At 41.0% G+C, this 72089-nt stretch overlaps 1 protein-coding gene across 1 annotated transcript; it reads left to right on the forward strand.

Moving 5' to 3' along the window:
* The first annotated feature begins 5387 nt into the window (after nt 1-5387).
* On the forward strand, nt 5388-31520 carry ZDBF2 (zinc finger DBF-type containing 2). The gene is made up of 7 exons (XM_044244351.1): nt 5388-5476; nt 10092-10144; nt 10896-10973; nt 11934-12038; nt 18646-18773; nt 24113-28466; nt 28617-31520. Exons 4-7 carry the CDS (start codon nt 11979-11981, stop codon nt 31518-31520), a joined length of 7446 nt encoding a protein of 2481 aa, XP_044100286.1. The 5' UTR covers nt 5388-5476; nt 10092-10144; nt 10896-10973; nt 11934-11978.
* The last annotated feature ends 40569 nt before the right edge of the window (nt 31521-72089 follow it).

Raw genomic sequence — 72089 nt, forward strand, 5'->3', positions numbered from 1 at the left:
TGAAATGAATTTTGAATTAGAGGAAGGAACAAGGGTGTGGTTAGTCACATTTTCAGTCTCGATTATCACCAGAAGTTAGAGGCACTATCTTTCAGGATTATAAATTGTTCTTCAGGGAGCAAGACAAAAAAAAAAAGTAAAGAAACAATTTGGAAATAGAAATGAAAGAGGGAAAGGAGCGAAAGAAAAAAAAGAGTAGAATATGGTAAGAATTGGTAAAGGATTAATAGAAAAAACTATGTCAATGGTTTCTGTGTGGTGGAACCCGAGTCAGGCTCTGTCCTCTGCAGGGAGTCTGCTTCATATTCTCTCTCCTTCCAGCTTTGTGCTCTCTTTCAAATGGGTCAATACAATCTTAAAAAATAATAAATTAAAAAAAACCCCTATCTCAAACTCTGCGCTACTGATGTCTTTATATAAAGGTGTATTAAGTTGTATCCACAGAATGTAAAAGTGGGAAGGAGTTTGATTAGACTGAAGCAAGAATAGAGCAGGGAGAGTGTAACAAAGAAGTTCAATCTCATTGTGCATAATTTTAAGTTGACGTGGGGAACCGGGGATGATATTTGAGCTGTGGTCACCTGTCCTTGCTGCTCCTTTGCCGGCATCTCCTCCTGACAGAGGTGACTATTAAAAAAATTTTTTTATTGTGTTTAGTTATGGTGGATCAACTGTATGCTTAGTTAAAAACAGGCGCATAGGGGCGCCTGGGTGGCTCAGTTGTTGGGCGTCTGTCTTTGGCTCAGGTCATGATCCTGGGGTTCTGGATCGAGCCTCGCATTGGGCTCCCTGCTCGGTGGGGAGCCTGCTTCTCCCTCTCCTACTCCCCTGCTTGTGTTCCCTCTCTCGCTGTGTCTCTGTCAAATAAATAAAAATATTTATTTTATTTTATTTTTCTAAAGGCGCATGTTGGGGTGTCTGGGTGGCGCTCTCGGTTCGGTGTGTGACTCTTGGTTTTGGCTCAGGTCGGGATCTCATGATCCCTGAGATAGTGAGATCAAGCCCTGTGTCCGGCTTGTCCTCAGCGCAGAGCTTGGAGTTCGTTTTGGATTCGCTCTCCCTCTCCCTCTGTCCGTCCTGCTTGTACTCTCTTTCTCAAATAAATCAATAAGTCTTAAAAAAAAAAAAAAGAAAGAAAGCTTATATTGCTCTGCTGTGGTTTGCCGACTTCAGCCATTATTAAATTCTTGTATGATGGATGAGGATTAAGCTCATCTCTATGATCTCCCCCTGCACTCCTCTACCCACACTGAGATCCACCGCCGTGCTCTGTGTGTCTACCATATAGCTTTGCAGCTCTAAGCTACACACTTTTACTTGTATTTCTTTTTCAAGAGCCTTTTTGTTCCTTCTTGTTCCAACTCCCATCTTGCCTTCTGCCTTTCAAATGAAATTTTTGTCAGAGACAGGGACTGTCTTACAGGGAAGAATGAAGAACATGACAAAGTGAATAGAGATATTTTGTAATCATTCTTATTAATTTTTAAATTATGATTTGGAAGGGACATATGAGCAAATCCTTTTCTATAAAAGATGGCATTATAGGGGCGCCTGGGTGGCTCAGTGGGTTAAAGCCTCTGCCTTTGGCTCAGGTCATGATCCCAGGATCCTGGGATGGAGCCCCACATTGGGCTCTCTGCTCAGCAGGGAGCCTGCTCTCCCCCCCCCACTGCTTGTGATCTCGTCTGTCAAATAAATAAGCAAAATCTTTAAAAAAACAATAACAAAGATTTTTTTTAAAAAAGATGACATTATACTCTTTATATACCCTTTATAAAAATGCCAGGCTAGGGGCAACTGGCTGGCTCAGTCGGGAGAGCATGAGACTCTTTTTTTTTTTTTTTTTTTTGAGCATGAGACTCTTGATCTCAAGGTCCTGAGCTCAAGCCCCAGGCTGGGTGTGGAACCTACAAAAAAAAAAAAAAGGCCAACGATGGGTAAAATCTTCATAATGATATCACCTATGAATAGGTAGATGCGCACGAAGAGAAATTCAGGGAAAAATAAACCAAACTCTAAACTGACATAATCTAAATTCTTTTATGATTTGGGAATGAGATCTAGGCTTTCCCTTTTTCCTTAAGACATTAAGCTAACGTTAGCTTAAACAGCTCACAAAACAAAGGCACTATCAGAATGATTTCTGACACAAAATAACAGCTTTTATTCTTCCTTTTAAGGAAGAATGTGAAAAAACACATATATAGAATCCTTTTTCTCCCTGGAGAACAAATGGGGTACATACAAACCTTAATTTTTTTAAAGATTTTATTTATTTGACAGAGATCACAAGTAGGCAGAGAGGCAGGCAGAGAAAAAGGAGGAAGCAGGCTCCACGCTGAGCAGAGAGCCCAATGTGGGGCTGGATCCCAGGACCCTGGGACCAGAGCCCAAGGCAGAAGCTTCAACCCACTGAGCCACCCAGGAGCCCCACCAACCTTGATTTTTAATGTACTTTAAGTAAATACTTGCTGATCAGGTTTAGATCTATAATGGGTTAATAAAAGATTGTGGGAAACTGAAAAATTTTAAAGCTTAACCTTATAGATAATTAAGCTCAGTCAGAAAAGTACTCATTGCCAGTAGTCAGAAATCTAGTCTGAAGGGATTGCTAATCTGATGTAGGATGACACTTCCTTGGATAATATCATGCTGAAGAAAAATGCTGCCAACCACAGCACGTTGATTTTTTATAGTTTAGTATTTTTATTTCCTAAGAAGTGAAATAGCCCTTTCAGGCTTAGATTTGGTCTGGATCAGTCTTGCACATGCATATAAAGGGAAATAGAAGTAAGATTGGTTAAGGGATTTCAAAAACTTCTTTACATTCAGAGCCCAACTTTTAAAAATTCATTTTTATTTTATTACTTTTAAAAGATTTATTTATTTGATAGAAAGAGAGAGCACAAGCGAGGTTGGGGGGGGCGGAAGGGAGGGGAAGAAGGAGAGGGAGAAGCAGATTGCTTGCTGAGCTGGGAGCCCAACTTAAGGTTGGATCCCAGAACCCTGGGATCATGACCTGAGCTGGAGACATATGCTTAACCATCTGAGCCACCCAGTTTCCCCCCTCCTTTTAAAAGATTTTATTTATTTGACACAAAGGGAGCACAAGCAGGAGGAGTGATGGAGGAAGACGCAGACTCTCCGCTGCGCAGGGAGCCCAGTGAGGCTCCATCCCAGGACCCCGGCATCGTGACCCGAGCTAAAGGCAGCCGCTTAACCGACTGAGCCACCCCAGATGCCCCTGGAACCCAACTTTTCTAGGTCACTTCTTGAATCAGTTGTAGCCTGTGGTTTTCTATACAGTGTTGTCTCCAGAGCCACCAGAAGTGCTGGTGATGCATCAAGTCTAGGATTTTTTTCCCCCAAGGAGCTGATCCTATTCCTCAGGTTTTGATGTTGGCATTTTCTGATGTAACCAGAAGAGGTCAACGTGTGGCTTCCCAGGAACATACAGAACGCATTTTTCTTCTTCAATGTTTTTTTTTTTTTTTTGACCAAAACTTAAGATGGGTTGTAATTGACAAACCATACCATTAAAAATAATAAGTAGGTCGTTTCACTTTGTGTGTGTGTGTGAGGCTTATTTAACTGTTCAGATGTAGGTCTCTAAAATGCATTAAGAACTAATGTACTTGGTGAATAATTCTCAGAAGTCTAAACCCTTTTCGCTAGCCGCATCTCTTTTTTAGTGCTGAAGGAAATCTCTTTTTGGTCCTAGGAAAATCTGTTCTTTTTTCCTAGGAAAAAACTCTCTTCAAGTTTAAGAGAATTCTATGCCTGTTAATTCCCTCCTTTTAGGGTTGTGGGTTTTATTAAATAGTGCATTTGAGTGAGTGGAAATAAGGACAATGTGAAAGGCTACATCCAAGTTTCTGCAGGGGGAGGTGATGGCAACTAGGTTCATATAACCACCTGGCCAGTACTATGAAGAGACCAGTTTGGAAAATGCACCCTGATTTCTGAGATGTCAAAGTGTGAAAAATGTGTGTCTTCGCATCTGTGAAATACATTATGTCATGGTGGCCGGGTTAATGTATAATAGGCTTTCTTTCACCATTTCCAAGGCTGGGATGTGGAAAGAGCTTGCCTTAGAAGAAATCAGTTTATTTATTTATTTATTTTTGTATGTTTTTTTAAAAAAAAATCTAAATAGGGTTATAAACCAAATAGTTGAAATAGCCCAGGTTTAAAAATCACAGAAAGATGTCCTGGGTGAGGCAAGATCAGAGTAATACAAAAAGAATGGAAATTATGGCTGCAAAAGCAATGGAGAATTTTTTAAAAAGGGACAAGGTCCCTAAGCTTAAAAAAAAAAAAAAAAAAAAAAAGATAATGGTAATTGTAACAATGGCCAGAGAACAAGGTAGCTCATCCTAAGACTATTTTTTTACCTAAAACAGCAGCTCTCCCATTAGAGGCTATCTCCATTTTAGGGATGATTATTTTCCTTATCACGGCTTTTCATCGATTCAGGTTTGTGTCGCCCATTACAGTCAGCTGTTTTTGCACAGCACCATGTTCGCAGTGGGTGGTACAGAACACCACCGAATGACTGAGGGGATTTTGGTTAATATTTGTAACCCTTTCATGCGCAGGGCAGGTCTTTCAATACCTAACCTCCCTAAGGGCTCAGTTTTCTCCAACCGTAGGATTCCTGGCCAGGTCCTCTCGAGGGCTGCCCGGAGCACGAGGCGCAAGGACCCATGCCGAAGCCCGAAACACCGCGCCGGGCACGAAGTAAGCGCTCACTAAACCGCAGCTTTTGTGGGCTGCAGCTCACTGCGGCAAACGCGCGAGCGGCGCCAACGCCGAGCCCTCTCAGCCGCAGTCGCCTTTCGCCGGGGCCTGCGCTGCTGGGAACGGGCGAGCCGTCTCCCTCGGGGCCCTCCGTGCTAGAACCCTGGGGTCTGTCCCTCCCCCCCGCCCCGAGTCCGCTGTGAGCCCAGGCTTTTTGGTTAGAACAGGTTTGGTTTCCCAAGCTCCCGAGTGGGGCCCTGCCCCCGGAGGCAGTGTTCGCTTTAAAAGAGCTCGGGGAGGGGCGCGTGGGGGCGGGAGGAAGGGGGCTCCGGCGCCGGGGGCGGGGGCGAGCGGGGGCGGGCGGGGGGCGGTGCGCGGCTCCTGCGTCAGAAGGGGCCCTGTTTTTCGCACCTTCCCTGACGTCAAAGCTCCATCAGGACCGCAGCGCTACGCTCGCGGTGGATGTCTACGTGGGCTGAGTCGTGACTCGCAGCCCGGGGCTCGCGAGGGACGCTCGCACTTCGCGGCTCCTCTCGCACCGGCGGGAGAGGCCGGGGACCACGGTGTCCGGCTCCGCGGGCTGCGGGCGGCAGGCAGCGGGCGGCCGCGGCGCCCTGGACGGCCCCCGGGGCGGGGGGTCCGGGCACCGCCATGGAGCCGGAATAGGAAGGGAGCGCGCCCACCGGTCCTCGGCCGGCGCCCAGGCCCGGAAGGAATCCAGGAGGCCTCCGCGGAGGTGAGAACCGCGCCGCAGAGCCCCGCGCCGGCCGCGGGCGCGGGCGCGGGCGGGGCCGGCCGAGCCGAGTCGAGGCGGCGCGCAGCCGGGGCGACGCCCGCGGGCTCCGTGCGCGCGGCGCGGCCGGGGGTGGGGCCTGCTCGCCTCGCGCCCCGGGCGCCTTCTTCCTCCCGAGGGGCGGCCGGACAGCTCGCCGGGCTCCCGCACCCGCCTCGCAGGTCCTCCCCGGCGTCTCGTCTCCCCACTCCCCTTTCTGCACGTCCTGCGGGAGCGGGGCCGGCGTCTCCGGGCCCGGATCGAGGTGGCTGGGGCGTGGGGTGGAGGTGGGGCGCAGGCTGCCTTGTGCTTCTGTCGGGGGGTCCCTGGGTCGGAGGGGCCCGCGGGCGAGGCCTTGGGCTGGGCGGTGAGGAGGGGGCTGCTCGCCGAGGTCGCATTTGGGGCTTTGTACCCGCAGGGACTTGCGGGGGCACCTGTGGGGCCGAGATCCGGAGCCACCTGTCCGCAGATCCCCTTCCCCCAATGCCCTGCGCTGTATCCAGCTGTCCCCAGACCGAGGCCTTTATCAGTCTCTGGCGACGGGAATTTCTTTTGGGAGCGTTAGATTTTTGTGTGGACGATCGTTTCACTATTGTGGCGCAACAGTTGTGTGAATCTGGGCAGATTACGCCGTCGTTATTACGTGCCCCTGAGAAGGCCCTTTGCAGCTCCTAACGTTATCCGTCGCGATGATTTTGCAGCGCAGGGAAGACATGCATAACGAGATGCTGGCTTGCAAAGAACTAAAACGTTTTTTTTTTTTTTTAAAACCCCCAGACCGGAATTGTACTTAATTTGTTTTACAGCAGTTATATACTATGAGGGGGGGGAACCCACTGAAAAAACCCATAGCAATTTCATCCTCAAGGGAGTCAGTATTAACAATTAGGGGTACGTAAACGCATATTCGTGTTACATAAAGGGGGATACTAATGTAATCTGCCTTTTTTGCTTAATGCGTTGTGGCTTTTTTCTCTATCAGTGCATAAAGTGTCTTTGCACTGCCTTCTTAACTTGCAGTGATTTGGACCCAAAGCCTGGAAGGCAAGAATTTTCTTCTCCCTGCACCTTGGCCTGTGGCCAACCTTAGTAAAACTCGTTAGAGATTTGACAAAGTATCACCGCAGTGGCCAAGATATTGGATAGAAAAAAGCTGCATTCAGGGTTAACAGTCATCTTCTGTAAAGTATTGTCGGTTCTGCTTAATGTGAGGCAGTGTTTTCTTTCAGATTGCAGTTTTCATCCATTAGTGAACTGTGAAATTAATTTTGTGGGTCATAGCTAGCACTTGATATTAACGAAATAAGATGGCATAGGAAATATCAGAATACATTACACGTAGCAAGGATATTTTGTAAGATTTGTTTTAACTGCGTGTGTGTTTGGGGGGGCTGGTGCATGTGTGGGGTGCATGTGTGATTGCGTATGTGTACTGGGTTGCGATATAAAATGTATTGCTTCTTCTGTGCCATGCTAATTAAGTTTCAAAATGCCTAATCCAAGGTACTGTCAGCATAGATCTCAGAAAGGGAGCAATGATGCAATTAAGCTAAACGTTATCTTTACTCTTTTCTTTGGAATATGTGACAGTGTTTATTGCAGCAAATTAGATTCCTAAGTATTTGTTTTCACATAATATTAAAACAATCAATTAGCATTCTTGAAAGTACAGAGACGGAGTATTTTTATGGAAGTTAAGGCGTTAAGAGCATAAACTGCTCAGATTGACCTAGGGTCAAATCCCCCTACACTGTTTGTTGGTGTGTGACCTGGAACAAGATACTGCTTTTCTCTAAACCTCAGTTTCCTGATTTATAAAGTAGGAATACCCAGGACACCAATTTCTTAAGGCTGTTTGCTATTCAGGTAAGATAATGCATATGAAGCTGTTGACATAGTGCCTAGCCCAGATTAAGTATTCACTAAAAGTTAGCCATTATTATTTTCATAAGACTGAATGGAGGGTCTAGGATAATGCTTGTCACCAGATGCAGAAGATGAATAATCCAAACAAGTGGGAAGTTGAAAATGAGTTAATGTCGTAAGGGAGGGGACACTGAAATAACATGGTCTTTTAATTTCATTTGGCCATTGTTTTGTGATCGCTCCCCAATTATTTTCCTATTGCTAGACAGGTAATTTAGATGATCCTATTCAATAAACCCAAAGCATTTCTGTTGTCTTTTTAAATTTAATATGAAGTTGGTGTCTCTTTTGTTAGGTGGTTGAAAAATATTTCCAATAGGGATTCTGGATTTTGTTAGCTCTTATTTCAAAATACCGCAGTCAGCTTGGGAAACACACTACAACTCTGAACTCATTTCAGTAGTGTGTTTATCTCTGCAGTGGGTACAGATCTCAGGTGTGCAAGAAATAGACCCCCAAAAATGCAATTTTGAGACATTTGTGTTGAAGTCACCTCAGGCAGTTCAGAGGTCTTTGTTCACGGCCCCCCATCAGTTTATACAGTTTTAATTGTTTCATGAACCAATGAAATAGAATGTAAGCATTGTCTTTTTGTATAGCATTATTATTTTTATAAAAAATGAATGCGTTGCACTCAAAGAAAAAAAAAACGCCATTGCTAGAGTACTTAATTGGGTGTGACAGCTGTAAAAGGTTGGGGGAAATCTTAAATGTTAATCATAATACTGCTCTCAGTTTTAGAAATGTCTTTTAAGTTCTTGTTCTATTTTAGAGGAACCAAAGTGAAAACTCAGTGATGGTAAATTATTATGTGGTTTTATGAAAATATGAAAAAAACACGACTGGGAACTCTAGCTGTCTTAGCCACAAAAAACCTCAGTGAAACAAAAAGCTTAACTTGGCCTTGAATCGAACATACACATTTATATATTTTAGGTTAGACAAAATATTGATGATGTGTGTCTGTATTTTTAAAGTCCTCTTTCTCATTTTTAAATCATTAACTCACTGACTGCTGGCTCTTGTCAGATAAGAGGGCTTTTGTCTTACACGGGTAAAATACTACACAGTTATTAAAGATTCTGTTTTGGAATGAAATATAATATCATACAGAGGTGCCATGGTATCTTGTTAAGAGAGAGAAGAGGCTATAGACTGTATGGTGTCATTCCATTTTTGTAAAAACATGTTTAGAACAAAGAATATATGATGAGTATTAATGGTGGGTAGTGGGATTATGACTGATTATATGCTCTTTATTTTTATAACTGTACCATAATAAAAATTTTCCTAATAAAGATGAATAAAAGTAATTTTTTAAAGAAAAAAACTCGTGTGTTTTCCTAAATTGCAAGCGTAAATGAAGCTAAGTCTTTGCTCTAATAATGATCCTTTGAATTTGGATATTTTGGACATTACCTAATTTTTCCAATATTCTACAAAATGGTGCTGAATATTTTAACTTACCCTGTGAAAAGCTCCCTTGAAGAGGGAAGAACCATTGTCCCAGAATTTTCTTAAATTCTGTTCCAGAATTTTCTTAAAGCTCTCTGTATAAACTGTTTTCCAAAAAAAAAATATCCACTCTGCCTAAATAGGTAGTCTAAACTCTCAAGTTTTCTTTTAAATACAATATGTTGAAACTGAATCTACTTTTCTTGCTTTATTGCCCCTTAAATTTTTAAATGAAATCTTGGCTCCAGCTGAACTTGTCAGCTTACTATCTCCAAATGTACCTCCGCTTTCTTGCTTTTCTGCTCATGCGTCTTTGTTACTTGGAATACTTTTTCCTGATCTTTGTTTAAGCAAATCCTACCCACTTTCCAATATCTGGTTAAAAAAACCACATCCACTGTGACATTTTGGCACTTATTTTGTGCATTTCTCAGATACCACCTGGTATTTTTGCATTCATTTCCTAATGCCATTTTAAACTACTTGAGAGCAAGAAAGTGTGTCTATTTCTATCCTTTAAAGCGTCTAGTGTGGAACTCTGCACAGGGTAGGCGCCAGATATTTATTCTTTGATAGACAATGCTGTCCCGGGCTCTTCTGAACCCAAGTGTTGGAATTATTTGTTAACCAGTGATTCCGGGCAAGGGGCAACACACTGCCAGCAGCAGTGCAGAAGAATAAAAAAATGGATAATTTGGCTTAATTGTCGATTGATAAAGAGAGAGGATAAAGAATTGACAGCATTCTTCATTGAAACTAACACAGGAGCTGAGTTATGTGGTTAGTCTAGGACCCAAAGTTAATTTTATGTAAATATTTCTTTCAGACATTTCCCATGAACATTTCTCATAGGAGGTTATAGCATCTTTGTTTTTAGCCTTCCAGGGACCCAGTTTATTCTTTTGCAGCTGCTGGTTCCTGAAACCCGGAGATGTGAAATATGGGATGGTGGGTGAAACGGGTGGGCCATCAGAGTTACTGTGCTCCAGAGCATCTCAGGAGATCATGTAGGATTCAATGAGTCACTCTATGTAAAGTATTTCGTGTGTTCAAGAGTTAATCTTTTTTTTCCCTGTTGAAGCATAATTGTGTTATTTTTCAAACTTAACTATGACTCTTTGCGGGGGAGGTACGTAGTTGGCCCATGCAAGATACTTAGGGGGCTTATCTTTTTTTTTTTAATTACTTTAATTTACAGATGTTTGCCAGGACTGATTCAGCTGATGTAATACCTGCTCTTTCCTACTCAAGGTAGGGGACTTGTTACTTTATGAAAATACCAGGTACCAGTAGAATTCAGAATTGATAGTAAAAGACCCCTTTAGTCGTGAAAAGTAATATAATCCCAGACCCCAAAGAAATGATCCTTTTAATAAATAAGAATTTTATTAATGCATAAAAAATGATGACTTATGTCAGTGCTTCAGCCTGTCTCAGAATCACCTTAGAGCATTTTAAATATGCATGATATGCATGTGCCTGGCTCCCTGCCAGGCGATTCTGATTCGGTAGGATTTTCAGGTGGGGCTTCTCGCATGCAAAGTTTTAAAAATGCACATCCGGGTGCTTCTGAGTCATTGTAGCTCATTGTCATCGCAGCATGTATGTGACAGGAGATGATAGAGGTGTCACAGAATTGTCGGATAGCAACAGTGGAATGGGAATGGGAAATAAAAATGGGAATTGAAGACTGTAAGTGTTGAAGATCAAAAAAACTAAAGTTCAGTCTTGTGTTTGATACTAGATTTGCACTCTAATTTTGCCTTTCATTCAATGATTGTTTTAAATATATTTTGAAAAAAGCATTAAAAAGCTTGTTAGTTTATGATTTTCAAAGTTCAGATTTAAGTGCTATGGTTCTTTCAGCTGGAAAATTGCTCTGTCTATAAATACAACTAAAGCTTGTTTCATTTTGCTGTTTCAGGTCAGTAAATGAAGTAAAATAATGGGGAAAATACCATATTTTAAGGAAATCATTTTTAAATATACTCTTCTGTTTCAGAGGCTGGTTTAATTGATTTATTTTCCCCGTAAGCGTGGAAGTTAGAAAGTCAGAGTTTCTTACAATAAGACGTAACAGGTAAGGGAATGTTATGGTAGCATTTTCATTTAATAAAACTCTCCTGTTTTCTTTGATTTCAAAGCTGTGATTTCATTTTTAAAGGATGATTTTAATTAGTAAACTTTTTGTGTTGCAGAATCATCTTATCAGAAATACTCAACACATTATAGGATTATTCTGCTACATATTTTCCAACAGACAAGAATGTTTAAAATAATTAGAATTAAAACATGATGAAATTATTTCTTACGATTCTGTTTGCACTTTAATGAAATAGCTCCAAAATTAAAATTGTGTTGATTTATTATTTAACATAATCAGTAATAGTAAACACTCTGTGTCAGTGAATAAATTGGTTGTGTATCAGAATTTGGGGGAATAATTTTGATATTCAGCCCGACTTGTGAACCACTGCAGTAATGCAATGTTGAAGGATTAAGGTTTTAAGGGAGTAGGAAGGTGGGAACTTTATTTGTAGAGAAATCTCATTTCACCAATTGGAAAAAATTCCTCATATTTAGCTTGTTTTTTTGTGGTTGTCAGAAGAGAATTATCTTGTGTTTCAGACATGAATTAGTAATTTTGAGTTTTAATGACTCTGTCCAATAATTTATTTTAAATTCTGCCCCTTTGTGGAGTAAGTCGAAAGGTACGTGCGGTATCTTTATTTTCATGGCAGAATTAGATGGTAGGTGTGACGCGGAGTCTGCTTCTCCCTTTTCCGCTCCCCCTGCTTATGCTCCCTCTTTCTTTCTATGTCAAATAAATAAACCAATCTTAGAGAGAGAGAGAGAGAGAGAGAAGATGCACAGCTTTCATATGCACTCCAGGCTCACCGACGGATGCAGCAGCTCACGGCAGCCTCCCCTAATTCCATAATTGTCAGAAAGAAGATTTCTGCTCTGTGACACTATCACAGCTGTTCTCCGCACGGCAGTAGGGAATGATTGCGTTTTTGCCATTTCTCTTCTTTTTCAGTTTGAGTTTTCCAGGACTGTCGCCGCTTGACTTTGGTCATTCACCATGCAGAGCCGACAAGGATACTGCAGCTACTGCTGCGTGCGCTATAATAGCCTGGAACAGGTGAGAGGCCCCTGCTAACGTGTTTGAACCTCAGAAGACCTCGTTTATTCAATACGTCAAATTCATTTATTCATCCACTGAGCAGATCGTGTTGCGAATCTTCTAGTCGGTAGACACTGTTGAAGGCTTTCAGGGTGAGACTGTGAACACATCCAGCTACCTTTCTTCATGAAGCTTACTTTGTAGTGTGCTAAGACAGAAAATAAATAGTCATATAAATTTTGATACAGGGATATGTCTGATTGGGATAAATGTTACGAGGAAAACAGAAGAGAGAAGAGAGTGCAGTTTTAGACAGAGGAGCCAGTGAGGTGAAGGAAGTGACGTTAGAGTTGAGATTTGAACCAAGTGTGGGATCCTGGCTTGCTTATCTCTGGGGGGAGAATTTCTAGGTAGAGGGAAGAGAGAACGGAGACCCCAAGGCAGAGGGGTGGTCAGCATGCTAACCCGACACCGGCAGCCAGCATCGCTGCAGAGCTGGCCAGTTGCAGGGGAGGTGTTAGTGAGCGGGGGGAATTCAGAGCATTAGATTCTAGAAGACGTGGTAGAATAACGGAAGGACTTTGAAGTTTAGGCTTTCACATGCCAATGTTTTAAGTTTTGCTGTAGTGAAATGTAGCTTCCCCCCCCCTCCTATTGTTGCTTGTGTTTTTGGTGTCATAAAAGATTGCCTAATCTGTGGTCCTGAAGTTTTACGCCATGTAATTTCCTCTAAGAATTTTAGTTTTTGTTCTTACATTTAGGTCTTTGGTTCATTTTCAGTTAATTTTTTAAAAATATATATTGTGATTTTAATTACCTCCTAAAAGCCCTGTCTCTAAAGACCGGCACATTGGGAGTTAGAACTTCAATGTGAATTCAGTCCCTAGCAATTATATTGATTTGAGTTTTAGCCCTTAAACCAATTTTGCATCCCTGGGCTAAATCCCACTTGGTCAATGTGTTTAATCCTTCTGTATGTTGCTGGATTTGGTTTGCCAGCATTTTGTGGAGGATTTTTATATCTATATTCATAAGGGATATTGTCTATAACTTTCTTTTCTCATGATGTCTTTGGTTTTGGTATTGGGGCTTCCTAGAAAGAACTGAGGAGTGCTCTTTTCTTTTCTTTTTGTTGGAAGAGTTCGTGAAGCCTCATACATGGACATTCTGAAGCAAGTCTTCATGGTAATAGTAGCTGTAGTCCTCTGACCAGGATTGTTAACTTGGAAGAGTCTCAAGGTTTTCTTCAGGGTCTAGGCTGAGGAATTGTGTCATAAGTGAAGTCGTAATATAACGAAGCTCTGGTCCTGGTACTGCTGGACTGTTTTATCCCAAGTGAAATCTCAGACAAATTGTAATACATAAAAATTCAACTATATAGTTGCATTTGTTTTAATTGTCAACAGTCATCATTTAAATTCATACTAAGGAAATGTTTTGTGATGTATTGTGATTTCTAGCTCTCTGCCTTAAAAAAAACACAAAACTTTCTAAGGCGGGTTATAAGCACGAGGCAGCAGGTAATGAGTTTCAAAACTCTCTTTAGTATTTCTGTCACAATTGATAATTATAGCATCACTTGACTGGAAGATTACTTGTTGAACTTTTGATAGTAATAAAACATACTAAATTTTAAACTACAAGCTGTATTCGGTAAGCATTCAGTCTAACTTTTTCTTAAGGTTTAAAATAATTTTTTAGACATTTGGATACTCATGCATTAAACAGACATTAAAAAATGTTAATGACAGTCAAAGTAATATGTGCTAAGTATAAAGGTTTAAATAAACTCATTTGAAAAGGTTTAAATAAATAATAATTAAATAAATAGATTAAAGAAATGGATAAATTTCATGGCTTTGGAGAACTTTTAAGGCAATGGAGAAGTACAGCGCCCAAATCTAGGTGAATATTCAACAGAAACAATGGAAATCAAAAGATAGAATACAGCTACCAACTCAGAATTCTATGCTTAAGAAATACATCCTTGAAAAAAAAAGTGAAGTAGAAATATTTTCAGAAAAAAAAAATAAGGGAATTTGCCAGCATCAGCAGATCCTCACTGAAGGAAATCCTAAAAAGAGTTCTTCAGATAGAAGGAAAATGATTCCAGTTGGAAGCTCAGAGAGATGGGAAGGCATGAAGATCAATGGGAGAGATCTAAATGCATAGTATCTCGTATGTGGGGTCAACAACAATGGCATAGACACTGTAAAGAGAGTAAATCAAGTTAAGTCCTTGCTCAAGAAGAGAGTAAAAGTAACAAGTAATTTTAGATCTTGGTAAGTTCTGGGCGGCTTGTTATAGTCTGTTACTGCTAATAGACTAGAAAAAGAGCCTAGCCTATAACTAACTGCCAGGTTAACAGAAAGGGAAAACTTGCAATATTAAAAAACAGTCCACGAGAAGGCAAGAAAGAAGAGAAATAGGGACATCGGATAGGTAAGAATAATAAAAAACAGATTTAAAAATAAAAACAAAGGTTAAATAGAAATATACCAGTCAAATATTAAGTGAAAATAGACATGGTACTTGCATTAAACGATATTTAATATTTTATTGGAGATTCTAGCCAGGGAAATAAGGAAAGAAAAAGAAATTAAAATGACAAAAGTTTAGATAAAAAGAAACAAACTGTTATTTGTACACAGTGTGATTGTGGACATAGAAAATCCTAACGATATCTAGGTAAACTGTTAGAACTGGTAAGTGAATTTATTATTTGTTTAATTAAAAAAATTTTTTTAGTGAGTTTAAGAAAGCTTCTTGGGCCAACATAAAAAGAAATTGTATTTTTATATTGTAACACCACACAGAAAATGAGATTTAAAAAAGATGCTTACAACAGCATCAGAGGACATCAACTCTTCAGGAATAAATGTAACAAAATATGTATATAAGATTTTTATATAAAAAAGTATAAACATTCAGAAAGTTAAGAAAAATTAAATAATTGGTGTGCTATACCGTGTTCATGGATTGAAAAAATCAATATTATAAGCATGTCATTTCTCCTCAAATATATATATTCAGTGAAATTCCAAACAAAATTCCAGAAAAATTGTTTTTAATGAAAATTAAGCCAATTCTAAAAATATGTATGTACATGCAAAAGGTATGTATGTATATGCTAAGGAAAACTAGGATACTCTTGAAGGAGATGAACAAAGTCAGAAGTAATAAATATCCAAATTTATTACTAAACTACAGTCTTTAAGACAAGGGTGCAAAGTCAGAAAGATTATGGAAATAAACCAGAAACTCCAGAAAAGACTCTGGAGTCTTTGATTTGTGACAAATGTGGCGCTAAAGCATGGTGAGGACAGGAATTTCTTCAGTAAAGGGTACTGGGTCAGCTGGCTGTCCATATGGAGAAAAAGAAATGAAACTCTATTATTATCTCATCCTGGACACAAAAGTCAGTTCCAAATAGATGATAGATATAAATATTGCAGGTAAAACAATAAAACTTCTAGAAATCAATAGAAAATCTCCATGATTTTGAGGTAGGGAGAGATTTCTTAAACTTGTAACAGAAAGCACTGGCAAAGAAAAAAAAAAGGTAAATTGGACTGCAGTAAGAAGCAATGAGAGATGATTAAGAAGGTGGAAAAATGCCCTGTAACTATTCCTGGAAAAGCTGTGGATACACACACACACACACACACAGACACACACAGACACACACACACACACACACAGACACACACACACACACACACACACACACACACACACTTTATGATACCCCGCCCAAAAGAAAGTGAAAAGGTAAGCCACAGGGTATGATACTTGAAACACATATAATTGAAAGAAGAGCCCATGTCCAGAATAAATAATTTCTATAGTTCATTTAAAAAAATTAAAGATGTTGGGCGCCTGGGTGGCTCAGTGGGTTAAGCCGCTGCCTTCGGCTCAGGTCATGATCTCAGAGTCCTGGGATCGAGTCCCGCATCGGGCTCTCTGCTCAGCAGGGAGCCTGCTTCCCTCTCTCTCTCTCTGCCTGCCTCTCTGCCTACTTGTGATTTCTCTCTGTCAAATAAATAAATAAAATCTTTAAAAAAAAATTAAAGATGCATTTGAAAAACAGGAAGAGACTTGGACGCACCATAAAAGAAGATATCCAAGTGGCCAGGGAAATGAAAAGCTATCACAAAAATTGCAAAGCAACAGTGATATAACATGAATCCCCATCCCACTTTCCAGTAGCTAAAAATTAAAGAGCCTGACAACGGCAGGTGTTGATGAGGAGAAAGAGGAACGGAAACTATGATCCATTGCTGGGGAGGGTGCGAACTGGTACGGCCACTTTGGAAGACTAGTCAACAGAGGGTACTACAGCTGAGTATATGCAAACCTTATGACCCAGAAGTTCCAGCCTTACTAATACACTCAACAAAAATGCATGCACATGGGCACCAAAAATCACATATAAGAAAGTTTTTTGCAGCGTAATTTATAACAGCCATGGGCTGTGAAAGACACAAAAGTCCATCAAGAATGAGATGAATCAATAATACATGGTCTATTCATATGATGGCATGCTACACAGAAATTAAGGTGAATGGACTACCGCTAATTTGGATAAGCATGAATGTGAAAGTATATAGACTGTATGACTACATACATATATAGACTGTATGACTACACTTACATAAATTTAGAAACTTTCAAACCTAATCTATATTGTTAAAATTTAGGTAATAGTTAATTTGGGGGAAGAGGAAAGGAATATTAGGTTGGTATGGGACATTAGAAGGATTTTGAGTGCTCATTAGTTTTTCATGGATAGATGGTTATGGATGTGTTTTATTTTGTGATGATTTATTGAACTATACATATGATTTGTGCACTTATCTTTGTGTGCATGTCAATTCAGAAAATTTAAAGAAACTGACACCTCCTGGGGTATTTAGTGTGGTGTTATCTGTGGTTTGTGTCAGTGCAAGTTTTCCATTTATGTTGACTTTTTAAAATTTTTACTGAGGCAGAGAGAGGATGAGGTTGGATTTTAGTTGAACCTTTGTTTCCTTGTACCTTTGTTCCCTTCATGAACCAGGAGGGTGAGGGTACTGGACAGTGGGGAGCTTTGAGGGTGGAGGATCTTGAAACTGTCATAATTTAGACTGTTATTGGGGCTAAGGCAGCATCAAAGTAGATCCCTGAAGTCAGCATGGAAGGAGAGAATCCCAGTTGTTAACAGTGGTCAGGAGCTGGCAACCTGGCTTAAGTTCTTTTGGCATATTTACTATGATATTTAAAATGTGACTTTTCCTTGGTATTGTTAAATGAAAACATGTTATTAAATTGTTGTCAATAACTCACATTGGAAATAGGGCATTAGCAGTAGCGTGTTATAGGGAAAGAGGATAAGCTTTAGAGTTAGATGCAGATCGAAACCCTGGCTTTGTCCCTGGCTGCTCAACTGGAGGCAGTTTACTCTAATCCTTTGTGTTTTACTTACTTTATATCAAAATGGGGACAAGATTCATACTCAGTGAAAATTCGATGAGATTACTTTGTGAATGGAATAGTACTATGTTTGATGCATTGCACGGGCTCAGTAGGCTTCTTTCCTACACCTCTAGATAGTTCACTGAATGACTTGTGAACACAGACTCTTTCTGTGGAGAGAATTACAAAACAAAAAATTTTCTTTTAAAGATTGTATTTATTTATTTGACAGAAAGAGAGCAAGATCATCGAGACAGGCAGGCGGGGGGTGGTGGGAGAAGCAGGCTTCCTGCTGACCACAGAGCCCGATGTGGGCTCGATCCCAGAACTCTTGAGATCATGACCTAAGCCAAAGGCAGAGGCTTAACCGACTGAGCCACCCAGGTGCCCCAAAATAGAAAAATTCTGTGTATTTATTCCAATATTCTGTTTAAGTGAGGATTTGTAATCTCTGAAGAAATATGATGGACTTTTTGTGCATTATTAATCTTCAACTTTTACAAATACAGTGATCCAACCCTCTTCTCTATTTTAATAGATTTTTATAGAAATATTTGCTCAGTATAAATATAAGAATTTATAAGAAAAAAATTAAAATTACCTGTAAGTGTAGCCCACAAATGTAAATGCTTTTAAGATTTTGGTGCTTTTTCTTCCACTGATTTGTCTGTACATTTTATTTTATTTTTTATCTTATCTTCTTTTATTTTTATTTGTATGTTTTAAAACCACAGGTTTAGGTAAAAGCATACATGTGATTTTTGCATCTCCCATTTTTCTCTTATCTAACATTTCTCCATGTTATGTAAAATTTTTCATATTATTTTAGGTAGTTGCTTAGTATTATGTCTTAGGTCATGCTATAGATTTTACTATTAGACACTTTGAAGATTTCCAGTTTTTTGTTGTCATGCTGTGATAAGCCTCATTTTTTGCATAAATCATCAACATTTACGATGATTTCCTAAGAGATTTAGAGAAATGTAATCACTATATCCACGGGAAAGAAACTTCTATATTTTTTGCTACACATTTTAGAATTGCTGTGCAAAAAGGCTGTCTCAATTTATACTTCTACCGAGAGTATCAAAATGAATCCATTTGTGAAACTCTCACTACCGTTGAGTGTTACCTGTTTAAAACTGCTTAGTGTGCTTTTTCTTTTTAATAGCACATGGCCAGTCCCCAGCACAGATACTTGACCACCCAGAATCGACAGAGGATGGGCACCACGAGCCTGATGGAGCGTTTCCTGCAGGACGTGCTCCGGCACCATCCATATCATTCTCAAGAAAACAGGTAAAGAAAGTCGCTGGCCGGAATTCTGTTAGAACAGCCGTATGTTCCCGGTTTTTCCAGACTGTTTTTCCAGTCTCGTACTTCTTAAAACAAATCTTTTCATTAAAGAATATAAAGTGAAATTTTACCTAGTAACTTCTCTTTGCTCCTATTTTAAAATCTTTTCTAGCTTAAATAAGAAATTTCACTGTAAAAGATATGGACCGCACCCTTCTTTTTTCTAAATAAAAGCTTTAGGTCAATAAATGGTTATCCATCATTAAGGTGTTCTGTTAAGTATATCGTAGGATTAAGCAGGGGGGAATATGGTGGGGGCAAAAATAGCCTTTAGAAGGTCAGGAACGGACCAGCTGGTGACTGCAGCAGAGGAAGTAAAGTAACCATTCCACCTCAACTGAATTATTTGCTAACCGAAGAGAAGAGGTAACAAATGGAACCTGCTTCTTAATCTGTCAGTGTCTTGATAGCTTTTTTTGTATCAGTGTTTTGTTGTTTTAATAAAATAAATATTTTGATAACATTTAAGGGTTAATGTATGTCAAAGAAAACATTGGTAGAAGATTAGATTAAGTGCTGTGGGCAGGTTTGCAGTTATCGCTGGAGGAGATAAAGCAAAACAGATTATTAGCACATCTGTGCAGAAGAGTTGAGATAAGCACCGCCTGTAGGAAAAGGATAAACTTCTTGAATGCTTTGTTTTGCAAGTCACAACCCAGAATTGAGCAAATGGGGAAAAAGTTTAAATGGGGAAAAAGTTTAAAAAATAAATGTTTTTCTTTAGCTGTTGGAAAGATAGACCGTCTTGGGCTCAGTATAAATTTCCAGCTTATAGCTTGTGTAAGCAATGCTTCAACGGACATTTGTACATGCAGCTATTTCTGTGATACAGTATTCTAGAACTTGAACTTCTGGGCTCAAGTTTCTGGGCCTTAGAAAATAGTTTCTATTTTTTAACCTTTCATTTTGAAATAGTTTCAGGCTTACAGAAAAGTTGTAAAACTGCTACAAAAACATTGGAGTCTTCAAATGTTAAATCTAAAATAATGATGGTACAATGATCAAATCCATGAAATTACAGTCCCCCTTCAGATTTTGTCAGTTGTCTTCCTAATGTCCTTTTTCTGGGACCAGGATTCAGTCCAGGATCACACACGGCATCTAGCTGCCCCATCTCAGACACTCTTAATCAGGGACAGTTGCCCAGTCTTTGCTTTCAAGCCTGGGACTCTGCTGGCCAGTTATTTTGTAGGATCTCCCCAAATTGGGATAAGCCTGACACTTTCTCATGATTAAAGTTAGGTTATGCATTTGGAACAAGAGTAAATTATAATTGGTGTTGTGCCCTTCTCAGTGTATTCAAGCGATCCATGATGTTTCCATGTCTCCTGGCTGGTGATGTTAACTTGGAGCATTTAATTAAGGTGGCTTCTCTAATGTTACATCTTTCCCCGTTATAATTAGTAAGATGTGTGGAGAACTACTTTGAGACTGTGTAAATAAATATCCTGTTTCTCATTTATTGTAAGCGTTCACGGATGATTTTTCCCTGAAACAGTTATTACCTATATTAGCCTCCATAAAGAAGAGCTTTTTGGTTACCTTATTTATCTGTTTTATAATTTTAAACTCATGACTGTGTCTCCAATGGGTGTTAATAATTTACTGTTACTTATTTTGTTACTCAGGTGGTGTGTGGAACTTTAAAATTCTTGAGACACTTCCTAGAAGACTATGCCAAATTATATACAATTATATAACATACATATAGGCCAGTAGTCTATGAGTGTGATCATTTACTGTTGTTCTTGCTAACACTGGGATTAGCAACTTCTTTTTTCCCCCATAATAGGCCAAAAAGGCATATCCCTTCATTAGCCCTTATTTACTTATGAGTAAACTAGAACATCTCTTTACATAAGTTTTTTTTCAGCCATATGTTTATTTTATGGATTATTTGTAGACATTGCATGTTTTTCTATTGAATTGTTTCTGTATTTTGGATTTGTATGGAATATTTATAGATAATAGTCCTTTGTATTTTAAATATAATTATTTTCCCAGCATCTGTCATGTGTCTTTCATCTGTGTGTATTGTCCTTTACCATATAGAAATTAAACATTTTGACATAATTAGATGTAAGCGGAATTTTCCTTTATGGCTTCTTTCATGTCTTTTTCTTCATGTCCTTATATCTGCTTTTAAATATTTTTAATCTTCCTGGAATTTGTTGCCATATGTGATGTGAGGCAGGACTTCTTATTTTTTTGTAAAAGTATATTAATTATCTCCATTGATATAAAATGTCACCTGTAAGGACGCTTGGCTGGCTGGGTGGGTAGAGCATGAAACTCTTGATCTCCTGGTTGTGTGTTTTGAGGACCATGCTGGGTGTGGAGATTACTTTAAAAACAGCACAATATCACCTGTAACCTGTTACCTGTTACCTGTAACGTAAATTCCTCTCTTGGTGTATCTATATCTACGTTCCCATCAGTAGATCTGATTTTGAATTCCATTTTTTTACCTCGAGTTTTTTTTTAATCCTGTGCTACCACATTGTGTTTATGTTTATAAGCATTATACATTACAGAGTTTATTTCTAAAAGTTTTTCCTCTTCCCCCTTATCTAGACATTGTAGGTTTTTCTATTTTAATCTTTTTGAAATCAGCTCTTACTTTTTTTTTTTCTATCTTTTGGTTTTCCTTTTTCCTAATTAATTTCCTCAGATTTCCTGGGTGGGGGGAAATTTGATTATCTTTGTGAATTAAGTGCTCATTTAGTTAATTTGTGTCTGCTAATTCTTTTTTCAGTGGAAGATTTAAAAGTGTGAGGTTTCCATTTTGCTTACATCTCATAGGTTTGATGTGTAGTTTTTATTTTAGTTATAGATTTCAAAAATTTAACACAATAATTATATAAAAGGGGTTTTACTCTTTAATGGTTAGATTTTTAGAAGGCTTTTTGTTGTGAAATTAGCTTAAAATGAGTAGAAATATAGATTGTGATTTAGTTAATTTTAACCACATGCAAGGTAAATCAAAGCACCTAGATGGTGATTCCTAACTTTTTTCGGATTTTGCCGAATTGTTTGATTTTATGATTCTGCCTTACTTCCGTTGCCAAATGTTACAAGATTAATTTTATTTTGAGAATGTTATGATAGTCTTCTAGGGTTCTGAAAAACTAGGGTAAAATGGTAATTGTACTGCACTTTATTGATTAGAGTTCAGAAGTGTGAAACATACTGGAATTTCTTTGCCCTGTATTATTCTGATATCTGGGTTAACTTCTTAATTTTACAAATACCAAAAAAATGTTCTTTTAGTGTTAATTATAATTTTTTATGGGAAAGAAGTAATGATATTTATGACATGTTAAAGAAAAGTTGCATGTGGCTGAGCATGTATACATTTCTCTTAGATGATTAAAGCATCTCTCAAATTGAAAAATATTTAATAAAAGTATTTTTAGGTATTAATCTATTTTTAAAAACTTATTTATTTTTAATAGACTACACTTTAGGACAGTTTTAGATCAACAGAAAACTTGAGATAGTAGTACAGAGTTCCTATATACCTTCTCTACCTAGTTTCTCTGTTACTAAGAACTTACATTACTATGGCACATTTGTTACAATTAATAAACCAATATTAATACATTAACTAAGTTCTGTAGTTAATTCAGCTGCTTTTAGTATTTACCTAATCACTTTTTCTGTTTCAAGGTCCCATCTGGGATAACCATGTTCCATTAACTCAACTCCTCTTGGCAATTAAATTTTTTTTTTTTTGGTGGTGGGGAGGGGCAGAGGAAGAAGGCGGGGAGGGAATCTTAAGCAGGCTCTATGCCCAGCATAGAACCTGGTGCAGGGGTTGCTCTCGTGACCCTGAAATCATGACCTGAGTCAAAATCAAGAGTTGGACACTTGACTGAGCCACCCAGACGCCCCTGATTTTAGCTATTCTAACAGGTGTGAGGTGACATCTCATTGTAGTTTTGATTTTGTACTTCCCTGACAATGAATGATGCTAGATATCTTTTCATGTGTCTGTTGGCCATCTGTATGTTTTCTTTGGAAAAATGTCTGTTCATGTCTTCTGCCCATTTTTAAATTGGATTATTTGTTCTTTAGGGGTTGAGTTTTATAAGTTCTATTTTGGATATTAACCGTTTTCAGATAGGTCATTTGCAAATATCTTCTCCCATTTGGGTAGGTTTCCTTTTAGTTTTATTGTTTTCTTCACTGTGCAGAAGCTTTTTATTTTGATGAAGTCCCAATAGTTTATTTTTCCAGAAAGACATGTAGGAAGTAGTTGCTGCAGCCGGTATCAAAGAGGTTACTACCTGTGTTTTCCTCTAGGATTTTAGTGGTTTCATGTTTCATGGTCTTTAATCCATCTTGAATTTATTATTGTGTATGGCAGCATTATCTACACACACACACACACACACACACACACACACAGAAGAATATTACTCAGCCATAAAAAAGAATGAAATCTCGCCATTCGTAATGACATGGATGGAGTTAGAGTATCATGCTAAGTGAAATAAGTCAGAAAGTCAAATACTGTATGAATTCACTCATGTGGAATTTAAGAAACAAAACAAATGAACAAGAGGAAAAAAAAGAAAGGCTAACAGATGAACAGATTCTTATAAAGGACAAATGGATGGTTACCAGAAGGGAGGTGGGCGGGAGGAGAGGTTAAATAGTGACGGGGATTAAGGAGTCAAACTTGTGATGAGCACCGGGCATCTGATGGCAGTGTTGAAGCACTAAATTGTATACCCGCAATTAATATTATGCTGTATGTTAACTAACTGGAGTTTAAATAAAAACTTTAAAAAACCCAACAGTGTGTTAAATAATAGCTAACATTTGAGTGATTATATTTTCCAGGCTTTTAAAAAATGCTCCTCACATATAACAACTGATTTACTCCTCAAAACAATCTCATGAGGGAAAAATAACATTATGTTCTTTTTGGGGGGAGAGAACTAAAGCCTAGAAGGTTAAGTAACGTATGTAACACTTTGCTGTTGACTGCTGGGATAACTGATAAATGATATATCGCTTTTTGTTTTTTTAAAACAGCTTTTTATGTTTAGGAGCCATTTTGTGTTTATTATGTAGCAATTGGTGGAGCTGCCTCCACCTTCTCTACTGATTTCCCTCCCTGAAAATACACACGGTATATAGCCTCTGTGATCGCCTTGATTCTTTGTCCTCTAACAGTCAGGCCCAGGATAGCAAGAAAACGTTTGTTGTACATTTATTGTAACATTTAAAATAGATATTAGAATATTTTTATGGATTTCCCCCTTGCTTTTTAGATCAACCCAACATGAGAGGCTTCTTATGAATACTGCGCCACCTCCTGAAGTGGTTCCTGTTGATGATTCTGTTTCTGAAGAAGCGACTGAGGATGCCGCTGGCGTAAAAGGAGAGAGCTCCAGCAAGGGTTCTGAACCTAGTAAAGAGTTACATGCTAGACCCGGCAAATCTCAGGAATGTATACAGGGTGTTTCAGTAAGACCATCAGTTATTCAAAAACTGGAGAAGGGACAGCAGCAACCCTTGGGTTTCATTCAGAAAATTGGGAGTGGCATGAAAGAATTTAACCCAGTTGGTATTGGTCAAGCTACACATACTAGACCAAGCTTAATATGTCCGTCAGTGATTTCTAGTGCTCCTGCTAGTTGTTTAGCTGGAAGTTCCTTTGACAGACCAGTTACAACTAAAACAACTAAGTTAGCAGCAGCAGCCAGTTCAGATTCAGTCAGAAAATGTGACCCGAACAAAGTTGACAGATACCTTGAACAGCCAGACAGGGGCTCTAGAAATCCTGTGCTGTCATCCAATCTAGAAACTTCAGTTTCGTATAAGAAACCTAAAGAACCAAATAGGAAATCTTTAGGTACAAATTCAGATAAATTGATTATACAGGAAGCTGTAAAATCTCCGCGTAAAGCTTTGTCAGCTGGCGCTAAAGTCCGTGAATTTATGGGTAGTGAAGGCTCCTTAAAGTCTGAATCTCTTTCCAAATTAGCTGTCAACCAAGCAATCAGCCTGAATAAAAGTGGCATGCCTTCTAATAAGGGAACCTTTGAAGATGCTACAGCAAAGCACCGTGAGAAATTCCTTTCTGGTATGGATCATACCCAAGAGGAAAAGCATTTGGTTTTTAATAAGTCAGCCTTTTTAGAACAGAAGAGCTCAGTGATTTCTGCAGTGAAATTTGCTCGTGGATCTCTTCAGCCAGCGTCTGATCAACCCGAAGAGACTGCACAAGACCTTTGGAAGGAGGAGCAAATTGACCAAGAAGATAAAAACTATGATTCGAGAGCTTCTGAAATGAGTTTTGACTGCAGTTCCCCTCATTCACTGACTGATGAATCTAAGGTGACTGCCAAAGAAGTAGACCTTTCAAAGGAAGCGTACGCAGATTTGCAGTGTAAGAGTAAGACATCTTTCATTTCTGTGGTGAGTTCGGATCGTGATGGCTCTCTTCCCTTGGCTACTAACCGAACTCAAGTAATCGTTAAAGGTGTAAGTGCTCAGAAGGCAAAGCCTATTAGCCTGGTTGATGAAAGCTATGAATCTAGTGATTCTGAGATTAATTTTGAATGTGATGCCTTACTTCAATCAACTGATGACTACCCCCGGCAACCTGGAAAAGAAGGAAACCTTCCTAAGGAGGAACACATTGACTTGGTTGATAAGAACTATGGATCTAGTAGCTCCGAAGTAAGCACTGATTCTCCATTTCCTCTTCAATCAGTAGGTGACCAACTCCCAGTGGCTGTCACAGAAGCAAAACTTGAGAAGGTTCACATTGGCTTGGTTGATAAGAACTATGGTTCAAGTTGTTCAGACACAAGTATTGATAACGATGCTTCTCCTCAGTCTGTAGTTGAGCATCCTCACCTGGTTGTCAAAGAAAGAAACGTAAAGGATAGACAAGTCTACCTGAAAGATAATAACCTTAAATCCAGCAGTGCTAAAGGCCATCTTGATTATGCTGTCTCCCTTGAGACAGTGACTGATGAATCTCAGAGGGCTGTTGAAGACATACCCCTTCTGGAAGAGAAGAATGAACCTGTGGATATGAACTATGATTCTCATGGTTCTGAAATGAGTTTTCACACTGATGCTCGACTGGTGGCTGGCCAGTCTGGAGTAATAGTTAAAAAAGTGAACGCTCGAGAAGTAGCTCTTGACCTGGAGGATAAGAGTGTTAAATCTAGCAATTCTGATCAAAGTTCTGATTCTCGTGCTTCTCTTTATCAGTCACCTAGTGATCAGCGTGAAATAAGTCTGAAAGAGTTAAATGTTGACATGGAAGTTAAGAGCTATGGGTGCTCCAGTTCTGAGCTGACTTTTGAATCTGATCCCCCTGCTATGTCGGGTACTGAACATTCTGAGATGGACATGGAAGAAATAAGAAAGAGGCACATTAACTTGGAAGGTGAGCACTCTGGGTCAAATAGTTCTGCAATAACTTTTGACTCTGATATTCTTCTTCGCTCAGGAGTTGACCAGCCTCAAGTAGCTATTTATGTGGAAGAACCGAGTCATCTGGAAAATCAGACTAATAAATCTTGTGTTGCTGAAGTAACTTTTGATTCTGATATACCTGTTCATTCGGGGACTAATCAACCTGAACTGGCTGCTAAAGACATCATCATTCAGAAAGAAGAATATATACACTTAGGGAGGAAGAATGATGAACCCAGTGGTTCTGAAATAAGTTTGGATTTTTATGTCCCTTCTCATTCAGCGACTGACCCTCCTGAAGTAGCTATGGAAAAGCTAAATCTTCAAAAAGAAGAGCAGATATACTTAGAAAATAAGGACAATGAGCCTAGTGGTTCCGAATTAAGTTTGAATTATGGTATTTTTCATTCAATGACTGGACATTCTAACAATCCCCTTAAAGAAATGAATCTTCAGGAAGAGCGCATACACTTGGGAAGTAAAGGTAATGGGCCTAGTGTTTCTGAAATCAGTTTGAAATCTGACCTTTCTTACCGTTTAATGACTGATCATCCTAACATAGCTGTTAAAGAAATAAGCCATCAGAAGGAACACATGTACTTACAAGATAAGGATAATGCATTAAGCGTTTATGAAACGAGTTTGGATCCTGGTGTCCATCTTCATCAGTCAGTGACTCACAAGCCTGAAACCGCTGTTAAAGAAATGTGGCTCCAAAAAGAAAGGCATGCTAAATTCAAAAGTAAAAGTCCTAAATTTAGTAGTTCTGCGACAGGTTCTGACATCCCTCATTATTTAGTGACTGAACCTCAGATAGCGGTCAAAGAAATCAATGTTCAGAAAGAACATGTTCTAGAAAAAAAGAGTGATAAATACAGCAGTTCTGGAATAATGTTTGGTTCTCATGTCCTTCCTCACTTAATGACTGAAACGCCTCACATTGCTGTTTTGAAGGAGGACCGTGTTGTCCTAGAAGGTCAGAGTACTGGAGCTAGAGGTTTTGCAGTAAATTTGGATACTGGTGCCCCTCTTCATTCAGTCATTGGCCATCCTCAGCTAACCCGCCTGAAGGAACAAAATGTTCATCTGGAAGATAAAAACCGTGAATCTAGTCATTGTAAGATAAGATATGATTGTGGTGACCCTCATCCGCTATTGACTGGACAATTTAGGGAAGTGGTTAAGAAAACAAACCTGAGGAAGGAAGGGAAAGTTGTAATGAAAAATAAAAAGGTTCAAACTAAAGGTTCTAAATTAATACGCTCTTCTGGTATTTCTCTTCAGTCTGTGGCTGATAAACCTGAAGGGGCTATTAAACGAGTAAACCCGGAGAATGAAGGTCATGTGAACGTGGAAGATAAGAGCAGCCAATGTAGTGGTTCTGAAGTGAGTTTGGATTCTGATTTCTTGGTTGAGTCAATAATTGATCAACCTCAAGTAACTGTTTCAGATCAGGACCATACTGAGCTAGTAGAAGATAAGCATAGTCAATCTGGTGGTTCTGAAATGAGTTTTGATTCTGAGGATCCTCTTCAGTCGGTGGCTGAGCAGGTTAGAGAAACTGTTAAAGAAATAGCCCTTTGGAAGGATGAAGTTGATGTGGAAGATAAGAGGGATGAAGCTGATGTGGAAGATAAGAGGGATGAAGCTGATGTGGAAGATAAGAGGGATGAACCCAAGGGTTTTGAAATGATGTATGATTCTAATGTCCTTTATCAGTCAGTGGCTGCCCAAACTGAAGAAGTCGTTAAGGGGATGAAGCTTTGGAAGGAGCGCGTTGACATGCAAGGGAAGATTGTGGAACCTAGTGATCCTAAAATAAATTTTGATTCTAATGAACCTCCTCAGTCTGTGCCTAATGAAATTCAAGATGCTATTGCAGAAATAAATCTTCTGAGGGAAGGACATGTTTGCCTGGCTGATAAGGACTATGAACCCAATGGTTCTGAAATAATTTATGTTTCAAATGTCCCTCTTGAATCAGTGGTTGAGCAACCACAACTTTTGGAAGGGGAACATGCCAGTTTGGAAGATAAAAGCACTATCGCTTGTCCTGAAATAACTTTCATTTCTGATGATCATCTTCAGTCAGTGGCTGACCAACTTCAAAAATCTGTTAAAGAAGTCGGTCTTTGGAAGGAAGACCATATTTACCTTGAAGATAAGAGCTACAAACTAGGTGACTTCGAGGTAAGTTATGATTCTGATGTTCCTGTTCCCTTTGTGATTGATCAGTCTCCTCTGGCTGTCAAAGAAATAAACTTGCAAAATGACCTAGAAAATAAGAGCTGTGGACCTAGTGTTTTTGAAATAAAATGTGATTCTGGTATTCATTTGCAGTTAGAAGTTGACCAGTCTGATGTGGTGTGCAAAGAAATAGATCTTCCAAAAGAAGGGCATCTTGGCATGGAAGTAAAGACCAGTGAACCTAGTGATTCGGAATTAATGTGTGATTCTGATGTCCCTCTTGAAATAGTGGTTAATGAACTTCAAGTGTCAGTTAAAGAAGCAAATCTTCGAAAGATGCTCTTTGTGGACCTGGTGACTAGTGATAGTGATTGTGAAGTGATTGCAGAGTCTGATATGCCTTTTCAGCCAGTGATTGACTCACCTCACATGACTGTCAAAGACATCAATTGTATAAATACGGAAGGCTATGATCTAGAAGGTGAATGCTGTGACTCTTGTGGTTCTGAAATAGGATATGTTTGTGAAGCCTCTCCGCAGTCACTGGCAAACCAGTGCAAAGAGACTTTCAAAGTGGTAAACCAGAAGAAAGACTATATCATTCTGCAGGAGTCAAGCTGTGAGTCTTACGGTTCTGAAATAAATTTTCAAATCGACCCCCCAGATCGGTCTGTGACTTACTCGTCACAAGAATCCGATAAAGAAATGGTGAAAATTATTGACTCAGAAGAGAAGAGTTGTGAATCGGATAGTCCTAAAACAGATTTTAAATGGGAAGACGATGCTGAGCCAATGGCTGAGCAGCTCCAGGAAGAAGACAAAGGAATCAACGTTCGTCAAAGGAAAGGTCTAGAAACCATTGGCCGAAAAGAAAAGCACCGTGAAGCTACTGTTTCTGCAGTGCGTTGTAGTGCCTCTTCTGGGTCAGCAGTCCATCAGAGGGCTAGCAAGGGAAAGATTTTGAAGTTAAAACATGCAGATCCAGAAAGTATGAGCTGTGAACCATGTGGTTCTGGAATGAGTTTCCAGTGCTCTCTTCAGTCTGACGCTGACCAGCCTCAAGAAGCCATTAATAAAACAGGACTCTACAAGAAGATGTCTCTGGACCCAGAGGAAACAAACCGTGATTCCCACCCAACCTCTATTTTCATAGTTGATCCTGCCAGGAACCTGGAAAAGGTAAAGGAGGTCATAGAAGACGATCCTGATGAACCTGTCCTTGAAGCCTTGCCTCATGTCCCTCCTTCATTTGTGGGGAAAACGTGGTCTCAGATAATGAGAGAAGATGACATGAAAATTAATGCTCTTGTGAAAGAATTTAAGGAAGGTCGTTTCCACTGTTACTTTGATGATGACGGTGAGACCAGGAAGATAAAAAAAAAAAATTTGAATGAAGAAAAAAAGATTACCTGGACTGACGCGAGTCAGGACACTACCGCAATTCAAGCTCTTTCAGATTGTGATGATAATGCAGGTGGCGTTTCAGATACTGATGACTTTCCAGTGGCCTTAGATAAATCTAGCCATCATTCTACAGTCAAGAGGCCTTATTATGAACAGTCATGGCGACTGGCTGCTCGATGTCAGGCTGTAAAAGTCAGCCATGGAACTCAAACCAATTTCTCAAATCAGTCAGACGCACAAGACAGTGGACAGGAGGATGACTCGACAGGGAAGCGTTCGCTTCAACAGGACAAAAAAACAAAAAAGAAAGTGAAAATTGGAGCACATGAATATCCTGAAACATGTACTAAAGTTCTGAAGCCTTTGCAACCCAATGCCTTAGTCTACGTTATTTCTTCAAACATGAAATTTCAGGACAGTGAAACTGCCAACTTCGCTAAAAAATACCGCACCCCCAGAAGTCGGGATGTTAGCATAGAGTACAAATACAAACGGAGCTCCTTTAATTACTATGACCCACTGAGTAAGGAAATCGTAATTGATCCTCCTCTGAGCATAGATGACCCTGACAGAGTTAACTGGCTTCAAGCTAGTCTCAGCGACCTGAGCTCCAGTTCAGGCGATGAAGACGCTGAAGACTGTGACCCCACATCCGTTTTGACCATAAGAGACGAATTGCTGGCCTATCCGGGGGCCCCTGTTTCACCTGAGCGAGTGCCACGGCCGGGGACTTCGGGGACCTCACGGCCGGGGACTTCCGGGACCTCACGGCCGGGGACTTCGGGGACCTCACTGCCGGGGACTTCGGGGACCTCACGGCCGGGGACTTCAGGGACTTCGAGCGCTAGCGCGGGCTCAGCTCCAAAGGAAAGTAATTTCCAGTTAACGGTGGTCCCCAGCGACGCCGCCGGGACCTCTTCGGAAGCAGGTACCGGGAAGTTCTCCGAAGGTAAAAAGAAAATTCAGAGGAGGGTGACAACGAATGACGACAAGCCAGACTTCCCCACGAAGGTTTACAAGCCGACGAGTCTGCAGGCACAGCCCAGGATCGCTTCCGAAAGACGGCCAATTTGGATTCGGACCAAAGTAAACGATATCATTCGAAAGTATCTTTCAAAATACTCTTTCCTGCGTCGCAAGTATCAGTCCCGGAGCGCCTTTCTCCGACTGCATCTTAACCAGAAGAAATGCGACCCCCCCAAGGCGAAGGCGAAGGCGGCGGCGAGGAGCACCACCCACATGGTTCTGAGGTCGTCGGTTCCGCCGGTGCCCGCGGATCCTCCGGTGCCCTCGGATCCGCCGGTGCCCGCGCAATCGCCGGTTCCTCCGGTCCCGCGGCTTCCCCCGGCCCCGCGGCTTCCCCCGGCCCCCCCGGGTCCCTCGGTCCCGCGAGCTCCGCCGGTGGCGGCGGCGGCGGCGGCGGCGGCCGAGGGACGGTCCCTCACGGCCCCCGGCTCCGGCCCCAAGCCGCCGGGGCCGCGGGGTCCCGGCCGGAGGAGGAATGGTAAGAAACGCTCTCGGAAGAAGAGAAGACGACGACTCTCCCGACCCGTGAAGATCTACGCTTTGAGAAGCCTGTATTCCCAGGTGCCCTACTCCGACCGGATGAGGACTCGGCTGTCAAGCAAGCGGGAGGCCAACGAGACCCCCTAGACGCGCGGAGGGCGCTGAGCAGTCCGTGCTTCACTCGAAACACGTTTGTGCGCATAGCTTTCCCAGCTTCGGTGAAAAAAAATTTACCTTCAACTATTTTGCTACAGACATTATTTTTCAGAACTTTTATAATTCATTTAAAATTAGTGTTTAAGGTCTCTCTCTCTCTTTTTTTTTAGAGATCCAAACGCATCCTTTGTCCATTTGCCGTAGAAGAGCTTCACCTTAATTTATAGCTATAATTTAGCACAGTATATATACACATTTTTTTTCCTCCTTCAAATCACGTCCCTCTTATTTATTTTTTGATTGTATCTCATGTCAGCAAGACATAATACTGCGAAAATGAATGTGGCAAACATTAAATGCTATCTTATTTTTACTTTTTAATAATTGAAACAAAGGAATATGTACTTCTGTGCGTTTCAGAGTGGCATTGTCACTACCATATTCTAACTGGAGAATTAAAAAACTAGAATAAGTTATCTCTCAGCTTTCCAGTGAGGTTGATTTAAATAATCACCAACAAAATAGAATTGATCTTTCTTTTAAAAGCATCTAAGAAAATGAGATTCCGTAATCTTTAATCCAGTTTTTAAAAACTGCCTAATGATTTTCTATACATACATACAAACTCCTTCTGCTGCCTTTAAATTGGATTTGCAAGTTTCTAACTTATTTGGACACATGCACATATACAGTCTCTGTAGGTTTTTCTTTAGCATTATTAGATCTTAAGGGGAGAATGATCTTGCCAGTGTAATTATGTTTCCCACCACCTTCATTCCTTTCCACCTGAAGTAATGGTGGTTTAATATGAAAATCTGGGTTATCTTTATGGCCTTACCTCTTAAAAATATTTCAGCCACTATCCTATCGTTTTCTGTAATTATTGAACTGAAATTGAGCTAAAATTACAGCTTTGGTAATTTGGGCAGACCATTAATTGCCCTTAGCTAATTATTTGTAATCTTAGTATTTCAAAAGATCTAATAAAACTGATAACCTACATGGAGGCCAGTTTTGCAAGGGAAAAACTACATATTTGTACATTCGTTTGGCTTTCCTTAAACTTACTAACGGATTTTAATAGTTCAAACAAAAGACGTTAAGATAAGCAGTTAGGTCTGAGATACTCAGAACATGTTTAGATCCTTTATTTGGGGACACTGGTTGAGCTGGTACAGACACATCTAATTACCCTGTTTAAGACAAGGATCCTGGATCCTTTCTATCATTAATGTTAAAGGAAACATGAATTTCAACTCTCTTGTATAAACCATATCTTATTGAAACTAGATCAGTGTACCATGATTTCAGAGATAAAAATGTGTTACTTTAGACTTAATGAAATATAGTGTAACAGTTGGTGTCTAAATGTAGTTTTATTTCAGGGGCCGTTTTTAACCTGTGGGTATGTTATGGCGTTCTGTTGTAATTTCTTTACTTCTAAATTTAAAACAGTAATTCTGTTGAAAAGCAAATGGGCAAATGTTTATATTTTTAGTTGCAAAGCAACTTCAGCCTTGCCTCATATACAAACATATTTTAATTCCCCTCCTTAAAATGATACTATGGGCCACTAGTTTAAAATACTCCTCCAATTTTAATTTAGAAAGAAAACTGTCCTATTGTTTAGGAATTAAACAGCAGTTAATATGTGAAAATATTCTATTTGTGGATACTGGTGTCGTCTTTTCCCTATAAAGTAGACACGGTAATTTCCTTAAGTACTATTAGTAGGCATTCTGGATGCTTTAGGCGTAAGTTAAAAAGCAGATCATATGGAAATAATGTACTCAATGAATATGTTGTGTCGTATCTATTGTGATTGCATCACGCGGAGAGGACAGTTCTTATAAGTGAAATGATCAAAACAGTTAAAAAATTTTACTACTTTTTTCACATTGGAGACTCTTCTAAATACCATTTTTTTGAGAGAAAAAAGGTTTATATTGAAAATTTATATTACTAAAAAATATCAAAGTATAATACAGTCCTGATTATTTTTTTTAACATTTTGCAAATGTTTATAAGTTCCTGTAGTCATTATTTTAGACAAGCTTGAAAAATTGAAATTGTAAAAATTATAATTTAAATTAAAGTAGAAATGAATTACTTTCAGAATTTGGTAGGCTACAAGATGTGCCCCTTTGTCAAAATATATTTTGGCTTCATTTGCAGTTTAGATGAAAGAGTTGGATGTTTTTTGTGTATTCAAGAGTGCGTTAAATTCTTTTAATAGTGATAAATCAAGTTATAACCACAATGAATATTTTATTAATCTTGTCCTTGTTCAGTATCTTGCATAAATTTTTATTATGATTGTCCCAAGTTATACAGTATGTGGACAATATTGTGTGAAGTGTGTTTTGCATTTGTGCATTTAAATTATTTGTGTAATTAGGGCTCTGAGTGACACTTTTTGGTAAAGAGAAACTATATTTAAATATTCAAGCAAGTATATATTTCCATGTAAAGCTAATGTGAAGACTAATGTATTTTTTATAATGCAGTTTAAAGAGTAAATTTGTTTTCAAAGTTGCCAAGATAAAATTTATCAAATATTGAAATTTGTCTCTACTTTCTCCTCAAGTTAGGAAGTTTTTCTGGGAACACTTAAGGAATCAGAGAATAATGAAAACGAATTCATTTTATAAATGGTCTTAGAGATAATAAATAAGAGAATATAAATGTTGATGCTGGTGAGGAAATAGTTTAACCAAAGATATACAGGTATGTTCATGGAGTACTTACTTCAAAGGATTAAATTTAACAGCTATTTGTTTCTCTGGTGGAGTAGTGGGTTAGCAACTTCTCCCTTCGTATACCTGTATCGAAAGAGTCAATGAACGGGACTGAGTTCAGGAGGCAGAAGCCACATCATTAGTTGACACCTGGTGGGAAGAGAGAACTTTGATGCCTCCAGTATCATAGCGTATGTTATAAAGGACAAGAAAACATGGAAAAGTATTCGTATGTCACTGAGGTCAGGGCCTTGGGCCTCAATAGTAATGGTTTCTGGGTTTTTTGGGTCCAGGATCATATTGCTAAGATGGAACAACAGCCTACTCTCTGTGATAAAAAATTACTAAAGTAAAAATATATGATGGATGTCCATATTCACTAAAGGACTTTTCTGTATAATGAAATGTGGAACATACTGAAAAATCATGTAATTAGGGAATTAACACATCAAAATGTCAACCTGAGAAGATGAGAGGCTGAGGAAGAGTCTCAACATTTCCTTAAACTTTATTTAGACCCCAAATATTGGGAAACGAGACAGTAAGTTTCCTTTGTTCTTCTTATACTTTATGTGTGTATTTAAAAAGTTCTCCCCGAATATTTTAAATAATTTACCTTGATTAAGAAATAGGTCTAGGATGAACTATAATTTGTTGCTGAATCTTTAAATAAGTATGAACTTATACTTGATTTACGTTTATAATTTATTATATGCATGTGGTTTTTTTAACATGCATTTTATTTTCTAAGTTTTTAAGCTGGACGTGTGTGTGTGTGTGTGTGTGCGCGTGTACATCTTGAGCCCTTACTTACTAAGTGCCGGGCATTGTTCTGAGCTTTTAACCTGTATTATCTCATTTGATCTTCAAAGAGCCCTATGAGTTAGGTACTGTGATTGTCACTAAATAGCTCTATGCCTCAATTTTGGGATTACAAATGAGTTGTTATTTACTGTGTTCAGATGGGGATTACAGTCCTCAGTGCCAGGACACCACTAATCTACTGTCTGTATAGTTTAGCCTTTTCTGGACATTTTATGTAAATGGCATCATACAATATGTGGTGTTTGTGTCTGGCTTCTTCATTTACTATAGTGTGTTTGAGGGTCATTCATGTTGTGGCATGTATCAGTATTTTGTTCTATTTTTATTGCTGAATAGTATTTATAATTAGTTTTTAATGAAGCTGGTAACAGAATGCTGGTCTCCTGACAAATATGATAAAAGCTGTGAGGCTTGAGGCTAGCTGTTCCTTTATGGCTCTCATCCCTGTTACCCTTGATTATTACCCCATTTCCAAGACCAACTGGATATCTGCCTTTTTAAGTGCCCTTATCCCATACTTGAATGCTTTATACTTCTCTGTCTTTGGCTCTTACTCCCTTTGTTGCCCATCTTGGCATTCTTCACCGTGCTCTCTGAATTCTCATTTTCATTGTCAACACATTATCCTCTGTTTTCTCAATCTTTTTCACAGTGGAGTGCTTGAATGTAACAGAACTGAGAGTCACATCCAAGTTAGCCATTCTCTTCATCTCCACAGGCTGGAGAGCCAGGCAGTGTTGGTGATGGTACTGGTCATGGTGAACACTCTGCTTTACAATCACACTTCTCCATAACCCCAGTACACACCATCAAAGTCAGGAAATCAACATTGATAGTGGTATAACACTATTCCACAGACCTCATTTGGATTTTACAGATTGTTCTACAGTTCCCTCTATAGGTCCAGGATTCTACCCAGGATCACACACTGTCATGACTGTTCAGTTTCCTTCTGTATGGAGCAGTTCCTCAGCCTTTCTTTGTATTTAATAACTTGACATTTTGAAGTGTACAAACCAGTTTCTTTGTGGAATGTCCCTCAGTTTGAGTTTGTCTGGTGTTTCTTTATAGTTAATGCTTTGCGGGGGTGGGGGTGGGGCAGAAATTCTGTGGACTTTTCAATGTATCCTAATCGCAGCCATGTGATGTCAGTTTGAATAAAAGTGGTGATTGAAAATATCCAGCCTTTGTCTTTATTTTAGAGGAAAAGCTTTTAATCTTCTGAAATGGGGGCTCTTGTAGTGGGTAAGCTGAGTTACCACCAGTAGCATTTTTCCACAACTGATTTTGAGACAACTGGGAAGGGAAATTTCCTTATGTTTGCCATCCAACTCATACATAAGATGGTAGCTTATGTGTACACTTAACGAATACTACTCTCCATAACCTCAGTACCTCTGGCCCTATGCCAAGTCCTCTGGTGGGTGCCAAGGGTCCAAGCATCAACCACACACGCCTCTAGTTGCTCGCTTTCATTAACGGATAGAGTGACAGAGAATGCCGTTCGTGGTAATTTAGTGGGCATCCAGCGTTATTCTTGCCCTTTCAAAAGATTGTTAGTAAACCTATACAGATAACACGAGATCCTGCTATTTGGTGTGGAAAAATTTATCAACTTCGCACTGAGACCATTTGCAAAGCATTTCTCATCATTATCTGGAAAGCTTGCTTTATTGTGTTTGCATTATTATGAATAGTCTCTGTTGGTTTGGTGAATCAAGATGAATTGTTACATAGACTCCCTTAGTTATTTGTCTTAACGGGGCACGGAAAAGACTTCCCAAGGACAAGTTGACATTCAGCAGCTGTTTAGTTTTTGAGTCGAGCCATTGTCAGCTCTCTTGAACTGGAAAAACATAGGGTTTATTAATTTTTTTCGGAGAGTTGTTACTACTGGTCACAGATAATGAATTACATGATATATCCATTGCGCTGAAATTATTGAGGTGAACGACCACTTGCAAACACTGTCTACCATGATCATTTCACGGTACCAAATGGTGGTGGTCTTGTAACTATTACCGTAGCTTCACACAGTTCCTTCTTACATCTAGGATGTATTTAAGGGAGTATTTGAGGGAGCGTTGATGGCTCTATAGAGTCAGAGAAACCACTTGACCCATCTTGACTCATCATCTTCAGGTTTTCATTCTGGGTGTGCTACTTCACATATCTGTAACCTAGCAGAACTAGAAAGTTCTTTTTTCCCCCCACAGAGAAAGAATCTCACATCAAATATGATAACCTGAATGACAGTGTGTGACAGTCTTCTGAGAACAAACAGTAATCCCAAATTGCCCAGCATAACCAGTAACAACTGCCAGGTAGCATTTGGAGCTAGGATTTTTTTTTTTTTAAGATTTTATTTATTTATCTGACAGGCAGAGATCACAAGTAGGCAGAGAGGCAGGCAGAGAGAGAGAGGAGGAAGCAGGCTCCCTGCTGAGCAGAGAGCCAGATGCGGGACTTGATTCCAGGACCCTGAGATCATGACCTGAGCCGAAGGCAGCGGCTTAACCCACTGAGCCACCCAGGCGCCCTGGAGCTAGGATTTTTCTTCAGCTGTGCTGAGTGATCGTGTGAGGTGGCAACACATGAGGATGGTTCCAAGTGGCAGAAGAGAGGGGTGAGCTAGCCCTCAGGGAGATTCAATTAAAACCACATTGAGATACCGCCTTACACCAGTTAGAATTTGAGATACCGCCTTACACCAGTTAGAATGGCCAAAATTAGCAAGACAGGAAACAATGTGTGTTGGAGGGGATGTGGAGAAAGGGGAGCCCTCTTACACTGTTGGTGGGAATGCAAGTTGGTGCAGCCACTTTGGAGAACAGTGTGGAGATTCCTTAAATTAAAAATAGAGCTTCCGGGACGCCTGGGTGGCTCAGTTGGTTAAGCAGCTGCCTTCGGCTCAGGTCATGATCCCAGCGTCCTGGAAGCTTGCTTCTCCCTCTGCCTCTGCCTGCCATTCTGTCTGCCTGTGCTCGCTCTCTCTCCCTCTCTCTCTCTGACAAATAAATAAAATTTAAAAACAAACAAAAAAATAGAGCTACCCTATTACCCTGCAATTGCACTACTGGGTATTTACCCCAAAGATACAGATGTAGTGACAAGAAGGGCCATCTGTATCCCAATGTTCAGAGCAGCAATGGTCACGGTCGCCAAACTGTGGAAAGAACCAAGATGCCCTTCAACGGACAAATGGATAAGGAAGATGTGGTCCATATACACTATGGAGTATTATGCCTCCATCAGAAAGGATGAATACCCAACTTTTGTATCAACATGAACGGGACTGGAAGAGATTATGCTGAGTGAAATCAGTCAAGCAGAGAGAGTCAATTATCATATGGTTTCACTTATTTGTGGAGCATAACAAATAGCATGGAGGACATGGGGAGATAGAGAGGAGAAGGGAGTTGAGGGAAAATTGGAAGGGGAGGTGAACCATGAGAGACTATGGACTCTGAAAAACAGTCTGAGGGTTTTGAAGGGGTGGGGGGTGGGAGGTTGGGGGAACCAGGTGGTGGGTATTAAGGAGGGCACGGAGTGCATGGAGCACTGGGTGTGGTGCAAAAACAATGAATTCTGTTACGCTGAAAAGAAATACAAAACAAAACAAAAATTACATGAAAAAACACATTAAAAAAAAAGAAGAGAGGGGTGGTGTGTGTGTGTGTGGGAAGGGTGGGGTAAAAAAAAAAGTGAATAAAAAAGCTCAGTTTTAGTATTCTCTATAATTAAGTGGTCATTTTAAAGTTGATGATAGCGGGTGCTTGCGAGGTGCGGTCTGTAAAGGGTCTGACTCTTGGTTTCGGCTCAGGTCATGATCTCAGGATGGTGAGATGGAGCCCCACGACTAGGTCCGAGCTCAACGTGGAGTCTACTTGAGATTCTCTCTGCCCCGCTGCTCGCTCGCTCTCTCTCTCTCAAATAAATAAGTCTTAAAAAAAGACAATAGCTTGGCTATTTTTAATACATTTGGATCACCTAACTTTTTTCTTTTTTTAAGATTTTATTTATTTATTAGAGAGGGTACGAGTGTGGTGGGGAGGAGCAGAGGGAGAGGGAGAAGCAGGCTCCCCGCTGAGCAGGGAGCCCGAAGCGGTGCTTGATCCCAGGACCCTGGGGTCATGACCTGAGCTGAAGGCAGACACAACTGAATGAGCCATCCAGGCACCCCTAAATGACTTTAACATTTAAAACATTTTAAAAATTTATTCTTATTATATTTTATGTGAACATTTTACTGAAATAGAATTCATATGCCACAGAATTTACCCATTTAGAGTACAATTCAATGGTTTCTAGTATATTCACAGAATTGTGCAGACATTGCCACAGTCCATTTTAGAACGTTTTTGTTAATGAAACCCCATGCACACCAGCCATCAATAAGTAAATAGCATTTGCCACCAAAAAGAACCCCATCCTTGTTAGCAGCTGTCCTCCACTCCCTCAGCCTCCCTTGATCCCAGCCTCCTGGCAGTCACTAATCTTTCTGTCTCTATGGATTTGCCTATTCTGGCCATTTTATTTAAAAAAAAAAAAAAAAAGGATCATATGGGGTGCCTGGGCGGCTCAGTCGCTAAGCGTCAGCCTTCGGCTCAGGTCATGATCTCAGGGATCTGGGACCAAGCCCCACATCGGGCTCCCTGCTCAGCGGGGAGCCTGTTCTTCCACTCCCCCTCCTTGTGCTCCTGCTCTTGCTTTCTCTCTCTCTCTCTCTGTCAAATAAATAAATAAAATCTTTAAAACAAAACAAAACAAAAAACCAGGATCATATAATATGTAGCCTATCTGGGGTGGCTTCTTCCACCCAGCATAATGTTAAGGTTCATCTATGTTGTGGCACAGATTGGTACTTCATTTCTTTTTATTGCCAAGGAACATCTCATTGTATGGATATATCTCATTTAATTTACCCCATCATCTGTTGACGGGTGCCAGCCCTGATTCTTGAAGGCAGCTCTGGTCTCACCTCCTCCAGGTAGCCTTTCCTGGTTCACCTCCGTCACAGACCCTGCAACTCTCTTTTCTCAGTCTCATGTTTGACCACAACACTGTGAGGGCTGGAATGTGCTTTTCATTTCTGCACCCCTGCAACAGGCTAGCTGGCCTAGCTTGGTGTCGCCCACCTTCAGCCGTCCCTTCTGAGTGAATGTGGCACATCTGCATACTATCTACATTATTGTTTCTATTGAGAGATTTATAAAATAAAGGGGAAAGCAAGAATATTAAATAACATCCATGTTGCTGTCATCTAGATTACTAACCGTGTTATATTTCTTTCAAGTCACTTTATTTTTTACAAAGAAGGAAACTTTTCATGGCTTTTATTTCCTTTGATCTTCAATTCTAGCCACCTTCCTTCTTCTCTTCCCCTCTCCTTTCTGAGGGAGAGTTTTTTTTTTTTTTTAAGATTTTATTTATTTGCCAGAGAGAGAGGGAGAGAGAGCGAGCACAGGCAGACAGAATGGCAGGCAGAGGCAGAGGGAGAAGCAGGCTCCCCGCTGAGCAAGGAGCCTGATGTGGGACTTGATCCCAGGACGCCGGGATCATGACCTGAGCCGAAGGCAGCTGCTTAACCAACTGAGCCACCCAGGCGTCCCCTGAGGGAGAAATTTTTTAAGGCAGTGTGGCAAGAGGGATGCCTGGGTGGCTCAGCCTCTCCCTCTGCTTGCTGCTCCCCTTCTTGAGCTCCCTCTCCCATAAATAAATAAAATCTTTAAAGAAATCAACAACAGTAACTAGTAATAAAATAGAACAATGCCAACAATACCCTGTGATAAAAGTAGTATCTTTGAAAATATCTCATGGTACTGTTCTCACCCTTCCTGCACTGATGTGAGATGAGAAGACACTGACCTGACGAGATGAAGCGTGGGGAATGGTGGAGGCTAATGAAGTACAGTTAGGCTGCGGTTGGCCTTCTGGTGATTGACCAGCAGGCACTCGTCACCTTCTAGACTGAGGTGGACCCTGGGGAACTGAACCTGTTGGTGAGGGCGAACGGCTATAATCCCTTGGTGTATTCTTGTCACTTAAAAAAAAAAAAGGTTTACTATTTGACAGAGAGAGAGCAGAGGAGAGAGACAGAACACGAGTGGGGGAGAGGGACAGAAGTGAGGGAGAAGCAGGCTCCCCCCTGAGCAGGGAGCCCAGTGTGGGGCTGGATCCCAGGACCCTGGGGTCATGACCTGAGCCAGAGGCAGACGCTTAACTGACTGAGCCACCCACTGTCCCAATTTTTTTTTTTAAAGATTTTATTTATTTATTTGACAGACAGAGATCACAAGTAGGCAGAGAGGGAGGCAGACAGAGGAGGAAGCAGGCTTCCTGCTGAGCAGAGAGCCCGATGCGGGACTCGAGCCCAGGACCCTGGGATCATGACCTGAGCTGAAAGCAGAGGCTCAACCCACTGAGCCACCCAAGCGCCCCCCACTGTCCCAATTTATAAATTAATCTTTATTGTCAGTGTGTCTGTATAGGAAAATACAGTCTATATAGAGGCCAGTACTACCCATGGTTTCGGGCGTCCGTGAGCAGTCTTGGAATGTGTGCCCCGCAGATAAGGGACAGCTACTGTATTTCAAAGCAACCATCTCCGAAGGCTTTTGAACAAAAGGACAAAGCCCACAGAGAGGACTCCGTGGTTGAATCCCTACAGGGCACTTACTCTAATTCAGACAAACATGCCTCTATCGGGAGATAATTTCTTTCAGAGAGAAAATGTATGAAGTTCCTGTTAAATGAAAGATTCTGATGAGGATTATTTTGAAGAAAAATGGCCACTTCACTTTAGGTGTTAATCAAGAGAAGACTAGTTTCTTCTCAGATAATGTTGATTATACTCTTTCCAAATGATGTGGCTTAAGTTATGTAAATTTAAACCCTCCGTTCTTTTTTTCTACATCCCTTTCAGTCACAAAGCAGCTGATTTCTCTTGACATCCGTGAGACTATAGGCAAAAATCCCTTTGAGTTAGGTGCAGGTATATTGTGGCAACAGAACTTTTGTTTAACAGGCTAAGTCCTTAAAGTACTTCTGGTACAGATCCAGTGAGTTAAATTACTCTAAGGAATAACCACGGAGCCTGGCATTCTTCCTCAACCCGGGTCCAACGGAAAAGCTTGTGATTGTGTTTTGAAAATGTGACCTTTCTCTCAGACATACAGAAACGTTTTCATTAAACAGTACTTAGGGCTTAGCATTCACGCCAAAGTAATTCTCTTTTCCTTCTGAACCACAATAAAACTGTGTGGAAATGGTTCAGGAGGGGCGGCGCCTGGGTGGCTCAGTTGTTAAGCGCCTGCCTTTGGCTCAGGTCGTGGTCCCAGGGTCCTGGGATGGAGCCACGCATCGGGCTCCCTGCTTGGCAGGAAGCCCGCTTTTCCCTCTCCCACTCCCCCGTGCTCGAGTTCCCTCTCTCGCTGTGTCTCTCTGTCATAAATAAATAAAATTTTCAAACAAACAAACAAAAAAGGAAATGGTTCAGGAAGTATTTGCTTGAGAGGCAAGTGCCTGATGATAACTGGAGGCACTGAGCGCTCGTCCTGGGTAAAGGAGGAGGGCCCAAGTGTTTAAGTAGAGGCCGCTCTGCCTGTGAATCACACCAGCCTCTGGATGGACACGAGGCACCTGTAGTTGGGTCAAGGAGAATAACACAGTAGACTCACCATCGTCTCTGTCTCCTCACTTTTTTCTTGGCCACCATATTCCAATACTGAGTTGTATTACACATTTACTTATACTTTCTCCCATCTCCCCACCTGCTACTAACCTCGTCTTGGACTTCTTCATCTTATGCTTACTGTCTTCTAAAAGAGGCCAAGGTCTCTGGACCTATGGAATGAAGACTTCTATGCATGTTCCCATCCACAGGAACAATGAGAATACTGAGAAAATATGTCCAAATCTACTTTTCCAGAACTCAGGAAATTAACCAAAGTCTTGCAATACTACAAGGAATGTTTATTCAGGAAAAACTGTTGCCTCTCAAGGAGGAACGGTAGGCTTTGTGGCATTTTAACCTGTCCTGCTCCCATTACCCTTTCCCCAACCCCCCTGTCGTCCTGTAACCCACAGCCTTGCAGCTCCTGGGGGGGCCAGAGTGAGTATCAAGCTCCTCAAAAAGTCCTATCTCCAGAACACTCGCTTATTTGAGCTGTCTGTCCTGCAGCTTCCCAGAAGAAAACTCAGGATGGGTGTTTTTTTGTTTTTTGTTTCTTTCCTTCTGTCCTGATTCGAGTTTAATCTGCAGAAAAGCTCCTTCCTCAGAACCTGTGTCAAAAACAACCAGCATCCTTTGTTTCACACCACAGCAGTGATACCCGTTGGGGCCAACAAGACCCTGGCCCAAACCTAAAAGGCAGATTTGGGGGAACAAAGTGTCTGTAGGGGGACTTGAAAAGCTCTGACTTATTCCTGGGGTTCTAAAAGGCTCTGCAATTGTGCTAGGCTGTGTGCATGCCTGGAAAAGATCCAAGAGGGCCCCCCCATCTCTCACCTCTGGCTGCCTGGAGCTGGCTGGAGGCCCGGTGCAAGGAGGTGACGGATAAGGCAGAATTATAAACAGCCCGAGTGTCGAGGTCATGCCCCGACATACCTACGCACAGAGCTTCTCACAAAAGGTTGCAATTTGTACTGGTTCCAGGCATTTCAGGAAATCTCTGGCCAATCATTAACTGACCACTAAGCTAATTGAAAGGAGAATTCAATGTCTGTGCACCCTAGAGAATAAAGAGTTTATAAAATCAGTCTCTACAGAGAGACACTAGCGTAACAAACAGCGGCCCTGATAACAAAACAGCAACAACAAAAGACCCTGGGGTGGGGAAAGTCTGATTTCCAGAGTTGTCACATTATCTAAAATGACTGCTTTAAAAAAAAAAAAAGATTTTACTTATTTATTTGACGGAGAGAGACACAGCAAGAGAGGGAACACAAGCAGGGGGAGTGGGAGAGGGAGAAGCAGTCTTCCGGCAGAGCAGGGATCCCCGCAGATGCTGGCGATCCCAGGACTCTGGGATCATGACCTGAGCCAAAGACAGATACTTAATGACTGAGCCACCCAGGCGCCCCTTAAATGACTACTTTTTCAAACAAAATAATTTCAGTAATCTCTACATCCAACATGGGGCTTGAACTCACAACCCTGAGAGCAAGAGTCACATGCCCCTTACATTGAGCTAGCCGAGCACCCCTAAAAATGTCCAGTTGTCAATAAGCAAATTTTTATGTAATTGCAAAGAAACAGGAAAGCATGGCCCATGCCCAGGGGAAACAAAACAAAACAAAACCAAAAACCACTCTTGGGAAACTATTCCTGAGGGGTCTGCATTTTGGACTCCTATTTATAAGATAAATATAAACATGAATACTTATAAATATTAATATTATAAATACATAAATGTAAATAAAGGAAACCATATCTTAAGAATTAAACTGTGAGAACAATGCTTTACCAAACAGAGGTATTAATAAAGAGAAATTGGAAAAAAAAAAAACCCAGAAGTTCTGGGGTTGAAAAGTCTTTTCAGTAAAATTTTTCTATAAAAAACACAAACATCATGCCCTCCTTACTAGGTAGGCTCCTTCAAGGTGTAATGGTTATCAGGTACCTTACATTTTTGTGTCTCTCCATAGGTCTAGTGTAATACCTGGTTTTCCTGCTTATCATTTAGCATATGTGATTGTGAATATGTATTTTTTTTGTTTGCCTGTCTTCCCACCAGTTTGGAGACTTCATGAGAATCAGGTCTGGTGTACTTTAAACTTAGTATCTATCCAGTATCTGACTTAATATCTGGCTGATGGTTAAGGTTTTAAAATGATAGCTCCTTTCATTCATTAGTTTGCTTATAATTTATTTTTTAAAAAATTTAAAAAGATTTTATGTAGAGATTTTATGAGAGAGAGAGCATAAAGAGAGGGGAGGAACTATCATTTGATGAGCATCTGCTACATACTATACACTATGCTTTTCGTATATAGTATCCAAATTGGTCTTTTTTTTTTTTTTAAGATTTTTTATTTATTTGACAGAGATTACACATAGGGAGAGAGGCAGGCAGATAGAGAAAGGGAAGCAGGCTCCCTGCTGAGCAGAGAGCCTGATGCGGGGCTCGATCCCAGGACTCTGGGATCATGACCTGAGCCCAGGCAGAGGCTTTAACCCACTGAGTCTCCCAGGCGCCCCCAAATTGGTCTTTATAATCACTTCAACATGGGTATCGGTATCTCTACAATCTGGGTTAATTTGTTTTGGAGGTGGTGAAGACCACTAGTAAAATTGGTTTGGTTAATGTACTATTTTCAGGCTAACAATCAGATGATCTTGAAGGCAGGAAATTTTGGACCTCCCTGGTTCTTCCCACTGAGTATTGTTGGTTGGGTGTTTGATTTCCTCCTACCCTTTGCAAATAAGCATCCACAGAATTCCAGATGTTTATTTCAGTCTTTGCATAGGATTCACAGTGATAGGATTTATGTGGGGCCTGCAGAGGAAGGATTCCATATGGCGGGTGGCAAGCTTATACACATAGATATGTATCTGACCATATATGACCCATGTGGTCATATCTGACCACAAAAGTCTGAGTTACAGCTAATGCAAGTCTTGGCAGACTGCCTGATTATTCTCCCACAACATGAGAGGACAGGAGATCTGTGATGTGGTGGCCCAAGGCCATCACCCCTGAGCTCCTCATCACCTAGGGGTACGGTTAGGTATGGAGTTTTCTGCCACGCCCCTTTGGAATATAGCGTCAGACTACACAGCCAGCTAGCTGCATTCTAGAATTAGCTCTGCAGCCATGGGACACCCTGCCGTGAATTGTTGCAATCTTCTGTCTCTTATTATTTGGGGGTCATCCTCTTTGTTGTGTGGACAAGATAAGATGGAGTTGGAGTTTTGGCTCCCCTTCTTCTTTTAAAGATTTTATTTATTGGGGCGCTTGGGTGGCTCAGTTGCTAAGCCTCTGCCTTCCGCTCAGGTCATGATCCCAGGACTCTGGGATCAAGCCACGCATCTGGCTCCCTGCTTGGCGGGAAGCCTGCTTCTCCCTCTCCCACCCCCCACCCCACCCCCTCAATCTTCACCCCCCACCCCTCCCCACCCCCTCACTTTTCACCCCCCACCCCCTCCCCACCCCCTCACTTTTCACCCCCCACCCCCTCCCCACCCCCTACCGCCACTGGCTACTCTTTTGCTGACTGTATAAGTTATAAATCGCCTAACTCTAAAAAGGACTAGTGTGTTTTTACCAGTCGAATCTGTCAGCTGATCTTGGCCTTGGCCTTGCTTGCCGCTGTGTGCTTTGCAGGGTGCTGGTCCCACAGTGGGAGTCCTCTCAACCCAGACCTGTGGGCTGCCTCTCCCTCACCTGGCTATGTCTTCCCTCCTCTGTGAAACTCAGTCCATAGGCTTTGAAGTCCAGATGCTGGTTATTTCTCCTAGATTCTTTTCAATTCTTAAGACTTTGTGGGGTAGGGTGAGTCATTGTCTTTTTTTTTTTTTTTCCCCAGTTTTGAAAGTTGAGTAGAAGGCGATGCTAAGAATTGGAGAGGGGAAATTTTACTGAGATGTGTACACTTGGAGTGCAGCCTTACGATTGGCCTTGAAAAAATATCCATATGTATATATCATATATAGATATATCTATATCTAAAAGATATCTAATTAGATATATTCTATATCTAATTAATAGCCTTAATTATTTATAAAACATATATTAAAATTCAGACACCTAGCATTAGGATTCTGGAAGTGTTAATCTTTTTTCAATTCCCATACAGCTTTTGTCTTCTTATTAGGCAGAAGAGGGTTTTTTCCCCTCCTTCTTTGAATTTCATTAAAAAATCCTTTCCAAAAAAATCCTCTTAACTTGGTACTGCAGAATGCTATGTGTGTGCATTCATATGTGTGCTTTTTCTTAACTTAGGAGAGGTATGGAAGAAGAGAAGACCTCTTAACTGAGAGAAAACTGAGACATAGAGGGAGACCAATTATAATCAATCAATTAATGCTGAAGGAACATTGTGTTCCTCAGCAGCTTTTCTGCATCTGTGCGTCCTGGGTAGAGGCTTCTGAGGACACCGGTGTTTGGGGACTACTTTTCCTTCAGGCTAATTAAGGGACAGTGCAAGGCAATTTAACCCCTTTCTCAGAGCGCTGTGAGGGGGAGGGTTGTGGCCGTTAAAAATACTTAGTTCTAGAACATCTCCGGCTACCGACCTGAAAGTCATTTGACTGGTTTATTTATGGATGTTCAAGTCAGAGATGTTGACTGCCTTTTCTTTACCAAAAGCAAAAGTGAAAACACAAGTGTAAGAAATTTAAGGTAGCAGATTAGAGAAATTTCTCTGTTTATTGCAGAAAATTTTGAAGCTATGAATAAGCAAACTGGGAAATTAAAATGATTCATAACCCCATTGTCCAGAAATAACACAGTTCGTTTTTTGGTGTATGTTCTTCCAGATACACATCTTATGGGACGATCCTATGGCTAGAGTATGGGGTATTGTTTTGTGACTAGCTTTCCCCAGCTCTGACTACATCTTTCGTGACACTCTTTCCTTGCTATATTTTCTTAGACTTCATCTTAATGCTGTGCAGTATTGCATTGTATAGATAGCCAAATGTTTATGTAAACGGTTCTAGGTTGTTTTCAGTTTATTTACTTATTTAAAAGAATTTTTTTTAAAAATTTATTTGAGAGAGAGAGTGAGCAAGAGCGAGAGAGCAGAGGAAGAGCAGACTCTCTGCTGAACAGGAACCCCGACGTGGGACTTGATCCCAGGACCCCAGGATCATAACCTGAGTTGAAAGCAGCTGCTTAACCAACTGAGCCACCCAGGTGCCCCTGTTTTCAGTTTATTTTTGCAAGTATAAAACCCCTGCAACTAATATTCCTATGAATAAACCTTTTTGAATATCCATGATAATTTACTTGGGATAAATTCTTAAAAGTGGAAGCGGGAACAAAGCCTATGTGCATTTTTAATAAGTACTCTTTCTAATATAGACGAAATTGGATTTATAATTAGTTGTTGGTGTTTTTTATTTTTTAACCAAAATAATACAGTGGAAATTTTACATTGACTCTCTCATATATTAGCCCATAATAGAAAGCTCAAACTAACTCTTGGCTTTTATAATTGTGAAAGGCAATTTCACTGAGGAAAAAAACCAATATACAATAGATCTGCATTTTTCTGGGGATTTTTTTTTTTAATTGTCTGTCTCCTCCATTCAAATGTAAGTTCCAGGGCCACCTGGATGGCTTAGTTGGTTAAGTGTCTGACTTTGGTTCAGGTCATGATCTCAGGTCCTGGGACTGAGCTCCACCTGAGTGGGACTCTCTGCTCAGCGGGGAGTCTGTTTCTCCCTCTTCCTCTGCCCCTTCCCTGCTTGTATGTGTTGTGTGTGTGTGCATGCACATGCAAACTCTCTATCTCTCTCAAATGAATAAAATCTTTTTTTTTGAAAGCTTTTATTTATTTGACAGAGAGATCACAAGTAGGCAGAGAAGCAGGCTGAGAGAGGGAAGTAGGCTCCCCACTGAGGAGGGAGCCTGGGATCATGACCTGAACTGGAGGCAGAGGTTTTAACCCACTGAGCCATCCAGGAGCCCCTCAAATAAATAAAATCTTAAAAAAAAATATATATATATAAGGTCCATGAAGAGAAGGACTCCCCCGCCCCCATCCCGATTTGTTACTGTATTTCTAGTGCTTGTACTTAGCAGGGGCTAGGCACTAAATAACTAATTGTTGAATGAATACATAAATGACTCAGGGCTTTTCATAGGAGCTGTAGCTAACAACACAAATTGAGGTCATTAATACGTGCTTGAATTGCATGGTGTTAAGTAGGGGGCCATTGGTGAGGCAGGAAATGTTAAGTTAATTTTATTGTATTGACTGGTAGGAAAAATGTGATTATCATTTGTGTCAGCTCAGGCCCTCCAGGAAGAAACACTGGGATAGAATTATAAATGCAGAAGATTCACTGTGGAGCATCACTGTCAGGTTAAGATCCCCTTAAATGAATGCATGGGGGAGGGGGAGGGAGCTGGAAACAAGATTAGGTACAGGAAGTCTTCGGATCTAATGCCTGTCTGACACCTCCAAAAGGAGAGAGGGAAAGAAAGACTGTTGGGTAGGAAGAGCCCTAGAGCGTGGTGCGGGGGCATAAAGTCTCAGCCCCATTCCCTGCCTCCAAAGGGAGCTCTGATATAAAGATGACCCAGAGAGGAGTTCCACGCCTTGCGGCTGTGGCTCAATCATTGGTGGGGTGCTGCTCAGCTCATTGGGACCCTGAAGGGGCAGCAGAGAGGGGCTGTCCGCCAACTGCATTCCTGACGGCAGACCCACAAGCTCTTCAAGGGAGCTCCAAGAGGTGCAGCTCCACGGTTGCTGGTTGCCGTGGTCCTCTCCCGGGCTGTGCTGCGGCACTTCTCCACACACACACAGGGGTGCTGCTTCTCGCGGGGGTGCATTGTGGAGTATTGCCTTTAAGCTTGCACCCTCGTGGGCCATTTCACGGCTGTTGCAGCCTGGCTGCTTTTGGGATAGGATTGTATCTGATCCAACCATTGGATCTCATGGTCGTGGGCCCACTACGGTACTTCCTTTGCTGGGAAGTCGCTTGCATGTTGTGTCGTGTGTGACTTCAGGCCTGCAGGTGCCTCACTCTAAGCCTTCAGTTCGTGGTGGTTATTTTATTTTATTTTAGTTAATTTGAGAGAGAGGGAGAGCACAAGTGAGATGGAGGAGTGGGCTCCCTGCTAAGCAGGGAGACCGAGGCTGGGCTCAGTCCCAGCACCCAGAGATCACAGCCTGAGCTGAAGGCAGACACTCAAGGGACCGAGCCATTCAGAAACCCCCAGATCATGGTTTTGGCAGGGAAAGTTTAGTCTGGAAAGACAACGTTTTACTTATTTTTAAAAAATATTTTATTTATTTATTTGAAAGAAAGAGCATGCACAGGAGCAGGGCAGAGGGATAGAGAGAGAGAGGGAGAATCAGACACCCCACTGAGCAGGGAATCCCACGCAGGGCTCGATCCCTGGACCCTGGGATCATGATCTGAGCTCAAGACAGATGCTTAACTGATTGAGCCACCCAGGAGCCCCTGGATGCTTCCTGATAGGTGTTAACATACAACACAAAGATCTTTCCATTTTGTGCCCCTTCTCATATGTGTATCTACTTGCCTCTATTCCAGAATTCCTTGCTTCAATCTTCCAGAATTTTTCTTTTAGGCCCCTGACCAGACTACCAGGCCATCCATTACCGTCCATGATTCTCTCTATACATTCTAACCTTGAACCCTTTCTCCTTCTGCACAAGGTGAATGTTCAGGGATACTGTCGAAGCTCCAGCCACTGTAAAGACTTTCCTCTTTCCTCTCACCACTGTCTTTCAAAATCACCCCTGAATGGGACTGTAATGCAGCCTCCATGTATTTTCAGCTTTCACACACATCCAGAGCCAATTCATTTTCAAACCAAGGGCAGGGTCCCTCCTCTTGCTTGGGCTGGTCATGCAAGGCCCTCGGTATGACCAGGAAGCATAAATCCAAGGAGGAGCATTGGTGCAACTAGGGAAGGTACGTGGGAGCCTGGACCACCTCCTCATGCAGCTCACATGTGCTCTGGTCCTGCTTCAGCTTCATCCCTGATGTACCTTTTCTTTCTTTCTTTTCTTTTTTTAAAGATTTTATTTATTCATTTGAGAGAGAGAGAGAGAGAGAGGGTGAGCAGGGGGAGTGGCAGAGGGAAACGGAGAAGCAGCCTCCCCTACTGAACAGGCAGCCTGATGCAGGCAGGGTTCGATTCCAGGACCCCAGGATCATGACCTGAGCCGAAGGCAGACGCTTAACCGACTGAGCCACCCAGGTCCCCTGTAGTGTACCTTTTCTATCTTAAAGAGGATTCTGCTAGGCAGTTGTGTGCCATGATCCGGCCTCTACTATTTTGTGGACCCATTCTTACCATTGCTCTCTGTGACTGCCTGTCCCACCGTCGGCGCTAAACTGCAGAGGAGGACCTGCAAGGGATTTTTAGTGATGTCCCTGCCCCTCTCATCACTACATTTCTGATGGTCTCCGTGAGTGATGGCCCTCGGTCCTCATATGATCCTCTGAGTGGTCTTTTGGCCCCACATGATATATGCACCCCAGCATCTCCAGTTCCCTGAGCCTATTTAATTATTTTCTCCACCGCCTGCCATGGCAACTCATGCATTTCAAATTCACTTAGCACGGGCCATTGCTTTCTTCAGAATTTTAAAGCCACTCTAGCAGGGAGTTTGTCCCATCCTTTAGGGTCCTTCCCCGTGTGTTAACTCTTGTGTTCTGAGAGAGTGCCACTAAGCGAGTGAATGCTTGCTTATACAGGAGTTGGTCAAGCACACTTGAAATCCAATCCTGTGGTGGTTCTAGGACATCCTAGCTAATCCTTGCAGCTCATTTAGGGTGTAATATCTTCTTCCCTTGTTACTTCCAGGATGTGCTTGGTTGTGTTTTGCTGGGATTTTGCACTAGTCATTGATCTGGCAGCTTGATGAGGAGGAGGGGTGACCAGTTGTCTTGCAGGGGAGCGGTCCCTGCAGTGTCTTTCTGCCTAGGGGCAATGCTGACTCCGAATCCGGTCTCATGGAGGAAACACTAACTCTTAATGGGGGGGGGTAGGTAGCTTCTGCAGTCTCTACAGGTTCAGGGGAGCCTACAGAACTCAAGTCTTTTAGGGGATACAACCCCATTCAGTGTTTCAGCATTCCCTATTTTCTAGCCAGAGCCCCAAACTTAGCATAACAGACTTGCCTTGGCTGAGTATTCAATGCTCTTTGCAGTTTGACTACCCTGAATTTGTTCCACGGCTGTGTCTCTTCTGTCTCTTCTCTTCCTGCAGGAGGTGAGTCTCTTCGTTAGCTGTCAGAGAGGTCCTTTGGGTCTCATACTTAGTTTTAAAATGTTAACTGCTTTCAGTTTTTCATTATCTCTTCATATCCCTTCATCATAACCAGTCAATTCCATTGTCCCTGTGTGCGTCATTCACTCCCAAGCTCCTGTATCAAGGCACTGGCCAGACGAGTCTGCACCAGAACCCTTCCCTGAGTTACCAGTGGTCAAAGTTTAGGGAATTGGCTGCTACCTTGTGCCATCTTGTACTCTCCATGCCGCTGGGGCATGGGGTCATCATTTATAGCTGGTCAGTGAGTAACCAAGTTGCGGAAATCCGTCTCGCGATGGGCCGTCTTGGACCATTCTTAGTATTAACTGACTGAGTTTGGATCTTCTGGGAAGATGGTATCAAGCCCAAGCTAGGAATGCAACAAATTCATGGGCGTAACCCCATGAAATATAAAAAGGAGAGGAAATAGTAGGCAGGAAAGTAGAGAATGAAGGAAGGTGGATTAAGGAGGAGGAGCTAAATCTCCGCCAACTCCATAAAGAGCTCTGGGACAAAGACAGCCGGTAGAAAGGTTCTGTGTTGCCCAGATTACCAGCCCCTTACACACCTACCACGCTCAGTTATTGGCTTGGAGCTGCTAGGAGAGTATGGCACATCCTGAAGGTGGTCTGGCTGGAGGCTGTCCACTAATGGCACTCCTTATGCGGACTGGCAAGTTCTTTCTCAAAGGCAGATGGATGTGGTGCTCATCTTTGGCGGCCATCCCGCATCAATTATTTACATATAAACCACGTGTGGTAGGTTAATAATGATTCTCACAGACGTGCCTGCCTCCTAATCCCTGGAATTTGGGAAATGCCTGATGTGTAAAAAAGAGTTTTTGCAGATATGATTGAGTTAAGGATCTTGAAATGAGATTATCAGGGTAGCTCCTAAATGCCATCACAAGTGTCATTAAAAGAGGCAGAGGGAGACCGCACACACGCGCACGCGCACGCACGCATGCCCTCACGCATGTGCATGCACGCGCACGCACGCCCTCACGCATGCAGAAAGCAATGTGAAGGCAGAGGCAGAGGTTGGAGTAATGAGGCCAAGGAACGGCAGCAACCCTCAAAGCTGGGAAAGAGGAGAGATGGATTCTTTTCCAGAAGTTCCAGAGGGAGTGCAGACCTCCTGACACTCCAGATCTCGTTGATCCCAGAACGGTGAGAAAATAAATTTCCGTTGTTTTAAGTCATGAGTTTATGGTCGTTATAGCAGCCATAGCAAACTAATGCGCCAGGTTTATAATATCTATTTTAATGTTTTTTTTTAAAATTGAGATATAATTCACATGCCATAAAATTCTCCCTTTAAAAATGTAAATTGATTTTCTAGAATAATCACAAAGTTGTGCAAGCTTTACCACTAATTCCAGAATGTTTCATCAGCCCCAAAGTAACCCATACATGTTAGCAGCAACTCCCCATTTCCCTGTACCCCGGTCCCTGCCAATCATTGATCTACTTTGTGTCTCTGTGGATATACGTGTTCTGAATCCTGTATATCAATAGAATCATACAGATGTGTCCTTTTGGTCTGGCTTTTTTCACTTAGCGTAATGCTCTCAAGATTCCTCCATGTTACAGCATGAATCAGTACCTCATTCCTTTTTATGGGCAAATAAATAACATTCTATTCTTTTCAAAAAGATTTTATTTATTTATTTGAGAGAGAGAGTATGTGAATGAGCGGAGTGAGAGGCAGAGGGAGAAGCAGACTCCCTGCTGAGCAGGGAGCCCAATGGGGGGTTCGATCCCAGGACCCTAGGATCATGACCTGTGCCAAAGGTAGACACCTAACAGACTGAGCCTCGCAGGTGCCCCAACATTCCATTCTCTGGATGTACCACATTTTGTTTACCTGATCATCAGTGATGGCATGTGGGCATTATTTCTTGAAATAAAATTTCTGTAGCAGAATTTTTTCTATTAGAGCTTACGTTATCCAGGGGCACCTGGTGACTCAGTTGGTTAAGCATCTGTTTTCTGCTCAGGTCCCGATCTGGAGCCTGCTTTTCTCTCCCTCTCCCCACTCCCTCTCTCTTTCTCTAATAAACAAACAAATAAATAAATCTTCTAAAAAAGAACTTATGCTACCCAGGTGTCAGTTTAAATCATCCTTCTTTATATTTTGAGTAAATCCCAATTCCAGATCTGAGAATCCTCAATATTTCTACATAGCCTGAAGTTGGTGGAGTGAGAAAAGCTTGCATTTTCAGTGATGTTGGGCTCCCGTGTCCTGTATGGACTAGATTCTTGTTCTTTGCTTTGAATACTGAGGGGGATGCTTCATGTCTGTACTGATGGGAGGCTGGTCTCGAAACCACCTTTTCTTCAGTATCAGTTCTGACTCCAGTTGCCAGTGACAACAAGCAGAGTCTGGCTTACGCAAAATAAGGACTTCAGCATCTTGCTCAGGGGTTCTCAAACGCTTTGGATTCAGGACCTCTTTATATTCTTAAAAATGATTGAGGATCCCAAGGAGCTTTTGTTTACATAGGTTATATTTACTGAGATTTGCTGCATTAGCAATTAAAACTAAGAGAATTTAAAAACATTTGCATATAAATTCAATCAGAAATAGCAAAAACGATTTGACTACATGTTAAAACATAAACAACACGTTTTTAATGAAATATAACTGTATTTTCCCCCATACAAAATAGTGACAAGAGTGACATTATTTCATGATTTTTTAAATCTTTCTTAGTGTTTGATTTAATAGAAGACACTCGGATTTTCATGTCTCTGTCTGCATTCAGTCTGTGGCTTTGCTTGAATTGTGAAGAAAATTCACTCTCAGACATAAATTGGAACAAAGAGGACTATTTTAATAATATTGTCCTGTAATTGTGAATATTTGTCTTTGAATTGACTCCCAAACATGACAAGTGGTAGTTTCTTTCTTTTCTTTTTTTTTTTTTTAAAGATTTTTATTCATTTATTTGACAGCAAGAGATACAGTGAGAGAGGGAACACAAGCAGGGGGAGTGGGAGAGGGAGAAACAGGCTTCCACTGAGCAGGGAGCCTGATGCAGGGCTTGATCCCAGGACCCCAGGATCGTGACTTGAGCCGAAGGCAGATGCTTAGCGACTGAGCCACCCAAGTGCCCCAGTAAGTGGCAGTTTTTAAAAGGATAGTTGTGTTGCAGTATGGAATCTAAAACCATACTAACAATCTTTTTACAGTTTGCTGCATTAACATCTATTCATCTATCTTGCATTTTGAACGGATCTTTTACCCATGCGTGATTTTGTAACGTCATGTGTTGGTGTGGAAAATATCATTTCACTGAATTATGCAGATTTCCCAAATGTTGACACATTTCATTATGCAGTATCGAAAAATCACATTTGTTTATATTACTACCAGTTTCATCAGAAAAGTCTTTAAACACTGGTAAGCTGTTCAGCTCACGGCGTTGGATACAGATTTCTAAAATTCTAATTTTCACTTGAAAGCCTGCATTTTTTCATTGGCAACAATATTGTCAGTTGTTTTCCTTGAAGTTAAAGGCTCACTTTATTTCCAGTAAAATGTCTGCCAAATATCCAAGTCTGAATAAGCATACTTTGCCTGTCAGTTGTTCTTTCAAATAAAATGGTATCACATGAAAAAGCAGCCAGTTCAGTCTGCAAACCAACTGCTAACAAATGTTCTTCCCGGAGACAACTATTTTACTCTAATATACAGTGGTTCTTTTCTTTTTTTCTGAGAGAGTATAGATTTTATTATTAAAATATATTTTATAATTAAAAAATCTTACTGAAGTATAGTTGACATAGAATGTTAATTTCAGGTATGCATCGTAGTGACTCAACAATTCATACATTGGGGAATGCTCATGTTGGTAACCCTAGTTACCATCCGTTACCATGCGAAGTTATTGCAATATTACTGACTCTATTCCCTATGTTGTACTTCTCATCCCCATGACTTATTTATTTTACATCTGGCATTTTGTACCTCCTAATTCCCTTCACCTACTTCTTCCCTCCCTCCATCCGCCGTTGCAATCACCACTTTGTTCTCAGTAAACTAGTTCTTTATGTGTGCTTCTCATTTCATCTTACAGAATGTTTAGAAGACATGTTCTCAACCGTCCATATTTATTATTTATTTAAAAATATTTTAGTGGCATGCTTTATTTGTTTTTATTTTTTAAAGACTTCATTTATTTATTTGACACAGAGAGAGAGCATGAGCTGGGGAGTGGGGGGCGGGAGGCAGAGGGAGAATCATGCTCCCCTGCTGAGCCCTGGGATCATGACCTGAGCGGAAGGCAGATGCTTAGCCAACTGAGCCACCCAGATGTCCCCTCCACTAGCCGGATTTAATAAAAATAATAATTTTTACTGATTCATCAGGAGCATTCTTAAGTGAAACTGGTTTTGTTGTTGTTGTTGTTTTTTTGTTTTGTTTTGTTTTGTTTTTTTGTTGTTTTCAGTAAGTGCATCATGGTACAAAATACAATGGCTGCTAGCCCAGTTTGGTGCCACGATCATGACATGTCCTTCAGTGCCAGAGGTTCCCTTCACTACTGTTTTGTGCTATTAATAGAAATGTTTAGCAAGGTGAGCCAAAACCCTCAGATAATGTCTTAATAATATTGTGAAGTTGATTTTTTATCTCATCAGACCCCGAAAGGGTCCCCCGGATCTCCAGTGGTCTGTGATTCATGTTACTGCTGCCTTAGCACCGCCTTCTTCCCTGAGCCGCTCCTAGGAGCTGGATGTGCTTATCATCCTAACGGGGAAGACTGACTGGAGGTGGAGGACTGTCAAGTCACAATTTTGCACTGAAGTTTGGCCCGAGACAAAGGAGTTTTGACCTGTGTAATCTACCGACTCTCTGTTTATCACCTGGCTCATTTGCCTGTTTATTTCGATCATATGGTTTATATTAGAAGCTACAACAGTCAAATCATGGATAAAATTTTTATAAATATTTCATAGTTGGTATGAACTAGACTGATGAGATAAAGATAATTTTTCAGGGACGCCTGGGTGCCGCTGCCTTTGGCTCAGGTCATGATCCTAGGATCCTGGGATCGAATCCCACATTAGGCTCCTTACTCAATGGGGAGCCTGCTTCTCTCTCTGCCTCTATCTCCCACTCTGCCTCCTGTGTGCTCTCTCTCTCTCTGACAAATAAATAAATAAAATCTCTAAAAAAAAAAAGATAACTTTTCAGTTCGGCAAGTGAAGCTGTTCAGATTCTATAGATTCTAGATGACCCAGGGATATCAAGTCTCTAGGGGCACCTGGGTGGCTTTGTTGGTTAAGCATCTGACTCCTGATTTTGGGTCAGATCATGATCTTAGCATTGTGACATGGAGCCCTGAGTTGTGCACAGTCCTGAGTGTGCAGCCTCCTTAAGGTTCTCTCTCCCCCTCTCCCCCTGCCCTGCTGGAACATGCTCTCTCTGTCTCTCTCTAAAATAGACAAACCAAAAAAACCCAGCTTTGATTTAAAAAAAAAAGTCTCTTATAAGAACATTAAGAACAAAGAACAAGGGCAAAATCAATTTTGGTACCTCAAATTTGGTACCTTTGCTAAATCCATTTTCATGTTCCAAATTTAATGATCATTCTACCGGAATCTAAAAGCATGCGTTTCAGTATGAATCCTGTTTCTGGGAATTGCTGTTCAGAACGGATAATGTTTACTGATAAGTCACTTCACAGAAGTTCCTGTATTTTTTTAAGCATATGTTTTAATTTAGGCCAGTTTCAGTTTAAGCATCAACAAGATCAAAAAGCTGTTACGTGGGTGGAGAGTTTCACATAAAGATTTTTATTATGGTCATGAGGAGATATAAAAAGAGAATTTCAGTGTGTCTCCAAGTGATATGAAAGGATGTGCTTTGTTTTAGTAGTAGCCAATGAGAAAAAATAAAAATTCACAGATAATACTACCTTAAGGGAATCAAGATGTGATATGCAGTTGCCTTGAGAGAGAAATTGGAAGGTTTGACCAAGAATTGCTAGAGTTTCTTCTAGAAAAAGGGCTCTGATCCTAAGAATTTAAAATCTCCTATGTGTCTGCTGATGCTTAGAATGGTGATGCAGCTCATTCATTTTGACAACACTTTTAATTTTTTTTTAAATTGAGAGCCTATTGTGTTTCATTGTACTTAATCGGTTGGAAAATTATGAATATATGTCAAAACTGAGTGGTGGCATTAACCAAATACTTAGTAATAGTTCAGCAATATGATGATATGGTACAGGAGAATGGAAATGTGGTGCAAGGTTGAATGCATGTATATGGTCCTCTACCCCCTGTTTATTTTCATTCTGACTATTCCATACTTTATCCTTTTGTTAGTTTTTCACGTTTTGAGTGGGTCTCAGGTGTAACACATCTTCCTCCTTCCCTCTTCATTTTTTTATCCAACAAATATTTATTGGTCATTGTTTGTGTGCTAGGATCTCTGCCAAGCACTAAGGATACAACCATGAACAAGGCAAACAGGTTCATTTGGCACTTGCAATCCAGTTGATGAGACAAAAATTAGACAAAGAATTGCATAACTAATGACAGTTATAGTGTTACAAAGGAAAAAATAAAAGGGATGCGAAAAAGAAAAGGTACAGCGGTAGATATGCCCTGGTCTTGTGGACTGAGACTTACACTCTGCCTCACGTATAGGTCCGGCAGCCATTCACCAGGATGATGACTAATTGTGCAAACCCATGAGGCAGAGGACATATGTTAGGGTGACTACCTGTCTAGATTTGGCTGGAATCAGGATTTCCTGGGATGTGGGACTGTTAGCTCTGTGACTTGGGAAGTCCTGGTGGCTCGATCACCCTAAGTTATCCCCATCCCAGGACATTTTCTGTCCAGATAAAGGCCAGAGCCTCCTTTGGAACTGATGAACCTTAAAGAGGTGCCTGGTAGTGATAAAGAATTTCTCCTCCTCGCCATCCCAAGGCGGTGAAATATAAAGGGATGGGTTGTAAAATACATGAATTTGGTCATAGCAGGTGAGTCCTGAGAGCAGGTCTCTGCCCCCGCAGAAGCTCGCTCTGTGTGCCACGGGTGATTTTCGGTGGCCCCGAGCTCAGTAAGACTTCAATTACGGGGGGTGTGTGGTTAAGAGGCTTTACTATGGTTACAGAGCTAGTTGAGAGAATAGGTGATGCAGGTCTGGTTTCCATGGAAACAGACTCTGAGCTGAACATTCTGTTGCTGATGGATGATTCATTAGAGCTTGCTCTTGGGAGTGAGGAAGGCAGGGGCAGAGAAAGGTGGAACAGTGATGCAGATGAATCACAGGCGAGCCTTAGCCAGGGAAGTGTAAAGCTGGGATGGACCGTTGGAGGTGTGCGGATCGGGGGAGGAGATCTGGATCCACCGGTCATTGTATGTAGGAGGAAGCAAAACCTTTAAGCTGAGGGCACTCTGCTGCTTTCAGTGGAGGCGGAAAGTACTTAGTCCCAAAGCGGGGATCTGGTGGCACACAGACAAATGTACCAGGCCTTTGGGTTTCGGTTCAGTGTTTCCATGACACCATGTGTCACCATTGATCAAGGATTGCCCGTAGACATCTTTAGACTCTTGATTTAGCATGTAATTAAATAAACTTCCTGGCTCCAGAAAGATGCTGATCAATAATGTAAAATCAGAAAGTTGTTAATAATGAATGAACCTGCAGATGCAAACGGGATGTAATTGTTGCATAGTACCTTCGCTGAAGAGACACTGATTGTTGCCAGTGGAGGCTGATTTTGTCTGTTTGGTGGTTGTTTTTAAATAGGCTCCATGCCCAGTGTGGAACCCACCAAGGGACTTGAACTCAGGATCCTGAGATCAAGACCTCAGCTGGGATCAAGAATTGGATGCTAGCTTAACTGACTGAGGCACCAGGCACCCCAAAGCTGGTTTTTATTTTTAGTTTTTATTTTTAAAAGATTTTATTTATTTGGGGGGGGGGAGAGAGGGGGGAGGGTGAGTGGGGGAGGGGCAAAGGGAGAAGGAGAGGGAGAAGCAGACCCCCCACTGAGCTAGGAACCCGATGCGGGGCTCCATCCCAGGACTCTAGGATCACAACCTGAGCCCAAGGCAGAGGCTTTAACCCACTGAGCCACCCAGGCACCCCAGAATCAGATATTTTTTATAATGCCAGCATTTGGTAAGATCCCACAAACATGTGGGATGACAATTCCTTGCAGGCTTAGAAGTTATTCTGTGGCCATCTAAGAGATTTCAACACAAAGCTGACAGAAGGAATTGAGAAAAATGTGTCTAAAAACACAATTTTTCAAGATTCACATCAATTCTTCTTTTGAGTGATGTCTGTGAAGTCAAGGTTTGAGAGTTTGATTGATTCAATTTTAGGCTTTTCTTAAATATTGATTTAGCATTATGTTAAAAAATACAGTTTCATTATATAAAAATAGAACATTGCGAGTTGAGCCTGTTACAAAGGAAAGATAATTGCTTCTTTGCCTTTAAATTGGAGCCGTGAAATTGTGGAAGAGCAGCTCTCAAACAGAACTGCACATTGCAGTCGCCCGGGGAACAAAAAACAAAACTTCGGGCCTCGCCCTGGGTATTATGAATTAGAATCTTGATATGGGCCCTATAGCCTATAATTTGGCCAAGCTCTGAAAGTGATTCCTATGCAGCCTGCTGGGCGCCAGTCCAGGGTTCTGATTTACTTTTGGGAAGTGCTGGTGCAGAATACAGTTTCAGGGGTAGGCCTGATGTTGTTGGTAGAACAAAGCTTTTTTGGGGGATAAAATATAAATAATATAAAATTTACCACTGGGACCATTGTTAAGTGTTACAGCTCAGGACCGTCAAGTATATTCACATTGTGCAGACTTCACCATCCCTCTCCAGAACTTTTCCATCTTCGCCAACTGAAACTTTGTACCCACTGAACAAGAACTCCAGTTCTCTCCCACCTCCAGCCCCCAGCAACCACCATCCTACTTTCTGTCTCTGTGAATTTGACTGTTGCGGCACCTCATGTAGCTGGAAACATACAGTATTTATCTTTGTGTGACAGACTTCTTTCACTCAGCGTAATGCCTTCTGCTGTGGCCTGTGTCAGACTTGCTTTCCTTTCTAGGACCAAATAATATTCTCTTGTATGTGTTTACCACATTTTAGGATTTTTAAAATTTTTTTTGAGAGAGAGCGAGCGAGCATGAAGGAGTGGGGGTAGAGGGAGAGGGACAAGCAGGCTCCCTGACACGGGGCTCCATCCCAAGACCCTGAGATCATGAGCTGAGCCGAAATCAAGAGTCGGCCGCTTAACTGACTGAGCCATCCAGGCGCTCCTACCACATTTTAGAGGGACGCTTCTGCTTTTTGGCCCTCGTGAATAATGCTGCTTGAACATGGGTGTACAAATATCTGTTTTGAGTCCCTTGCTTTCATTCCTCTTGGTCTATACCCAGAGGTGGCATTGTTGGATCACATGGTAATTTTATAATTTAATTTTTTGAGGAAACACTGTAACATTTTCCACAGCAGTGGCATCATTGTACATTCGCACCAGCAATGGGCAAGGGTTCTAATTTGTCCACATTCTTACTAACACGTGTTATTTTCTGTTGTTTTTTTGATAATAGCCATCCTAGTGGGTGCGAAGTGGTATCTCGCTGTAGTTTTGGTTTACGTTTCTCTAATGATTTGTGATGTGGAGCATCTTTTTGTGTGCTTATTCGCCATTTGTGTATCTTCTTTGGAAAAACATCTATTCAAGTCCTTTGCCCATTTTTTCCAACTTTACTGAAGGATGATTGGCATATGAAAAGTGTGTATATTAAGATGTACAACATGATGTCTTGAAACGCATATATATTATGAAATGATCACCACAATCAAGCTAATGAACATATTCATCATTTCACAGAATGAACCCTTCTTTCTTTTTGGGGTGAGAACACTCAAGATCTACTCTCAGACCGAATTTCAATTATACACTACAATTAACTTTAATCATCATGCTATACATTAGATTCCCAGAACATCTCTCTCTCTCTCTTTTGATTGAAATTTTGTACCCTTTGACCAGCATCTCCCAATTACCCCCATTTCCTGGTCCCTGGCAACCACCATTCCATTCTCTGTTACTATGAGTTGTACTTTTTTGCATTCCACATGTAAGTAAGATCATGCAGCTTTAGTCTTTCTGTGTCTGGCTTGTTTTACTTAGCACAGTATCCATCCATGTTGTAGCAAATGGCAGGAGTCTTTCTTTTGCTGTTATTGAAATAACTATTGAATTCTTCACTTCAGCAATTGTATTCTTCCGTTCTAAAATTTCTGGGTTTGTTTTGTTGGCTCTGTTTCTTTGTCAAGCCTCTTTGTTCATGTACTGCTTTCTTAATTTCATTACTTGTCTGCTCTTGTATATTACGTTCATGAAACGTTTTTAAGATTATTCTGAATTCTTTGTCAGTCTATAGATGTCCATTTCTTCATGGTCAATTATGGAAACTTTACTAATTCCTTTGGTGGTGGTATGTTCACCTGATTTTTTTGTGATCCTAGATTCCTGGTTTTAGTAGCTGTGCCTTCAAGTAAGCCGGCCCCTCTCCCAGACTTTACAGGTTATCTTTGGCAGAGACAGTCCCTCACCAGTCTGCTTAGCTTGTGGTTTTTGGACAGGTCAGCTGGGAGCATCCTTGGGCAGGTGGGGTCTATTTTTGGGTGAGGCCACTGCCTGAACTCTGAGGTGGAGGGTATGTCACTGGCTGGGAATAGTTGGATAGGACTGCTGGCTTGGTTCCCTGCCCAAGTGCTGCTCTAGGATGGGCTCTGTGGTTACCTGGATTCTCGATCAGCCTCTTTTGGGAGGGACTGGGGGCTGTTATCAGTGGGACTATGAATTACCCATTTCCTGGGTAGGGCAGCAGAATGGGCCCTAAGGCTGGCACAATTTTGTTGGGGACATGAATATGGCAGAACCATGCCCCAAGAGCCCTGGCCAGGTCAGGCCAGGCCACTGGCTTTACTCTAAAGACAGTAAGAGCTAGTGCCAGGCTCTCTTCTCATGCGCCATTGTAAGTGGAGCTGCAGGATGAGCTACACAGCTACCCTGGGGCTCTGGGTGGGCTTCCTGCTCAGAGGGGGTTGAAGATGTATTCAGCAGTGGGCAAGGCTATGAGGTTGTGTCCTGACCTGGGCGGGACTACAGAACAGGTCCCAAAGCTGGCGGAGCTCAATGTTTGGGATCAACTAGGGGCCGAACTATGCACCAAGCATGGGTTAAATGAAACTATTTTTCTTACCCTCTGTAATGTATCTACTGTCGGACATTTTGCTCCTGTGGTGTGCCGAAACTTCTCTGCTAGACTCCTTAGATTCCCACAAAGGTACTTGCATCTGTGGGTGGTTGTTGAAATCAGCATTTTACGGGGAGGTGATGATGGTAGAAAACTCCTAGTCCACCTTTTGCTGATGTTACTTGACTATGGAAAGAACCAAGATGCCCTTCAACGGACGAATGGATAAGGAAGATGTGGTCCATATACACTATGGAGTATTATGCCTCCATCAGAAAGGATGAATACCCAACTTTTGTAGCAACATGGACGGGACTGGAAGAGATTATGCTGAGTGAAATAAGTCAGGCAGAGAGAGTCAATTATCATATGGTTTCACTTATTTGTGGAGCATAACAAATAGCATGGAGGACAAGGGGAGTTAGAGAGGAGAAGGGAGTTGAGGGAAATTGGAAGGGGAGGTGAACCATGAGAGACTATGGACTCTGAAAAATAATCTGAGGGTTTTGAAGGGGCGGGGGGTGGGAGGTCGGGGTACAAGGTGGTGGTATTATAGAGGGCACGGAGTGCATGGAGCACTGGGTGTGGTGCAAAAATAATGAATACTGTTATGCTGAAAATAAATTACAAAAAAAGTAAAAAAAAAAAAAACAAAACCAGTTGTTTGTATGTTGGGTTGAAGGAGTTCTTTTTATGTCCCAGATATCAATCCTTTATCAAATATGTGATCTGCAGATATCTTTTCTTATTCTCTGAGTTGCCTTCTCACTCTTTTGATAATAATGTCTTTTGATGTATGGAACTTTTAAAAGATGAAGTCCGACTATTTTTTTCTTTTATTGTCTGTGCTTTTGGTATTATATCTGAAGTCGTTTTCAAGTCTAATGTCATGAAGCTTTTCTTCTATGTGTTCTTCTAAGAGTTTTATAGTTTTAGTTCTTATGCATAGTTAGGTCATTAATTCATTTTGCGTTAGTCTTTGTATATGGTCTAAAGTAAGGCTCTAATTTCATTTCTTTGTGTGTAAGATATCCAGTTCTCCAAACACTATTTTGTTGAGAAGACTGTCCTTTCCCATTTAATGGTCTTAGCATTTTTTTTGAAAATTCTTTAATCAGGTTTGTAAAGGTTTATGTTTGGGCTCTATTTTATTCTATCGGTGTATATGTCTGTTTTAATGCCAGTGTCACACTGTTTTGATTCCTGTAGTTTTGTAGTCTGTTTTGAAATCAGGAAATATAAAGCTTCCAACTTTATTTTCTTTTCAAGATTGCTTTGGCTATTTGGGGCCCTTTGAAATTCCACATATACAGTTGACTTTTAAACGTTTTTTCTATCTTCCTTTCTTTAATATTTTATTTATTTATTTGAGAGAGAGACAGACAGAGATGGTGAGAGGGAGCATGAGCAGGGAGGAGAGGGAGAAGCAGGCTCCCCGCTGAGTAGGGGTCTGACGTGGGGTTTGATCCGAGGACCCTGGGAGCCTGACTTGAACTGAAGGCAGATGCTTAACCAGCTGAGCCACCCAGGTGCCCCTAACATTTTTCTTTTAAAACTTATTTAAAACTGGGGGCACTTGGCCCACTCAGTTGATAAAGCATGTCACTTGACCTCAGGGTGAATTAGAGCTCCTTTTTAGGCTTGAAGCCTACTTAAAAACAATAAATAAAAATAAAAATTATTTAAAATTGAAGTATGCTACATATAAGAAGTACATGAAATGCAAATGAATTATCAAAAAATTATCACAAAGTAAATACCAAGATAACAATCACTTGGTTCAAGAAATAGCACATTGCCAGCATACCTTTTTGTCCCTTCCCAACTGCCATTTCTTTTTTTTTTTTTTTAAGATTTTATTTATTTATTTATTTGATAGAGAGAGATCACAAGTAGACGGAGAGGCAGGCAGAGAGAGAGAGAGAGGGAAGCAGGCTCCCTGCCGAGCAGAGAGCCTGATGCGGGACTCGATTCCAGGACCCTGAGATCATGACCTGAGCCGAAGGCAGCGGCTTAACCCACTGAGCCACCCAGGCGCCCCCAACTGCCATTTCTTTTCTCCTCCAAAGATAATGACTGTCTTCTTGTCTCCTAATGTTACAGTTTAACGTTGTCTGTTTTGAACTTTATATTAATGGAATTTTACAATATGTATTCTTTATGTCTGGCTACTTTTGCTCAACATTTTGTTGTAGGAGTTATCCATGTTTTTCATGTGGTCATAGTTCCTTCATTTTCATTGCTATAAGACTTGATTATTCACAAGCAGTTTTTACCTCTAACTTTTTTGTTGTTGTTTTTTAAAGATTTTATTTTTTTATTTGACAGAGAGAGAGAGACAACACAAGCAGGGGGGAGTGGGAGAGGGAGAAACAGGCCTCCTGCACAGCAGGGAGCCTGAGGTGGGGCTCAATCCTAGGACCCCAGTATCACGACTCAAGCTGAAGGCAGACGCCTAACGACTGAGCCACCCTGGCACCCCTTATCTCTAACTTTTAAAGGGATTTGGGCAATTGTCTTACTTATATCTCTTAAACAGCCATGCGTTTGATGAGATGCATACTTTCTTGGCTTTGTAATTTGTAGATCAGCTGGACTCTGTAGACCTTGCATATTTATAGAATTATCCCAGGCAGCTGAGAAAAGCCTCTGCCAAGCTCAAAGGAAGGATATCTAGGCAGCAAAGTAACAAGATGGTCTTGTACTTACTAGATATAAATACTAATAGCTGCATTTTCCCAGAGACTTTCCAGAATCTGTTCTAAGTTAACGGCAGAGCTGTAATAGTGAGGATTTCAGGTCAAGCTGGAAGTGTGAAAATTTGGAGGCAGTCGGACCTTCCACTATCTCTTAAATCACAAACAACATATGGATAGGTGACTGCTAGTTTTGAATTTATGAAATGATTGGTTCCAAACTCGAAGAAGCAAAGTCTTACTGAGCAAATGCTTCTTATGTGGTACATCGACTGAGCTCAGTTTGAAGAGTTGGTTGTCCTGAGGCAAAGCCAGTAACTGGCATGTGACTTAAATTCTGCTTCACATCCAGGGCCCACCTCTCTCTGAACTAATCTCTCCTGCCCTCCCCTCTCTCTCTCTCCTCGTTCTCCTACTTGCTCCCGCATCTGCTGGAACTATTTTCAGAATTCATTGTACAGGCCAACTCCTTTTGACATAACTGGCAGGTTGACTCATGGAACCGGTCAAATTAATCATGGGTTAGAAGTCTGTCATTATGGTATCACATTAGTGCTATCAAAACTCCTATGTTGTCTTTTGAACTAATTTTCTCCCCCTTGTCCTCTGTTTAACATCTTATCTCTATCTTAAATGAGAGAGCCTTGAAACTGTCTTTTCTGTCTTGTTCATTATGCTGGCTTAATTCAGTATCTTCATCGCTGAACTAATTGGAGTTAGAATGTTATTTCTATTCAGGAAGAGATATAAAGTGGCTGGAAAATGATTCAGAATTAAATAACATAAATAATTAAATAACAGTTTCTGAAGGAAACTATGCTATCTTATAGCAAACCCAATTCTCATAATCATCTTTTGGTCATATAAACTTTTCAGATTCTGAAAAGTCTTAGGTCTTTTCGAGTTCAAAGGAGCTCACTTATAATTTAGTTAAGACACCAACCTGTTTTAGAGCATAGTAATGTGGTCACATCGGAGAGCTTTTTTAGTAGCTAATTAGCAGCTACTAAAACACAATGAAAATATTATGGATATATGATATGTGATTCCTGAAAGGGAGACCTATATTTATTCATCTTTAAGTGCCTCATACATTAGGATTTGCTAAATATATGGCAGATCTAAAGGAGTTTCCCTTATCTATCCCCTCTCATTTATCAATTACCTGCATAGATGGTGTGATTTAAGAGATGCTGAAAGACCTATTTGCCCACCTCAATTTTTGCCACTCCAGCTTGGCATGGTACCTGGACTTTTCATAGTGATAACCATTCCATTCCATTAAGTCACTTTGCGGAAGGTCTCTGGGAGTATGCAGGTGCCAGTACATCTGCTTGGAACCAACTGCCTTTATCTCCCTAGTAAAATTGCTTATTCTTTTTCTCTCACTTTCAAATAAATAAATAAAAATCTTAAAAAAAAAAAAAAAAGAAACAAAATAAGTAGCCAGGACAGCAGGATCATGACCTGAGCTGAAGGCAGACACTCAACCGTCTGAGCCACCCAGGTGCCCCAATAAATAAAAATCTTAAGAAAAAAGGGGGATGCCTGGGTGGCTCAGTTGGCTGGGTGTCTAACTCTTGATTTTGGCTTAGGCCATGATCTCAGGATTGTGAGACTGAGCCCTGCGTCGGGTTCCCCATTCAGTGGGGAGTCTGCGCCTCCCTCTCCCTCTGCCCCTTCCCCCATTTGTACTCTTTCTCTCTCTCACTCTCTTTCAAATAAATAAACAAAAATTTTTTTCAAAAAATACCTGCATTAATTTGAGAGTGAGAGAAGAATGCCTCTCTTCCCAACTTGTGTTCTCTCTCTTGCTCTCTCTCATAAATATGTCAATAAAAATCTTCTAAAAAACTGCTCATGATTCTCGCTGGCACTCTCACCCCTTTGAAACTTCCACGTCTCCTTCAGAACCTCATAGTACATGGCATAGTTAACCAGATGGTGGTTGTTGCTACCTCCGGTATGGCCCCCACCAACCTTGAAGCAGATTTAGTTGTTCTGCACATTTCCCCAAAGGATATCTATTTCATCCAGTAAGAGATCTTACTCAGGATTTCATGAGGGTAAATTGAGTAAAAGATTTACATATTTCAATTGTATTTCACATTTAGTTGTCCATTAGGCACCTCTATACGAGGCTCTCTTCTGGGTTCCAGCTAATGTGTTCTTCTGTCTCTGTCTTGGTTCTTTCTTTTCTCTCCTATCCTCTCTGCCCTCTTCTCTCTTCCTCTTTCCTTTAATCCTTCTCCCAAATCTAATCTCCTATGGCTCTACTCTCTACTCTTCAGGTCTTTTCTTTCCTCCCAGAATACAGAACTGAATAGTTTGTTTTAGCTGCTCTAAAACTTTCAGAAACATTTTCACTCTTTGCTCCAACTAACAAACAACAGAGGTGTAGTTACCCAGTTGCTCTGTCCTTAGAAGTCAAGGCATGATTATAAATAAGTTTCTTCCCTGATGTGTTTGCAATATGTTACAGCCCTTATTGTAACGAATCGTTTCTGGTCATGCGTTTCTTCTTCCTCACTCTCAGGACTGTGGGAGGGAAGCATGCTTGAGTTTATAGTTTAGTCATCACAGTCTTACAACTTGTCTTGCACATTGTACAACTATTTATTGACTATGTCAGCTACAAAAGCCCCGGATCAGTTAGATTCAGCTGCATATAACAGATAAGCTCAAAATATCAGTGGCTTAAAAATACATAGAATTTTAGATTCAGCTGCATATAACAGATAAGCTCAAAATATCAGTGGCTTAAAAATACATAGAATTTCATTCTACCCTCGTGTGGGAGAAGTTTGGAGTGGGCATGCTGGGGCTAGTGTGGGGAAGTCTCAGACTGCAGGGCCTTAGGCTGTGTCTACCTTTCTACTTCATCATCCTAATGCATGGCTTCTATATGTCAGGTCACCTCATGGACAAGTTGGCTGCCAGAGCTCCAGTCACCCTGTTTTAGTTGCAAAGCCAAAGAAAGAGACAAGGTGAAAAAAGTCAATCAGGGACTTATTTTAAGGAGTCTTCTACGACTCAGCTTCTTTTGAGGTATTTTTTCTAATGGACCCACTTGATATTTCTTGTAACTCATTGGTTAGAACTTAGTTATATGGCCATCCTATCCATGGCTGCGCATGGAAGGCTGCGAAACGTGGTCTTTATTTCAGGCAGCTATGTGCTTAGCTGAAGATTGGAGTCTCTGCCAAAGAAGCAGCTAAGAATAGCTGTTCAGAATAGCTGTTCCTGCCCATCCCTCTGTACTGTCTTTTTGGTATCCCCCTCACATGACCTGTCTGGGAAACCTAGTGCTTGGGATAGCTTGATGAACAGAAAACCATGTAATACACATAAGTCTTCAAATGCCACATGGAAACCAAAAATCAATTCCAAGTCTTCTAAATATGCTCTACATTCTTCATTGGGAGTTTTCCTGTCCTGTTCCTTCCTGCCTGTGATCATCCCATAAGCCCCTGGTGCTTGATCTCTCCCTCTTTCTCAGCCTTACACTTGGCTTCTTGTTCTTCAGAGAGGTGAATTGTTCCTCCACTATTGGCCTGTCCTCAGCTCTCACTGTCCCATATTCCCCACAGTTACTTTGAAGTCGACTTCTCTGAAATTTTAGTTTTGGTAGTCGGGGTTGAGGATGGGACACAGTGAGTAGGGTTATAACTGGGAATATTTTTGTCTTTTCTCTCTGAGTTACCTCTATCATCATATCTGTCCTTGTTCCTAAAAATTTTTTATGTTGTGTTTTCCCTAAGAGTCCTTCTTAATTCGCCGAATTTAGCTTGAACTCTGCCTCACAGCAGACCCAAACGTTTCCCTTATTTGTCTTTTGTCATGCGCGAATGAGTGAATGATGCTCCTTTTACTTTCTAGCAGAAATTCTTTATTTCAGACTGGTTGGTATTTTTGACTTTTCCTTCCCTCATTTGCCATTCTCAATCAATCCCATTAGCTTTTGGAATCTTTCCTACTTTTGTGGTCTCTTCCTACTTCCCCTCCCATTTGTGTCTATTCTTTTTTTTTTTTTTTAAGATTTTATTTATTTATTTGACAGAGATCACAAGTAGGCAGAGAGACAGGCAGAGAGAGAGGGGAGGAAGCAGGCTTCCTGCTCAGCAGAGCCCGTTTCAGGGCTCGATCCCAGGACCCTGGGATCATGACCTGAGCAGAAGGCAGAGACTTTAACCCAATGAGCCACCCAGGCACCCCGTGTCCATTCTTTCAATCAAATTCTTACCCTGCTCATCAGTTGTAGCCCAGTTACAACTGAGCATTCTATGCTGCCTTCCCTGACTATGTCTTCCCACTTTGGTCTCTTCCAGATTTGAATACTGTTAGCCTTCTGTTTCACATCCTCATACAGTATACCATTTTGTATTATTCTAATATTTTTTTGTATTATTTTAGGCATTATATCATTCATTCGTTCATTTAAATTATGCTCAGTATCTAAGGCAGTATTGGGAAGGTAGTTGGCATTATATAAATATCTGTTACCTTGACAAATGAACCGAGTGAATATGACTGATATGCATATACAAGGTAGAGAGAAAAGAAACATTTTTGCTGCAGTGTATGTTGACATTCCCAAACAATTAAAAAGTTCGTATGGAAACTTGCTTGTCAGTAGCAGAACTTTTGAGACCTACGTGAACTCTATTCAGGATGCTAAGAAGTAGAAACTATAACTCCACTTAGTGGAGAATAGAGTTTTATATTTAATAACCAGACTAATTTTCAACTGTACTTTTCAAAATTTAGTATATCGTAGCATTTTAAAAGGGAGATTCACAGGCTTTGAGAAGAATCCTTCCACTAGCTTCTGATGTCTGATCAGAGAGGTAAAAATTGTATACTTTCTCATAAAATATCCACTATTGTCAGACCATGATCTTGATGAGATAATTTAAATGAGCTTTAAGATATAGAACTATCGAATCTTAAATGAAAATGTCGTCCTATTCCCTCCTCACATCCACATCAAGGTTGCCTCTGTCATATTTCTGAATGCTCCGGAAGTGCCATTGTTTGAAAAAAAAAAATAAAAGATTAAGAGTCTCACTTTCCCATCACAGAATACTCATAGAAAGTTCAGAATGTTTCAATGGGAATGGAAGAATGAGGGATAGTCTAGTAGAGGGTGATAATCAAGGAGGCTGGGTTGTAATTATAAGACTCTTATTGAGTACTGCTTTATCGCAAGAATGATCTATTATTGACTTCTCAGAATGTTCCCACATTCTTAAAACTTATATATCAGTTCTCTTTGTTTCACGTTTTCTTTTACATTTATCTCCACAAATCTGTTTTTCTTAAAAATAGCAGCTGCCTATTTCAAAAGTGTGCTTTCATTTGTCACACCGTATCACAACTTTTTCCTTGCTCGTAATTTAAGAAAACCATTGAGTTTCCATCTCAGACATCTTGGGCACTTTGATTATAAGTAGGTTGGGAATGGAGTGAAGTATTCCTGAGAATAGGGGAGAAGTCTAATTTGCGTAAGAATGGAAGAAATGTTATCATCTTATAAACAACCCACCAGCACTTTCATTCTCATAAAGAATCATTAGGGATTGGGGATTGTTAAGATTGGGGGTTGGTGGGGAGGGAGGCATACAGGATGTCATGTAAAAGTCTTCTGATCCAGCCTTAAGGACATATGTTTTTGGTTCTTTGAGACAATAACCTGTAAATTAAGAGTCAGATGACACTTGAGTGAATCACAGAGAAGGGCTGCAATCCTGGTGATGAGAGGACCCTCAGCCATTGTGATGGGAATGGCAAAGGCACTATCAGTAGCATGGGAGGAGAGGTGGTGGTTGTAGAAGCTACACCTGCTAGTTATGACTACTCTGTGGTGGAGCACAGAGCTGGGGGTTTTGGTGCTACAGAAGCAAGAGAGCTGTAATAGCCTCCTATGAGAAAATACAAACCACCAGATTCCATCTTGCCAACTGGGAAGGTTAGGGACCCATAAGAACCCTGTACATCTAGTTTAGATGAGCCACTCTGGTGTTTCCTCCATTGGCGCAGACTTTGCAGAATATTAAGAAATAAGACTTATCCACCAAATAATAAGA

This window comes from Neovison vison, chromosome 3 (assembly GCF_020171115.1).
Source record: "Neovison vison isolate M4711 chromosome 3, ASM_NN_V1, whole genome shotgun sequence".
NCBI lineage: Eukaryota > Metazoa > Chordata > Mammalia > Carnivora > Mustelidae > Neogale > Neogale vison.

Coding starts and splice junctions, on each gene's coding strand:
- ZDBF2 (XM_044244351.1), top strand. CDS start 11,979: ATGCAGAGCCGACAAGGATACTGCAGCTACTGCTGCGTGCGCTATAAT. Junction 18,774..24,112: donor TATCATTCTCAAGAAAACAG/GTAAAGAAAGTC, acceptor CTTGCTTTTTAG/ATCAACCCAACATGAGAGGC. Junction 28,467..28,616: donor ACAAACTAGGTGACTTCGAG/GTAAGTTATGAT, acceptor ATTCATTTGCAG/TTAGAAGTTGACCAGTCTGA.